The sequence below is a fragment of the Homo sapiens genome, chromosome 8, assembly GCF_000001405.40.
Source record: "Homo sapiens chromosome 8, GRCh38.p14 Primary Assembly".
NCBI classification, from domain to species: Eukaryota; Metazoa; Chordata; class Mammalia; order Primates; family Hominidae; genus Homo; species Homo sapiens.
This window is the reverse complement of record NC_000008.11, coordinates 5,096,289-5,168,377: the sequence shown is the minus strand read 5'-3', so window position 1 is coordinate 5,168,377 and position 72,089 is coordinate 5,096,289. Positions and strand designations below refer to the sequence as shown.

Sequence of the window (72,089 nt, the reverse complement as noted above, 5' to 3'; positions counted from 1 at the left end):
GATTACATCATAAACTATTTTTAGTCAAGTGTTCATCTATTCCTTTTTTTTTTCTTTTTTTTGAAGTGGATTCTGGCTCTGTAGCCCAGGTTGGAGTGCAGTGGCATAATCTTGGCTCACTCCAACCTCCACTTCCCAAGTTCAAGCGATTCTCCTGCCTCAGCCTCCCTAGCAGCTGGGACTACAAATGCCTGCCACCATGCCCAGATAATTTTTGTATTTTTAGCAGAGACGGAGTTTCACCATATTGGCCATGATGGTCTCGACCTCCTGACCTTGTGATCCACCCGCCTCGGCCTCCCAAAGTGCTGGGATTACAGGCATGAGCCACCACACCCAGCCCATGTATTCCTTTTTTTAAGCAGACATCTGAGTGTCTTCCAAGTGCCAAATGCAATGTGAGGATGCTGGTGGAGGAGGAGTGGGGTCTGTACTTGTTCCCTTGAGAAGCTCACTGTATGGGAAGAGAAACAGTCATGTAGATCAGTCATTAGATACAAGATGTCAAGGATTGTAAGGATGAGGATTCTTGCATTATCCTCTAACAGAGGAAAGACTGATTCAGTCTACAAAGTTGTGAGATAGGATAATTCCCTTAACCCCCTTCGTGGGCAGGAACTGGAGTTGTTCGCTTCACTCAACCTACCGCTGGCCACTCCTCGCAAGAGGGAGAGTGTAAGCAAGTGAGTGTGAAAACCAGAGCAAAGGAATGTTGGAGCCATCTGGTCACTCCTCTCTGGTGGGAGCAGGCTCTGTGTGGGCCCCACAGCAGCATCCAAGTGCATTACAACCAGTACTTTCTTTCAGCTCTGCCACCTAGGGATGACCAAGTGCCAACCAGCTCAGTGGAGGCTCAGGGTGGCAGCCCCTGCCCTTTTGGCACTGGGGTTCTTGTCTGGTATCCAAGAAGAATCAGATCACATGAACAAATTGAAGGGTAGTGTAGGCAGTGGATTTTATTGGGCGACGGAAGTGGCTCTCTGAGGGATGTAAAGTTAGAAAAGTGATGGTGTGGGAAGAAAGTGATCTTCCCTGAAGCACAGCTGTCTACAGCCAAGCCCCTCTTTGAAGCTGCACAACCTGAAGTTAGCCATGTTTACCTGTGGTCTCCGATGCTCAGTTGCTTCTCTGCAGTCACTTGTATCCCTGATGCTCAGCCCCTTGTGTTGCTCTACCAGCTGAAGTCTTTTTACGGGCACAGGATAGGGGCATGGAAGGCCGAAAAGGCAACATTTGGGCAGAAAACTGGGGTTAGCGGTTTTCACTTAGGGCCACGGGTTCTAGGCACGGGTTCAAGGGTGGGGTTTAGGCCGGAGCCCAGCCCTTCTATATCAGTTGATTTTGAGAAGAGTGTATGGAAGATCTTTGAAGGATAAAGAATATCCCATTGAGATTTGAGGCAAACAGTCTCGGATGAGCGATCATGAATATTAGAGATCTGGAAACATCTGGCCTGTCAGGCTGCTGTGAATGACCCTGGTGGGGCAGGACGGTGGTTGTGCAGAAGTGAGGAGGGGAGGAGAGGAGGGCGGGAAGGTGAGTATGGTGTGATCCCAAGGTGTGAGGACTGTGGTCCTGGGAACATCCTTGAAAGTTGGTGATTCCCACAGCATCGTGGAAGAGAGACTGCAGGCCCAAATAGAAGATGGACACTCAAACAAGGTGATCCCAGAAGGAATGAGTTGACAGGAGGCTTTCTGGAGCTTTTTGGAGAAAGATTGTGTGAGAAGTGCTGAGTAGTTGATTATGCCACGTAAAGTAGGAAAAAGACGCTGAGTTTCTAATTTGAATGAAGAGGTGCAAGGTGATCATCCACTAAGCCTCTAAAATAATGGGTGGGTGAAAGGGGGCCAAGAGAGGTAAAGAGAAAATGAACAACAATTTCTGTCTATTATTATTCTATGTTCTGTGGAAGAAAATAGAACCTTGGGACCCCAAACTCACTATGCTAAAGGGAAAGTTCAGCTTGGGAACTGAGTCACACAAAAACTGCTTTTTCTTTTGTTCCCAAACAGACAGCTGGTGTTTCACAACCCTGTGTCATAGCCTCATTTCCTCTACTCCCTCTTTTCGCATGTTAATTGATCTTATGTAAAATGTAGATTTACTGAATGCAAGACAATGCACAATTGACTTTTCCCTCTATTCACTCTTTTCACATGTAAAATGTAGCTTCACTGAGGCTAATCAGAGCCTCAGAAGAATGTAACCATCTGCCTCACTGCCTCCCCTCCCTCCCCTCCCTCCATCATTTTTTTTCCTCTCCTGCTTGCTCTTTCCCCCTTTAAATACTGAAGCTTCCAAAACCCACTTTGGAAAAAGCGCAGCTCACAGATGCTCTTGCGGCTTGTATGTTTTCTGGCCGTATCCTCAACCTAGGCTAAATAAACCTCTAGAGATTGAGACCTGCCTCAGTCCATTTGTGATTCACAGTTCTCAATAAAGGCCTGAAACGTAAAAGACTAAAGAAGGCAGGGATAGAGTTGCAGGTGATCTGTGTGCATGTGGCTTCATAAAATGAAAATGCGGCCAGTCACAGGAGAAAAGAAGAGGGCTAACTGCATCGGTCACTCTCAGAACTTTTACATCACTTCTCAAAGTGAAACCGCCATTGCAAAATTATGAGACAGTGAAAGAGATCTGACGTAACCAACTCCATCTTGCTTCTAACCTCCAAGCCGTCTTTATTCTTTCCTGGGCATAGGCTTAACTAACTTTGAGAGGAACTTAGTTTATAGTTAAAACAAAGTTGATAACAGCCCTTTCCCAAACTAAACTTCCTTCTTGCCTGGGGACTAGACTGCCTTTGTAGGACAAACAAATTAGACACTAGATTAGAAATTATGATTTAAGAGTCATGCCAGTGGAGGCTACAAGGTTCTGAGCCTCCCTGAACTGCTCCTAAGGTCAGTGCTTGAGACTTTTTGGAGACCCTGCACTTAATGGATCAGCTGGCACCACCCAGATGGATAAATTGGCTCATCTAATCTTGTGGCCCCCACCCAGGAACTGACTCAGCACAAGAGGACAGCTTCAATTCCCTTGACTCTTGACTCTTGACTCACTGGCCTTTCCCCACCCACCAAATTAGTCTTGAAAACACTGATCCCTGAATCATTGGGGAGACTGATTTAAGCAATAATTAAACTCTGGTCTCCCACACAGCCAGTTCCGTGTGAATTACTCTTTCTCTACTGCAATTCCCCTGTCTTGACAAATCCACTCTGTCTAGGCAATGGGCAAGGTGAACCCACTTGACACAGGCTTGACACAGACACTAAAACAAACAGGCTGCACAAAGATAGTAGTGATGCCAATTATTATTGGAGTGTATGCAATTTTTCATAGACATTTTAGGAAACACACAGTCTCCTGGGTTAGGATAACTTAACAGAAACAAAAAGACATTAATTTCTTTGGGATCATTTTGGAAAGATTGACCACAGACTGGTAAATTTAAGTACAGGCAAAAGAAAAAATTAGGTATGGGTTAGAAAAGATGTTCCACATCATATGTAATCAGGATATTGTAAATTAAAACAGCAATAAGATACCACGTCACACCTATTAAAATGATGAAACTCCAAAACACTGACACCAACAAATGTGGAGTAACAGGAACTTTTATTCATTGGTGGTGAGAGAGGAGAAAGGAAGGAAATGGTCAGGCAGTCAGTTAAGATGGGTTCTCAGTAAAATTCTTTCAAACAAAAGAACAGCCTAAAAAATTAAGCTGCAGGCATAGATAAGGGAACTTGCACAGAGGGGCTTGCCTAAGACATACCCACAACTGCATAGATAAGAAAGGCTACACAGGTGAATTGCTGAGATCCATCCCCTAACACGTGTGTAGTAAGGGGAACAAAGCAATATGGGATAACCCAAGCTAAGGGCCTGCATGCACACTAGGACGATAGGGTGGAGCTACCAGAAATTCACACCTTATGCAAATGAGATGCCCAGCACTCACTGGTTTCCTGTAAAAGCCTTTGCATGCAACTGTAAAAACAGCAACCGTCTTCTAGGTCCCTTCTCCATGGTGAAGTGTTTTCTTCTCTTGTTTATTTAACTTTCACTCCAACCTCACCCTTTGTGTCCATGCTTCTTAATTCTCTTGTTTGTGAAAGAGAAAACTCTGGGTAACATCTTATAATGAGAGACTGATACATTGTGAGGCATTGGTGAGACTGTAACACTGGTGAGAATGCAAAATGGTACGTCCATGTTGGGAGACAGTTTGGTATTTTCTTGTAAAACTAAGTATACTCTGGCTATGCCATCCAGCAATCACACTCCTTGGTATTTACACAAATGATATGAAAATTTATATTCACACAAAAACTGCACACCGATGTTCATAGAAGCTTTATTCATAACTGCCAAAGCTTGAATGCAGCAAGCTTGTCCTTCAGTAAGAGAAATGAATTAACAGACTGTGGTATGTCTATACGTTGGAATATTACTCACCAATAAAAAGAAGTGAGCTATAAAGTCATTGAAATATATGGAGAAAACTTAAATGCAGATTATTAAGGGAAATAAACCATTCTGAAAATGCTCCACACTGTATGATTTTGACTATAGGATATTTTCAAAAAGGCAAAGCTATGGAGACAGTGAAGAAAAAAATCAGTTGTTTCCAGAGGCTCACGTGGAAGAATGGAGAAATAAACAGGCAGAGCACAGGGGTTTTTTAGGGTTTCAGAGGCATTTGAACCAGAGCAACTCCATATTGAATAGAAGCTGCATAAAATATGGCTGACATCTGCTGGTCTGCATTACCAGGAGGTTAAGTCATTCTAAGTCACAGGATGAGATAGGAGGTCAGCACAAGATACAGGTCATAAAGACCTTGCTGATAAAACCAGTTGCAGTAAAGAAGCCAGTCAAAACCCACTGAAACCAAGAGGGTGGCAAAAGTGACCTCTAGTCGTCCTCACTGCTACATACCTGCCAGTACCATGACAGTTTATAAATGTCATGGCAATGTCAGGAAGTTACCCTATGTGGTCTAAAATGTGAGGCATAATTAATCCACCCTTTGTTTAGCATGTTATCAAGAAATAACCATAAAAATGGGAAACCAGCAGCGCTTGGAGCTGCTCTGTCTATGGAGTAGCCATTCTTTATTCCTTTACTTTATTTATTTTATTTTTTATGCAAAGTCTTGCTCTGTCACCAGGCTGGAGTGCCGTGGCACCATCTTGGCTCACTGCAACCTCCACCTCCCTGGTTCAAGCGATTCTGCTGCCTCAGCCTCCCGAGTAGCTGGGACTACAGGCACACAGCCCCACACCCAAATAATTTTTGTATTTTTAGTAGAGACGTGGTTTCACCATGTTCACCAGGATGGTCTCGATCTCTTGACTTCGTGATCCACCTGCCTCGGCCTCCCAAAGTGCTGGGATTACAGGCATGAGCCACCGTGCCTGACCAAGAGATATTATTAATAAATAGACTAAAATGGGGATGGGGAGGAACAGATATACAGGAACTCTCTGTACTTTTTATTAAATTTTTCTTTAAACGTAAAACTGCTCAAAACGTAAAGTCTACTAATAACACATTTTAAAGAGGGATTGGTAGCAAGTCTTCACAACCTGGCTTTATTTTGTTTTCTCATGTCTTCTCTGGACTTTGACCTCTCTGGATTATACACAGCTTAAGTCATATAAAATCTAGCAAAACGCTGTTTCCTATGTTGTATGGAACACACTAACTCATTTGAAATTCATGCTTTTTAACTTTTCATCACAAAGCCCAAGCCTCGTGAGTATATTAAATCATTGAAATGTCTGTCTTTATTTTTCACACTATAAAAAATTGATTTTGATTTTAGTTTAAAAGTCAGCTTTAATCTAGGTTTAAAATCAGCTCCTAGATTTCAAATCAGCTTAATTTGGTGACTTCTTTAAAAAGTTTCTACTGATTTTCCAGTTTTTAGGCACTACTCATGAACTCACTAGTCTTCCAGCTTTTCATTCTGCACATTTTCTGATTACATCTTTTGCCTGGCTTCATATATCCTCACAGATTTGCAATATTTATTCTGATACTCTAGATAGTAACATTAATTCTTCTGCATTTTTAGATGTCCCAAATGTCTTCTTCTAATCTGTCCACAAACTTACATTTGTCAGAATAATCCCATAAACATAAGTCCTTAATTTTGATGTGTTCCTGTCCATCAATATATTCTAATTTCCTTTAAATTTTTGCCTTTTACACTGATGTCTCTTGTATAACCAGTGTCCATGCCTGTATATAATATGACTTGGATACAAAACAACCAAAAAGTCTTTACTCCAATTGTCAATCAAACTCAAAAGGCTCCATTAGGCTTAGCACCAAGTTTATTTACTAAGAACCCGAGAAACGGGGAGCAGGACGGTGTGCAGGGAACCTGCACGCATGGCCTGGAGACTCTCAGATGCAGAGCCAGAAGTCCGCTCAGATGCAGAGCCGGAAGTCCACTCAGATGCAGAGCCGGAAGTCCGCTCAGATGCAGAGCCGGAAGTCTGCTCAGATACAGAGCCGGAAGTCCTCAGTCCCCTTACCCTCGTGAATACCAGTGGGGAGGTTGGCAGGAAGCTAATGTGATTTCTAGGACATTTCAGCGTAGAAACGCCATGGAATCCAGGTTCTGTCAGCTTTAACGTCTATCTAGCGACTGAATTCAGCTGAATAACCAGCTCCCTTTCCATCAGTTATGCAATAGAGCACCTGGCTGCGTGGTACAGCAGGTTAAGGAATGTCTGTGAATCTCTCATCGGTTCACAGCCAACCTACTGAACTCTTACGTGTTGATATTTCGAGGTTTATACCGTGTAAGGGTCATATTCTCAATGCTGAAACACAAACTATTGTCCAACTATTTTAACATTTTTTTTTCCGTAGAAATTCCATTTTACTCTTTTTCACATTATGATGCATTTTCCCTAACACTATCCATTAAATCATTCTCCATTTTCACTCCTTCTTGGGCCATTTCTATACAAGCTTCCTTTGTGTTTGTGATTATTCTGTATAATCAGCCATATTTCATTTTCCTGCACTAATTTGGCAGATTTACTACTATTACTATTACTGTTAATGATATCTTCCTTTCAGAATGTTTTTCTAAATAATTATTGGTGATCATCTTGTACTTGAAAAAATTGCTGAACTCTATAATTTGTTTTAAAAGTGTATCTAATGATTGTCTTTAATAATGCTAATTGTTGATTCCCTTCTGTTTTGGCCTGGGATTTCCAGAAAGCAGCAGCTAAGGTAATAGTTTAGGGGCTAATAATTTATTAGGGAGTGCAATTCCAGGAAGAGAATTAAGGGCCAGCGAGAGTGAGACAGAGAAGGATGGAGAGCCAATGTGGCACTCTTGGACATACCTGGCTGCCACGAAGTATAACTGATTGCTGATCCTGTGATTTTTTTTTTTTTCTTCAAGACGTTATTTAAGTTGCATTTTAGGGAATAAATCCAGAGGAGGAAAGGGAAAAACAAATAATTCATTGGCTCTCATTCTGTGGGGAAGGGAAAATAGCTTCTCCCCAGCCTTCTAGGTACTTTGGCTGCGTTATGAATTAAATTGACATAAGACAGATTTACCTGAGAAAACCCATATTTAATTATGTACTTAAACTTGAGCGTCTCACAAAAATAAGAGACTTGAGGAAGGGCCAGATGTTTGAAGCTTATACAGCATACTGAGCTACACAAAGAAATAGGGGCTTAGGGTTTCTGGCAGGGCATGGGGACTAGCGGTGGGGGTTGGAGACAGGAGAGGGCAAGGGGAGGAAATATATAAATATATGGTAAGTAAAGATTGCCTTGTTATGCAGATGAGACTCTCAGGTGATAAAAGTAGCCCAAAGCAGCTCTCTTCCTGGTATGGACACACTTAGTAAAAAATATTTCCTTTATAGATATAAATTTCTTGGCCAGGCACTGTGGCTCAAACCTATAATCCCAGCACTGTGGGAGGCCAAGGTGGATGGATCACTAGAGGTCAGGAGTTCGAGACTAGCCTGGTCAACATGGTGAAACCCCGTCTCTACTAAAAAATACAAAAATTAGCTGGGCGTGGTGGTGGGTGCCTGTAATCCCAGTTATTTGGGAGACCAAGGCAGGAGAATCTCTTGAACCTGGGAGGAGAAGGTTGCAGTGAGCCTAAATCATGCCACTGCACTCCAGCCTGGGCAACAGAGGGAGATCCATCAAAAAAAAAAAAAAAAAAAAAAAAAAAAAAAAAATATATATATATATATATATATATATATAAATTTATTTTACAAAGGAGAAGCTTTTCAGAGTTTCTGTAGTTTCTCAAAATAACCAGTGAATAGTGAATATGCCTAAAAGCAATATTTTGGGGTGGTGTGTGAGCCCCAATACTTCCCATTGACCAGAGCTTACACAAAGGTGCATTAACTTCCCTGAACTTACACATTTTGCCTGTTTGAGCACCAAGGAAGTCTTTGTGGCATAACCTTACATCTGGTTAAGTCATTCTTTGCTCTAGGCAAAATGAGAATATTTTTCTCTAGCAAAATCAAAGAGAATCCTTCTACTAAGGTTTCAGCAGAATCTCAGTATTTAAGACCCCCAGGTATCCCCATCCTGGGAGTCAGGACTTCAATCTCTCCACATCAGGGCTCTGATTTTGACTTTGGAAAATTGTGGTATTATGCAGCCAGTCTTTGCAGTCTGGCCACCACGCTGACAGACCCTGGGCATGAAGTTTATATAGTCGACTTTGCCCTGGGCAGCTGCAGGAGTTGACTTTCTTTCAAAGCAGTCATGAAAAGCCCCTTGGATGAGTTGGAAGTTGGCTGCCCAGAATGCATCGTTCTCTTTTATCTAGGATTCCAAGTGTAGTTACTATAAGCCAACTCACTGCACAATCCTAGTTATTTTCATTGCTCCCGATGCTGTTCAGGTGCCAGGGCTACCGTATATGCTAATGATTCACCCTGTGCCCATTTCTCATCAAGATTAAACACAGAAAAAAGCCTTTGTCATTGAAATGACACTGAATGCCAGCAGCAATCACTGTGGAACTAAGGAACCAAGACCAGGTTTTGAGTTGTATGTAACCTTGACACAGTTAAATAATCTAGCTAAAAATCTCAATGTGATGTTTGCATTCTGGGGCGAATCCTAACACGTCTCTTAGCATTGAGTTCTCAGAAAAAATCTAATGCAAGGGCTTATGTGCTATTCCTTCACAAGGTAATGTAATGTCAGAGATTAAGGTCAATAAGAAGGATAACGTGAAGGAAATAAATGGAGAATGAACGAAGTTAGGTTCAAGCTGGCTGCTGCTAAGTGCAACTGTGTGCTTGTCTGACGCAACATCCTCCAAAGAGGAATAAAAGGCATCACTGAGGAGTCTGTCTGGAGAAAGAAAGAGTGGATTTTATTTTCTGACTCCCATAGTTCATTAGTGAACGGCTTGCCACATGGGAGGTTAAATAACCCACATTTATGAATATCACACCCACAGTGCCGAGCAGGGACCATCATGTCCTGTGCTTGGGCACCAATAGGGAGCCCTGGGGCATCCAACAGAATGGAGCCCAGACACAGATGGGGCGTCCTCAGGTTACACCTGAGTAGGTTTAATGAAGGTTCACACAATAGGTGCCTGCAGTAGTGGCTGGAACATGAGGCATACAAGGCTGAGAGGACATGAAATGGCACATACTAAGTGTCTGAGATGTCTACTTGTTTTTAAACTCCTTTTATTGCATCTTTTTCTTGTTTTATTCTCCAGGCAAGCCCTTCACTGTTATGTTTAATGGCTATAGTAACAGCATGTGCTTTTTTCAAAATTATTATAGTACCCACAATCAGATTGTATCAAGTTTTGTAAGTGAGGTTTGCTGTAAGGTTTCTGTAAGTGCTTTTTTCTCACCTAAGGCAGTTTCTATCTTTGTTTTCTTTTCTGAAACTGTATATTAAATTTTATTTTTAAAATGTCTGCATCTACTCCCATCATTATGTGATTTTTTAAATATGTAGTCAATAGAAGGGATGAATTAAGTTGTTGGATTTACCTGAAGTTTTAAAATTCTTGAATTTCTGATATATACTTATGTTGATTGTAATAGTTTATTATTTGTTAATGCACCAATGGGTTTGGTGTAAAAATATGCGTGGGATTTTCAGGGCTATGCTATGAGTTCTTTTGTTCCTTATCTACCTCCGTAATCAAATCTATATTAAACTTACAAAATCAGTTGGTGACTTTCATTTTTGTCATTATGAGCAAATAAACTTTGTGAAGCAGAGGGTTTTCTATTCACTGAGGTGTTTTGGAGATTTCTTGTGCAACGCCTTATGGGAGTGGGGAATCTGATGAAGCAGGGGCTATGCTTTGATTCTCATTTAATGTCTTCATCTGCAGTTCGTCCTTTAAAGGTATTTACTTTTTCATTAACCAATTTTGGCTTCCCACCCCCCGAAAAAAAACCTGTTTTGTTTAGTTACTATCACCTGGCCTTCAGAATGCAGAGGGACTCATCCATTTATCCTCATCTCTTGCCTGTTCCCACACCAGCCACTCTCCGCTGACCCCTTCTTATCTGCTTGGCTGCTCATGTTTTCAATACACTCTTTCACCATCAATGAGAAAACAACAAATAACAAATTGAATGTATTTCAAATAAAAATAATTATTTTATTTAAGAAAATTAATGGCAAGCATGTAACTTGCAGAAGTTTTGTTGAAATTGACCATCCACCGTGAGGCTTGTGCTGATTGTTGTAACTGGTTCACATTAACGAAACAAAAATACAACTCTGGCTGGATGTGGTGGCTCATGCCTGAAATCCCAGCGCTTTGGGAGGCCGAGGCGTGTGGATCACTTGAGGTCAGGAGTTCGAGATCAGCCTGGCCAACATGGTAAAATTCCATCACTACTAAAGCTACAAAAATTAGCTGGGCATGGTGGCAGGCACCTGTAGTCCCAGCTACTGAGGAGGCTGAGGCAGGAGAATCCTTTGAACCGGGGAGGCGGAGGTTGCAGTGAGCCGAAGTCGTGACATTGCACTCCAGCCTGGGCGACAGAGCGAGACTTCATCTCAAAAAAAAAAAAAAAAAAGAAAACAAAGAAAGAAAAAGTCAAAAATACAATGCAGATAAAGAGGCAGCAACATCTACCTCGAAAGTTTGTAGATATTTTTAAAAGTCTGTCCCCAAAGTGATGGCTTATGTGTTGTCACTCTGAATCATTGTTTTTCACTTAGATAAATTAGTTCATCTCATTTGCAATTAAAAGTTTGTGTTGAAGTACGGAAGTGCAGGTATAAAAAGTCAGGGAATCATTGCTAATGTGTTGTGGCTGAACTTTGCAAACCTTAAAAAAGTTTCCACTTTAATAGCACTGTTCATCAAATAAAAAAAAAATCAGGCAAATTCCAATAGCAGTTCATGTACAGAAAAACAGGTAAAGCTCTTCAAAATTTATTTTGCTAAAGGTGAAAGCCGAGATTATTGAAAATGCTACTGTAAATCCTGAAGTTTAATGTCAAAGAAGAAAATTGGCTGTTTATGAAACATGAAAAACATACAAGACATTCTCTACAGAAAAACGTCATTGTAGAAAAGTAGTCTTACTAAATTAAGGAGGTTGTGTAACATAAATATATTTGAAATGAGTTGTGGTTGAAATTGTTCATAATGTCTTCCAAAACGCATCCAGAATCCAACAGAAAGAAATATAGATTTCAAACTCCACAAATACCCAGTTGACCCTTGAACAACACTGATTTGAATAGCATGGGTCCACTTATATGCAGGTGTTTTTTTTTATTTTTTTAAATATTTTTTTAACCAAACAGACAGGGAATACAGTATTTGTGGAATGTAATACCCACATATAGGGAGGACCAACTTTTACTGTATACACTCATGCACCCATGGCATCCGTGGCAGGAGTTGAGAATGTTCAGATTTTGGAATGGGATGCATCCTAAAATCAGTAGTTTACTTACACCGTGAGATGATGATATATGTATACATATATATGTATGTATGTATATGTGTATATGTATGTATACGTGTCTGTGTGTGTATATATATATGTATTCAGAGTAATTACACCAAGGAGGTCTATGTGATGATGGTGATGTTGAATACAAAATCAGCTTACTATTATATATTTCCTCTTTGCTGCTCATGATCAATTATGTTTTAAAAACCCTGTGCCTTCAACATCTACTTTACGAATCAGCTTCTGTATCCTAGATCAATATTGAAAATTTTGGTAACTAAGTTCTCCAAATTTTGGTTGAAGTTCATTAAAAATCAGTTGCAAAATATTTAAACAAATGAAGTACTAAACTTCAGCTTCTGATGGTTTTTAAAAGTTGGATTTATTTATAAAACAAATCTAGCAAACAGCATGGAGGCCCAAGCTACCTAGAATATTTACTCTTAGTATTCTGTAATTAGTCTATGGGATATCTTGATTTCTTTGATGAAACTTCTAATTTTAGTGGAATATATTTATAACCTGCACTGTAAAGGAATGGAAATGCAAGGACCCATGGTTTTCTACTATTGAAATTTGGTAAAACATTGGAAAGAATCCTAATAGAGAAAATCTATTAGATATGTTTTATTGTGTAAAAATGTCTCAGTGGAAGATATGAATATAAACAAAAGAGGAAATAGTGGCCAAAAATATGGTTTCTTAAATATTTACAAAATACTGTATTAACACATAAGAGAAATGAGAAAATTTAGGGTAATTCTTACGAGATTTTTCTGTTTCAGGATCCCATGCAGGATGCCACCTCACGTTTAGTGGCAAGGCATTTCCAGGCTTCCTTTGGCCTTCAAAGTTTCTCAGACATTCCTTGATTTTACTGACCTTTGCAGTTGGAAGAACAGTGGCCAGGTGTTTTGTGGAATGTGCCTCTCTTGAGATTATTTGCTTTTCTCATAGCTATGCTAGGACTGAGAGTCTCTGGCAGGAAGACTACAAGGATAAATTGCAATTCCCGTCATATCATATCAAGGGTACATGCCATCATTTTTATATAGCCTTAAATTTTTGATGTTTTCTTTGACCACTTGTCTGAGTTAGTGCCTGTCAGCTTTGCTTGGTATAAAATTATCGCTCTTTTCCTCTTTCTGTGCTGCAGTCTCCGGAAGGAAGTTGCACAGTGCACATATAAGGAGTGGGGATTTGGGATGCAACAACATCGGGGCAGATTATCAACCATTTGTAGTTCTTTTACATGGGGAATTTGTCAATTGTCCACCATTTATTTATTTAACTACTTATTTATAGCATTATAGATTCATAGGTATTTATTTTATAATTTAAATTGTAATCCAGTATGATTCTATTTATTTGTTGGTCAAATATTCCAACTTTAGAATTGGGGACTGTTTCAGTTGTCTCCTGTGTCCTTGACATAAGCCCTGATCTTTGTGAACTTTATATCTTTTCTGATTGAAAAAATTGTACATGTATAATCACACATTATATATTATATATAAATCAACTCATTTTTTAAAAGTCAGTGAATGTTCTTTATAATCTCATCCCAAAAAGTTGAGAGTAGAGACTATCAAGTGTCCTGTTTCTAATTAATATTTCGTGTATATTTTTCACTAAATGATTTTCTTCTTTATTTTTTTATTTCTGGTGCTTCTCATTCCTTCTAGAAGTTTTGATTTTCCATCTGTTTTCCTGTTTCCATTTCTCTTCAGCCTAAGGTTTTTTTTTTAGCCTTTCTAGTGGCACAACTCTCTCTCTGCTGAGATGGATTCTGTAATTCTACCATTGCTGGGCAAAGTTTTTTTAAAAATATTTTATCTTCACTATTTAAGGATATTTTTGCTGGGTATATAAATCTAAGTTGACATTCTCTTTGTTTTTTCATCAATTTAAATATGCTGCCTCCAGTTTCTGACAGGAAGTGAACAGTAATTCACATGATTTTTCCTGTATGTGCTTCTTTGTCTTTTTTTGATTAATATACAGTGAAATGCACAGATATTAGCCATAAACTTAAAGTTTGGTAAATTTGTATGTCCATGTAACCATCACCTTGTTAAGATATAGAACATTCATGTCAATTATGAAAATTTCTTTATGCTCTCTTGGAGAAAATTCTCAGTGCATTAAATCCATTCTTCTGATCTCTCTCTCTCCTCTCTCTCTCTCTCTCTCTCCCTCCTTTTTTTTTTTTTTTTTTTTTTTTTTTTTAGATGGAGTTTCGCTCTTGTTGCCCAGGCTGGAGTGCAATGGTGTAATCTTGGCTCACCACAACCTCCGCCTCCAAGGTTCAAGTGATTCTCCTGCCTCAGCCTCCTGAGTAGCTGGGATTACAGGCATATGCCACCACATCCAGCTAATTCGTATTTTCAGTAGAGATGAGGTTTCTCCATGTTGGTCAGACTAGTCACAAACTCCTGACCTCAGGTGATCCACCCGCCTCGGCCTCCCAAAGTCCTGGGATTACAGGCGTGAGCCACAGTGTCTGGCCTCTTCTGATCTCTTTAACCAAGAGTTGTCCTGAACTTTATATAAATGTTCTCCTTTTGCATCTAACATGATTTTTTCAAAATAATGTTATTTGAGATTTGTGCATGCACCTGTATGTATCAGTATTGTGCTTGTTTGCTTGTTTTATTGGTGAGCTGTATTTTCCCATGTGACTATCCCACAATGTGCTTTATACAACCTTAATTTGATGGATATTTAGCTTGCTTTTATCTTATAACTGTTGTATTAGGTTTATATTGCTGCTGTAACAAATTACCATAAACTTATTCTAAAACCAATACAAATTTATTGTCTTGCAATTCTGTAGCTCAGAAGTCCAGCACAATAGCATTGCTATAAGATTAAAATATGGGTAGGTTGCACTCCTTTCTGCACTCCTTTCCTAAGGGAGAATCATCGTCCCTGCCTTTGCCAGCCTTTGGAAGCACTCACAGTTCTGTCTCACTCTGTTATCCAGGTTGGAGGGCAGTGGCGTGATCTCGGCTCACTGTGACTTCCGCCTCCCGGGTTCAAGCGATTCTGTTGTCTCAGGCCCTCGAGTAGCTGGGATTACAGGCACGCGCCACCACGCCCAGCTAATTTTTGTATTTTTAGTAGAGACGGGGTTTCAACATATTGGCCAGGCTAGCCTTGAGCTCATGATCTCAGGTGATCCTCCCACCTCGGCCTCCCAAAGTGCTGGGATTACAAGCGTGAGCCACCGTGACCGGCCAGTTCTAGCTTTTTTAGGTAAGTCAAAGATACATTTTAAATTATATGAATTATTTTCTAGTATAGAGTTTGATAGTGGTCAAAGACTTTACTTTCCCCATTGAATTGCTTAGGTGTCATCTTTGTGTGAAACGGTTGCTAAATTATCTTCACTCCTCTATTGACCTACGTACTTGGCCTTATACCAACACTACATTATTTTCATTGTTATGTCATTATACTAATCTTGAGACAGTGTGAAGTATAACTGTAAGTCTCAAAACATATTCTTTTTGCAAAATTGTTTTGGCAATTTTATATTGTCTAAATTTACAAACTGATTTGTCAATTTCTAGAAAAGGTCCTGCTTAGATTGTCTTTGCAATTACATTGAATGTATAAATAAATATAGAGAAAACTAACGTTTATGGAAGTTGATCTTTCTAATAAATGAAATGGTTTATATCTCCAAGTATTTAAGACTTTTAAAATTTTTCTCAGCAATGTCTGTAGTTTAGAAGGCTTAGATCTCACATATTTTTAAAAAAATCTCTCCTATTCAAACAAATGGAAGAACATTCCATGCTCATGGGTAGGAAGAACCAATATCATGAAAATGGCCACACTGCTCAAGGTAATTTACAGATTCAATGCCATCCCCATTAAACTACCAATGACTTTCTTCACAGAATTGGAAAACACTACTTTAAAGTTCATATGGAACCAAAAAAGAGCCCACATTGCCAAGTCAATCCTAAACCAAAAGAACAAAGCTGGAGGCATCACGCTACCTGACTTCAAACTATACTACAAGGCTACAGTAACCAAAACAGCATGGTACTGTTACCAAAACAGAGATATAGATCAATGGAACAGAACAGAGCCCTCAGAAATCATGCCACATGTCTACAACCATCTGATCTTTGACAAACCTGACAAAAACAAGCAATGGGGAAAGGATTCCCTATTTAATAAATGGTGCTGGGAAAACAAGCTAGCCATATGTAGAAAGCTGAAACTGGATCCCTTCCTTACACCTTATACAAAAATTAATTCAAGATGGATTAAAGACTTACATGTTAGACCTAAAACCATAAAAACCCAAGAAGAAAACCTAGGCAATACCATTCAGGACATAGGCATGGGCTAGGAACCTTCACGTCTAAAACACCAAAAGCAATGGCAACAAAAGCCAAAATTGACAAATGGGATCTAATTAAACTAAAGAGCTTCTGCACAACAAAAGAAACTACCATCAGAGTGAACAGGCAACCTACAGAATGGGAGAAAATTTTTGCAATCTACTCATCTGACAAAGGGCTACTATCCAGAATCTACAAAGAATTCAAACAAATTTACAAGAAAAAAACAAACAACCCCATCAAAAAGTGGGCAAAGGATGTGAACAGACACTTCTCAAAAGAAGACATTTATGCAGCCAAAAAACACATGAAAAAATGCTCACCATCACTGGCCATCAGAGAAATGCAAATCAAAACCACAGTGAGATACCATCTCACACCAGTTAGAATGGCAATCATTAAAAAGTCAGGAAACATCAGGTGCTGGAGAGGATGTGGAGAAATAGGAACACTTTTATACTGTTGGTGGGACTGTAAACTAGTTCAACCCTTGTGGAAGTCAGTGTGGTGATTCCTCAGGGATCTAGAACTAGAAATACCATTTGACCCAGCGATACCATTACTGGGTACATACCCAAAGGATTATAAATCATGCTGCTATAAAGACACATGCACATGTATGTTTATTGTGGTACTATTCACAATAGTAAAGGCTTGGAACCAACCCAAATGTCCAACAATGATAGACTGGATTAAGAAAATGTGTTAATGGGTGCAGCCCACCAACATGGCACATGTATACATATGTAACAAAGCTGCACATTGTGCACCTGTACCCTAAAACTTAAAGTACAATAATAATAAAATTTAAAAAAAAAGAAAATGTGACACATTTACACCATGGAATACTATGCAGCCATAAAAAATGATGAATTCATGTCCTTTGTAGGGACATGGATGAAGCTGGAAACCATCATTCTCAGCAAACTATCGCAAGGACAAAAAACCAAACACCACATGTTCTCACTCATAGGTGAGAATTGAACAATAAGAACACATGGACACAGGAAGGGGAACATCACACACTGGGGCCTGTTGTGGGTTGGGGGGAGGGGGGAGGGATAGCATTTGGAGATATACCTAATGTTAAATGATGAGTTACTGGGTGCAGAACACCAACATGGCACATGTATACATATGTAACAAACCTGCACGTTGTGCACATGTACCCTAAAACTTAAAGTATAATAATAAAAAAAAGTGCATGAAGAAAAATTAAAACAGAAAAAAAACTCTCCTAAATATTTTATGATTTATAGCACTCTTTTAAATTGATTTTTTAATGTTTCAATTTGAATGTTTATTTCGTTTTAATTTTTTGCCTGCAAATAAACAGAAATAGAATTAATTTTATGTACTGACCTTTCACAACTTTGATAAACTTACTCATAGCTCCTAGTATTTATAGTGTAGATTTAGTATGGTTTACATAAACAATTATGTTGTTCGTGACTCTAGTTTTATTTCTTTATTTCCAAACTGCATTCATTTAATTTCATTTAATGCATGATTCCCTGGCTATCAACTCCAGTACAATATCAAGTAGAAGCAGTGAGAGCAGACATATTTGTCTTTTCCCCAGTAGTCAATATTTCATCACTGTTGCCTATAAGATTTTTAGATATGCTTTATCTTATTACACCTATTTTGCTGAGATTACATTCTTGTCAATAATTTTGTTTGAAATATGATGATATTAAGCATCTATTCAAATTATCATATTGTGTTCATATTTGTTCTATTTACATAGTTATATTAGTTTTTAAATTATGAACTATTACATTTTCCCTCAGATAACCCCCTTTGATCATAATCTGTCAACATTTTTATTAGTTGTGGATTTCAATATTTTATTACTTTGTTGGTGATTTCCATGAATACGATCGAATGTTATGGGTCAATGGTTTTCTTTTCTTCAAATGCATTTTAATGATTTTGCTATTAAAGCAATAATGTTCTCATAAAATGAATTGGGGAGTATTTCTTCTTCAATATTTTCGGAGTAACTTGTGTAGAGTTGATGTTATTTCTTCAGTAAACAGTTACAGAATTCACCAGGGAAACCATCTGTGCCTGGTGTTTTCTTTGTGGCAAGCTTTTAAAAAAGATTTCATTTATTTAATACATTTAAGACTATTCAGACTATCTATTTCCTTTTGATTCAGCTTTAGTAGTTTGGATGTTTCAATAAATGTATCTATTGCATACAGATTTCAAATCTGGGGGCATAGAGTTAATAGTACTATCCCTACATTGTATTTTTACTGTCTGTCGAGTTGGGAGTGATAAGCTCTCTTTTCTTCATGATGTTTATAATTTGTGTCTTCTCTCTGTTCTTTGTCAGTCAGGCTGTTGGTTTATTAATGCTATTGATTTTTAAAGAACCAGCTTTTAAAAAAAACTTCTTTTCCTATTGTTTTTTCATTTTACGTCCCACTGATCATTCCTCTTATCTTCATTAATTCCATCATTGGACTTGCTCTGTGTTCAATTTGTCCCTTTTTTCTTGTTATTTAAGATTGAAAGTTGTCATTAATTTAAAAATCTTTTCTAATGCACATGGAATGAAACACGTTTCCCTCTAAGAAGTGCTTTAACTGTGTTCTGTAAATCTAATATGTTGTGCTTTTATTTTCATTCAAATCAAAGTACTTCTAGTTGTCTTTGTGATTTCTTATTTGACCCATAGGATTTTTATAAGAATCCAAACAAATAAATTCTCATTCCTATTTTGTACCATGTAAACAGTTTAACCAAAATTGTCGAAGACCTAAATATAAAAATTTCTAAAAGAAAAGGTTGAAAAAAATCTTTGTGACTTTAGGTTAGGCAAAGATTTTTTTAAATGAAATTGTGTGTGTGTGCGTGTGTGTGTGTGTGTGTGATGTCATCAAAAGGACAAACCTACTCTTTGAAAGACAGTATTTAAAATGTTAGAAGAGAAAGCACAGACTAGAAGAATATGTTTGCTAAAGAAACATAAACAAAGGTCTTCTCTGCATAGTATAAAAAATCTGTCATAATGCAATTAATTATGCAAAAACAAATTAATACAATAAAAATATTAAAAGACTGCATCAAAACAGATACACAGACACTAAAAGATTATATGATAAGATATTCAATAAGATTAATCATAGGGGAAGTTGAAATTTAAGATACAGTAAGATATCACTATACATATATCAAAACGGCTTTAAAAGTAAAATACCAGGTAAAGTATATATATCAACTGGAATTCTCATACCTTGTTGCAAGAATAAAAAATGGTTCACTCAATTTAGAATATAGCTTAGCAGTGTCTTATAAAATTAGAAATGTATTTACCATATGACCCAATGATAGCACTCATAGCTATTTATCCAAATAAGGTTAAAAATTATTCTCACAGTAACACGTATACGTGAATTCTGATACAGGCTTTATTCATGATCATAGAAGTACCAGGTTCTAAAATCCACCCTGTATTTTGTGTCTAAAAACGGACAGAAAAGAGTATAAAGTCACAACCCATAGGTCTTAGACCTGCAATTCATCCAGAACTAGATGCTTGCAACTAAACGCTAGTTTCTTTCTGGCAGTGAGATCCAACTAGCCTGCCATGTGGCTGCCACATCTAGTGACCCTCTCCCACAACTTGACTTTCCCAAACCTACAAATTTAGGTATTCCTGGATTAGAATTGCTGATTACCAAGGTGAAATACTTCCACCCTAGGATCAGATTCGATTTTCATAGAACTCAAAGCTAAGAAACTTTGCCTGGTGGAACACATTTGTAATAATTTTATAAATCACCATGTCTACCGATTTCTTCACTTCTGTGTCTATTTTTATTTCAGATTTGTCTCCTGGTTATGGATTATATATTTCTGCATTGTTGCATGCCTGGTAATAGCTGACTGAATGACAGACATTGTGATATTCCATCGCTGGGTGTTGAGTTTTGTTCTATTGTTTAATAAAGTTAAATAAACTGTGTTCTGATATTCCACTAAGTCACTGAGAATCACTTTGACTCATTTAGTGCTTGCTTTTAAGCTTCATGAGTTCCACACTAGAGAATCCTTCATCCTTGAGCTACTGCTGCCCACTATTATCCTTGGGAGGGCTGTACCAAATGCTTTGTGTATTTTAATACCTACATTTTGTCTGGTAGCAATGTAAACTGTTTTCATTTTTCCGTGGGACTTGAGAATTATTCAGCACACTTCTTTTCAGGGTTCTTTTCCTAGTATCATTGAACTTCTCCTCAAACCTGTGGAATTTGGTATTCAAATAAAAATTTCAAAAGACCCTTTTGCAGACCTTTAATGTTCTCTCTGTGTCCAGGTGCCTCCCATCTGGTGTTCTGCCTCATAAAATCGAACCACCTCAGCCTCAGTGAACTCTAATCTATGTCCCATCAACGCTGTGAAATTAATGGTCCATACTGAGTTTGGTTTGTTTTTCATGTACTCTGGTTTAGAAATTGTTTCTTAATATTAAACTGGGGCTGACATAGGACTTTTCTCATTGATTCCTCTTATCTGAAGAATCACATCCCTGTTTTGCCTGTTGCCTTATTTATAAAAATAGCCACTTTGAATATTCTGTATAGTTGTCTAGTTGTTTACCATAGGAAAGTAATTTTCATAACAGCGATTGTTCATGGAAGCTGAAGTACATCATTCTGTATTTTGATTTAACATGTATTATAAAACCCCAATTAGATGTTATTGTTTTATATTTCAAAAGGCACTTACAGTTAGAAGAGGTGTTTAGATATTTTATTTTTTAAAGGAATTTAAAAAGTTGAGAAACTTATTTTTTATGAAAAATGATTGAAAGTTTAATTTGCTGTTTATGTATAATTAATGGTCTAGGAATTCACCAACAGGCAAGTTTATTTACTTGCCTATGTGTTTTTGCTTTTACAATCAGTTTAACTACACGTAAACATGAGAATGCCGCATTGTTTTTGTTTCTTAATTCCTGCTTATTTGTGCTCAAGATTATTTGGATTTGTGCATCTCATTGTGAGTGTTATTTTTACTCAGGGAGAAGCACCTTTTAACATCCAAAAAAGGCTAATCTTCAAAAGTTTCCTCATAAAGCAGTGGCAGAAGTGTGAATTCTGAGACTGCAAAGATATTACATAAGAAGAGTATGATAACAGTGGGAAAGCATGGACAAAATTCTCTTCTTGTTGCAGATACATTTATTTATTTATTTAGAAACATTGTCTTGCTCTGTCACCCAGGCTGGAGTGCAATGGGGCGATCTCAGCTCGCTGCAACCTCTGCCTCCCGGGTTCAAGGAATTCTGCCTCAGCCTCCCTAGTACCTGGGATTACAGTACAGGTACGTGCCAACACGTCCAGCTAACTTTTGTATTTTTAGTAGAGATAGAGTTTCACCTTGTTGGTCAGTCTGGTCTGGAACTCTTGACCTCAGGTGATCCATTCACCTTGGCCTCCCAAAGTGGTGGGATTACAGGTGTGAGCCACCATGCCCAGCAGGCAGATATACCTTTAGAAAGAAAATAAGCACTACAAGTAAAGCTAAGGCCCCTTCCCAAAACCATTTTCCTAGCCTCTTCACCATAAACTCCCTCACCATAAGCAAATATCCTCACGAATTTCACATTTTTCCTTTCCAAGAGCAAAGTACTTGAAACAATGCCAGGAACATAGTAACTGCTCAGTAAATGTTTGGGATACTTTATTCAAAATATTACTTATTTTAGAAGTATTTGAATTTTATTATTCTCTGCAGCTCACTTTTCCTTGTTCCATACTTTGTGTCTGAGATTACCAACATTGACACAGTAATTTATAATTTACATCTTGTAGCATGTGTTCACAATTACTTTGTATAAAATGCCAATTTATTTATGCATTCTCCTGTTGAAGGACCCTGGATTGTTTTTTATTTTTATTTTTTTGATATTATAAACAACATTGCAACAAACTTTTGTATGCATCTTTTCTTGTGCCATTCACTTTTTTATTTCTGAGTATTACTCCTAATAATATAACTAAAACCTTGACTATCCTGGCTGTGGGATATAATCATCTTCCTTTTTTCTCAGTTTTGCCAAACTTCTCTCCAAAATGCCAGTCATAATTCAGGTCCACACTCGCAGAGTAGGAAAGTCCCTGTTGCTCTATATTGTTGCCAACGTGTTCTCAGGTGTTGTTATTCTAAAGCTATGTACAGGTATGTCTGGGGCACGAAGAATGAAGTGATTATCTCTGCAGGTCCTCCTGTTTTCAAGGAGACTTTGAATAAAGCAGAAATAATGAGCACCTGAACCAAGGCATCAACACGGGGCTGGAGAGGACTAGAAGCACTAATAAAGTCCAATCCACAGCTGTTATTAAAACTGTAAGCGGGAGGATAGAGGTCCTATTTCATGACTGAGGAGCTTTGGTGGATACTACAGCCACACATTTGGATGGAAGGTAGACGACCGGATAATTCTTGTGCTCTGAATGGAAGCAGTTTATTGAGTAAGTATATATTACACACAAAAACTTGAGAACAAATAAATGCAAGGGCCTTGGGTGCCGTAAGCTTCTTTTCGTTCCATGTAAATATGGCATATGTTCTAAGCAGACTAAATTTTCAGTATTATTCTATTTTAAACTTAGATCTTTCCTCAAGTTGGTCGGGGAGAATATTTCAGAGGGGAAATAGGAAGAAAGGTTATGATGATGAGATACCATGCACCTATAGATAGCACCTGGAGCTTTAAACCTACACAGCAAGTTTCCCCTACCAGGGGTGTGACTCATTTGGAAAAATAAATAGAACGGTGAACTTGCTACACTAATTATGGGAGTTCTCACTATAATTACCATAAAATTATAAGTTACAGTAATTTTCAGTACTCCACAGGGGAAAATGAAGTTACTTTGAATTGTAATGACAAATTAGATGGTAACTTATAAAAACATGAAATAGCATAAGCAATTTGAGTCACCGTAATATGTGCTATGTCTTGAAATGCATTCTTTTCATTAGCTCATTAAATAAAAACCATATGTCTGTGCTTGTATGCAGGCTTCCTCCCACCCCAGTACAATAAATGAAGAGACTCACAAGATTAAGGAGTGATAAGAGTACACCGCTTCAAAAAAAAACAAATCCTGTGCAAGGGGAATAGTGAGCAAATGAGGTAAGCTCGTTCAGCTTGCTGGTGTGTACACCACTCTCACCAGGAGAAATTCTTCATGGGTGTAAGCATAGGCTGCAGGAGGAGGACAGATTCACATGACATTTAGCCGGGCTGCTATCAGCGGCAGTCACAGTCATTTTTAAAGTCTGGTTCTGACAAATTTTAGCGTCAGCTTACATCAGATGAAGACTGTTTTTAGGTGAGCATTTTGGCGAGATAGAGAATAGTGGTTTCCACCAGAGAGACAGAAGTTTGAATCCTAGATTTATTATTTTCTCTTGAGTTTGAAGTTTTTTTTTTTTTTTTTTTTTTTCATAACATGGGACTGACATTCCCATTTCATAAAGCTGTTAGAGAAATTAAGTTAGGACATACAGAATGCCAAACAATGATCCTGTTGCACAATCAGTTTTTAATGAAGATGATCACATCACGTGGTCCTCCAAAATAGCTCTCAAAAAGGGCTTGGATTGCATAGAATTTTTCTCCTTAAAATCACAGGCAGGATCAGAACAGACACAGACACAGCTTCTCTGGATATTGATAGAACATTCCTTCCTGTAAAACGCTTCCTCATCAGCCTCTCTTCCTAGTATTTGAGGAACATGTGAGATAGTGAATGAAATAATGTTGTTTATGCTGTCCTACAAGAGAGCTGTTATCAGACATATGTCTGCGCCCCTTCCCTTGCAATTACCCCCATGTCAAATAATTCTTTACTTGGAGGAAGTGAAGGTTAGACTTGAATGCCATCTCCACATTAGCACAACTTCTAAGACAAAGATGTGTTTTGAACCCTGGTCCTCTAAGGTTTTCGTTGTACACACTTCCCATCCATGGCACTGGTTTAGCACAGAATAAATTTATTTCTCTGTGTGGAATAGGATTTTGGAACCTTAAAGATGATTAGTGATCTGTTCTAATGCAATGAAACATTGACACAGCCTATAAGATCAGAAATCCAGAAAACTGGGTGTTCGCCTTTTATAAAATAGGACTAATGCCAGGAAGCATTTGGGACTATATTTCCCAGCTGCTTGTGTCTCTTTGTAGTTGTGTGACCATTTCTCACCAATGGAAAGTGAGTGTGAATTTAATGTCTATATCTTCTGGATAAAGGATTTTGAGAAACCCTTCTCTTCTCCTATTCTCTCCTCTCATCTCTCTCTTCTTCTATGTGATGGGAGCATGTGCTGGTAGCATGTGATGGCAGTGAGGCCCAGGGGGATGGCAGAGGCTGAAAATGGAAAGAACTTGGGACATGTGCTCACCATGGCTATTAAAGCCACCTGTAACCAGCATCTTCAGCATGCTGCGTTGTACTTTGACTGGGACAAGAAATAGGCTTCTGTTGTTTTACAATCTAATGGTGAGTTTTGTTTGTTATATTAGCTAGTGTTCCCCTGACTAATACAGCTGAGTTCCATTTGGAAAAAGAATCCTAAACTGATTAACACACACAATACGGGACGGTACTCATTGCTTATGAGATATGGTTACTTGGTAGTTGATGAGTTATGATTTGAAAAGGATTATATATTACACAGGATTATTTTAATCCTCGTCAAATGACATCTGAAGCTTCATAACATTCTTTTATTGTGTCTTATTTTACCTCTAAGCCAACACAAGAGATTTAGTCACTGGTCCATAACAAAACTCCAATTGTGTTATATTTTGCTGATGAAAGAAAAGGTTGTATGGTATAAGGAGTCCTGTAAGAGAACCAATAAGACTCAAGTTCAATCCCTGGTTTTGACACTTGCCAACCTTGAAGTCTTAAGGTGTTATTCAATTTCAACTTCACTTTCTTCATTTGTGAAATACTAGGCGTGGTTACATGTCTTTTTTTATCTAACAGAATAAAGGTATATAGAAATTAGTACCCATGCTCTATTTTACATAGTGTTAAAGTATGTACACAGTTTTTAATATTGTTACTAGTAAAACATTCTGAATAATAGTCATATGGTCATTATGTAAATAAAATGAATGCGCATACTTATAGATGTTATAAAAACTACAGAACCTGTTAACTCACCTTGTAACAACTTTATGAAACATGTCATATGAACAAATCGTGTTAATACATATCACTTCTATATTAGTTGTTCATTGTAAGAATATTTTAGGATTAAAAAAGAAACTCTTGATGGTGCCAGTCATGGAGGCATGCACCTGTAGTCCCAGCTACTCTGGAGGCTGAAGCAGCAGGATCACTTGAGCCCAGGAGTTCTGGGCTGTAGAGCATTATGCTGATTGGGTGTCTGCACTAAGTTCAATATTAATATGGTGACTTCCTGGGAGCAGGGGACCACCGGGTTGCCTGAGGAGATGTGAACTGGCCCAGATTGGAAACTGAGAAAGCTCAAATTCCTGAGGTGACGATTAGTAGGACACTGACTCTGAAAAGCCACTGTATTCCAGCCTGGGCAACACTGCGAGATCTTTTCTTAAAAAAAAAAAAAAAAAAGAGAGAGACAGAGAGAGAGGGAGAGACAGAGACAGAAAGACAGAAAGACAAGACGAAGGAAGGAAGGAAGGAGGGAGAGAGAAAGAGAGAAAGGAGAACAAGAAGAAAGAAAGAAGGAAAGAAAGAAAGAAGGAAGGGAGTAGCCTTGCAGTAAGCCGAGATTGTGCCACTGCACTCCAGCCTGGGCGACAAAAAAAAAAAAAAAAAAAAAAAAGAAGCAAGCAAGCAATAAAGGGAACTTCTATCCCATGTTTATTGATTTCTTTTTAATTTCTATGAGATTATCATTTAGTCATCCTTATGCCAGTAATCACAAGATAATCATGCAGAGTCAAATAAAAAAGATCTGTTTAGTCCATAAATGAGGCTGAAATACATTCCTAGGAGTTTATGTGCGTGATCACGAGCACTGTGTTCCTCTAGATGCTGACCAATTAACCTAGGACCCTAGAACCATGGGTGAGTTAGTGAGAAGAACGGGTATCCTCTCTTTGATGGAACTGGAGTGGTTTTGCAGGCGTTCAGGCCCTGGGAAGCAGCAAGGTTGGTGACTGTCAGGATCAGACAAAGGTCATTAACAGGACCCAAGGGTTCATTTCTGTGGATGAATGCTTATAAGATCTGAGTGTCATGATATATGTGTATGACACTCAGATACACACACATACACACCATATCCATGTATTTGTGTGTATATACACAATTATATGTATATAGAATTATGTATATAATATTTATCTCATTACATAATTCTAGAGTCTTATATTGACTGTAACCCTTCCATACTTTGCATTTTCTTTCACCTACAGTATAAAACTTAGCAATCTACAGGACTTGGATTTTTATAAGCCTTCCAACCTGAAGATAATCTAGTATAAAACCTGCAATAATCTAGAATCTCTGGGCATTAGGTGGAGTTTAGTACAGAGTGGGTAAAGGAATCCTGGAATTGTGAATTCAGTTTCTATTTCTGCTTCGTTTTCTACCCATTAAAGAAATTATTCAGAGTCAGCCTGAAGTCGGGACCAAACACTGAGGAGAACATAAGATTGGGAGTTACTTTCCCCATAATGTTCTCCTCCTCTCTACTAGGCTGTCATTAGTAAGGATGCCTTAAATCCATACAGCTGCATGAGTTCTTAAGCTGGACGTATTGTTATTTCTAGTCCTGCAGCCGTGAAGATATTGACTTTTTAAAAGATTCATTGTATACTGAACAGATCAAACAAATCAAAGACAAATGGAGGGATGATGTTCCCAAGACTAACAAGATCTGATGGGCCTCAGTTCTGTCATCTGTAAAATTAAGACTACAATAATTTCTGTACAGAGTGGATATTAAGTTATAATGTAAAAGCAAAAACAATTTTACGTAGTATAAGAAAAACAAGCTAAGAAATGTGTTGCCTGTTTTATTGCTGATATAGCGCATAATTTTTGCTATGGTTATAAAAATAATATATATAAGTAAAATTATATATGTATAGTATATGAAAATATTTGTGATTTTAGTAGCTAAGCTAAAGTGTTTTTATTTACAATGACAGGAGGAAAACTATTTTCTGCCCCAAAAGCAACAGTGCTTCTGCAGGTAGCATTGCAAACTCCTGAAGCACATTCGGAAGATTTTAAACTGCATGTTAAATCTTGCAGTTTGAAACTGCGAGTCTTCCTGTGTGGCAAAGCTCTCCTCGTGGAAATGATTTTCTCGAAGCCTCATCTCAAAAAGTGCTGTCATTTTCCCCCGAGTTTGCCATTTCCCACCCCCTCCGCGTGCACTTTTCTTTGATAAAGAAGTTCCCCTCTGTGGCACAGCCCTGGAGATTTAGAAGTTCGCCTCCTGAACAATTGTTTCTCAAAATTATTCAAACTGTATTTTACGATGATGGGGTGTCTGCGTCTTTCTTCCCTCTCCAGATCTTCCCCAATGAGACCGCCGCGGGGTTGCCAGGGCTCAGCTGCTTTCATCATCAGACGGGCTGTGGTTGGCAGTGAGCTTGGGGCTGGCACAGTGGGGACTGGGGCTCTGGCGGCCCGGTTAGCAAATGATGTGGTTAATGAGCGCACGCTTCCTTTAAAGTGCCTTCTTTGGACAGATCAAACCTGTTTGCATTCTAATTGCTCTCCTTGGTGGCTTAGACTTTCTTCTCTTACCTTTCTCCTAAAAGGATATCAAAATTGCCCAGCCCTTGCATGTAAGATTCCTATACAAAACCATATTACAATAGATGGATTTCTTGGAAGCAGCCTGGTGGGTAGAAAGGAGACTGATATGAGAGTGAGAAGGCATGTGCCCTCACCCCGACTCAGCCACGTGGAAGAGGCGTGACGTTGTACAAATGACTTCACACCTGTACCTCCATTCCCCTAGCAGGAAAATGAAGATTTCAAACTAGATGACTCTAAGATACCTTTTAGCTCTGAAAAGTAAAGTAACTAACTTTTTTTTCTCTGCAAAGGCATTAGAAAATTAGAATCTCTGCATCCTCCTCTCCAACCGTAAAATTTTCTCTCCTTTATAAATGTTTACATTATATTCCACTAAACTTCTGGATGATTAAAGAGCTATAAGTTCAAGTCTACAGTACTGAGTTTCAGTAAGTTAAAAACCTCCCTGGAATCAAGCTGCTGTATTTTAGTCTTCTTTTCTTTGTCAGCAGTTTTAACAAAACTGACATCTTTTAAAAGGTGGTAACAGGAACATACAGTTACTAAAAAATATGTATATACAATGATTGTAGCTGTTGATTAATCTGAAAGTACACGAAGTTGAGTACAGTGTTGACACAAATGGAAGATGGTGCATCTGATGTTGGCTAAACACTACAACGACCACAGTTAAAACGATAGTGGATAGAGCAAGACAGACCAACAACAAACTTAGTGGATGGGAATTTTGTAAATGATAGAAACACATTACAAATACGTGGGAAAAAAGCTACTTCATAATGATGCTGAGAAAAATAATTAACTATTTGAAAAAAATGTGAAATTAGACCCTTTCCCTAAAACATTCGCCATATTACAGATGCGTTTTTTAAAGTGAAAATGAAGCTATAGGACTGGAAGCAATTAAAGGAATATTATCTACAGAAGGAATGTGGAGGAACTTCCAAAAGTAAGACTGACAGATTTGTAAATTTTAAATCCACGCTGTCAAAAATTATCATGAAAAATGAAACCAAGCTTCAGCAACTGCAATCCAGGAATGTTCTTGCGGATATCGGCAATGTATCCCTTTTTTATGCTAAATTGGATAAATATAACCAGAGTGCTTCCTCCCATGTTGGCAATGACTTTGGCAATTTCCAAGTTTTGATCTTATGGATACAGTTTCTGCAGACATTTCTGAACAAGTTGTGTGTGTGTATGTGTGTATGTAATTGTATAGTTTCTTTTTCTTGTGTAAATACCTAAGTTACATTTCTAGGTGGTAGGTTAGTTGTATGTTTCATTTATTAAAAATTGCCAGGCCTTTTTCAAAGTCATGTGCCATGGTACACTCCCACCAACAGTGTCCTCGTGTTCCCTTTGCTCCACATCCTTGTAAACTTTTTCTGTTACAAATCTTTATTCCTCTGGGTATAGTAACGGTGCATATTTAATTGTGGGTTTAATATGCATTTCACTGATTACTGGTGATTGGAGCACTTTTTCATGTGTTCACTCGACAGTCATGCAGCTTCTATTTGGAAAGCATCATTTCAGCTGTTTCACACATTCCTTTTGTTGGTGTTTTTAAAATTTTGTGTTGTGAAAGTTTATATATATATTGTTAGTACATATTTATATTGCTTCTAATAGATCTTTTCCTCCCTGTTCTCTTATGCTTTCTTCTGGGCATCACCTCAGAAATAAGTTACATGCATCTACCTCCATGCCTCAGGCCTGATATAAAGAGCTCTGAAGAAACAAAAAAGACTCACGTTCATTCCTTGCCTTTGACACTTTCCAACCATGAAGTCTTAAGGTGGTATTCAATTTCAATTTTAGTTTCTTCATTTGTGAAACTTTCACAGCACATGTATTTGAGACATATATGTATGTATAGGTATACGGTGTATATATATGTATATGGTATATATATACATATATACACATATATGTGATATATATGTACATGGTGTGCATATATATATGGTGTACATATATATATGGTTTGTGTGTGTGTGTGTATATATATATATATATGCGGTACCAGTTATTTGTTAAATGCCTGTTTTGCAATTATATTCTCCAAGTCTGTGACTTGCCTATTCATTATCTAAAGAGTGCCTTTCAAGGAACAGAAATTTTCTGGTTTTCTTTAATATGTATAAAGTTATTTTAAAATTTTGTATCTTTTTAAAATTTCTGCTGGTTACTGGGATTTTTCAAAGAAAACTTGGCCTTCCCTCAAATCATAAATATGTCTAAGCTTTATAATTTTATCTTTTACAGTAGACTTTGATCCACCGTGAGTTAATTTTTCATTGTTTTATGCAATTGTATTTTTATTTATTTTTTAAATTCTCGAATACTATTTGTGGATATTCATGGAGCCCATGAAGCCTCCATACATAAAATGTATAGTGATCTGATCTAGGTAATTATCATGTCCATCATCTCAAACATTTGTCATTTATTTGTGTTGAGAACATTCATTATCCTCCTCCTAGCTACCAGAAATTATAGAATATAATATGGTTTGCTATAGTCCTATTATAGTGCTGTAAGATGCTAGGATGTGTAGGTTGTGTTAGAGTTTCTTTCCTTCTTTTTCTCATTCCTTCCATCTTCCCTTCCCTTCCCTTCCCTTCCCTTCCCTTCCCTTCCCTTCCCTTCCCTTCCCTTCCTTTCCCTCCCCTCCCCTCCCCTCCCCTTTCCTTTCCTTTGCTTTCCTTCCCTCCCCTCCCCTTCCCTTCCCTCTCCTCCTCTTTCCTTTCCTTTCCTTTCCTTCCCTCCCCTCCCCTCCCCTTTCCTTTCCTTTCCTTCCCTCCTTCCTTCCTTACTTTCTTCTTTCCTTCCTTGTTTGCTTCCTTTCTTGTGGCTGTTTAGGTACTCCAGCATTATTTATTAAAAAGAATTTCCTTTTCCTGTATGATTGTTTTGAAACTATTCTCAAAAATTACACTTGTGAGTCAATTTCGGGCTCTTTATCACATTCCACTGGTCTATTTATTATTTCTTCTGCCAACAGCACACTATCCTGGTTACTGTAGCTTATAGGAAATCTTGAAGTCAGATATTGTAAGACCTACAACTGTTGTTTGTTTTATGTTGTTTGCACACACACTACAGATATCCACTTTCGATTTCTATAATAAAATCTTCAAAACTGAGTCACATGCATGCACCTCCATGCCTGAGGCTCTGCCTTGTGGGTGTGGCCGGATGAAGACCTTCTTTGTCTTACCTGCCTTCACTGATCTGAAGCCAGCCTCACTGCCGTGCCTTTTCCCTCTTAATATTTTTTATATATTATAAATGTAATGAAAAATTATCTAAATTTTCACCAAAATTCTAAACTGTTTTAAAATTCTGAAGACCTTGACTGAAGTAAATCATTACTATTTAACTGTATTTCCATGAAAAAAATGTTTAATTGTGTTTATATTTAATTTATAAATAGGTTAAATTTATTATATTTAAATGTATGTTTTTACAACTTTAAAGTGGACATCATGGCTTACATTCTTCCTAGTGTACAGATTCTTTTTATGAATTGTATTTTTAAATTATATATATGACAACATACAAATATACAGAAAGGTTAATTTTATTATTTATATACAATAACTCACTTTCTATAGTTACTTATAAATAACCAAGTAATACCGTTAGGGTGCAATTAGATTTATTATCACATGCTTTTTTTTTTTTTCACTGAAAACTGAGTCTCTTAGAATTTTGGCAAGGTCTCTTTTAATATCAGAAATATTCCCATTCTCCAACCTAATATCTTCATGTGATCTCAAGCTACTGTTCTCTGTTGATTCATTCTGCGACACATCTATAAAAGCAGGAAAGCCCATATTTTCACTTGTTTTCTTAATGGAAACTTGAAGCACATTGTGAATATTGTGTGCTAGTATCACGTGAGTTGTTTGTAACTATTAATATTGAAGCTGCAGGCTGAAATTTCCTTCCCTGTACAGAACGCACATTGCTCTCTGACAGATCCTCGTACGTGTGTGTGTGTGTGTGTGTGTGTGTGTGTGTGTGTGTAAAGTTATATAAGCTATTAGGCACTGAAATTTCTTTTTACCCAGCTTGAAGTTCTGCCTTAAATCCCTTTCATTGGCCCCACCTTGCTGCATATACCTGGACGGCAACATGTCAATATTATCTTCCTATAAAGCCTAGAGTAGACTAGAGATGAACATTACTTTCACTTTTCCTTTTACCAAAGAACCCTGCCATTATGCCATTTGATTTTCCTGAATAATGGACTTCCTGAGCCGAAGGAATGGCCAAAGTCAACCTTTCTATTTTAATTTAAGAAGACAGAACACAATACTGTCTTCTTCTCCACCTTTAATCTTTACATTAATCTTTTAAAATGTATATTCCCTGGCAGGCCCAGATGGGTGGATTGCTTGAGGTCAGGAGTTCCAGACCAGCCTGGCCAACATGGTGAATCCCCGTCTATACTAAAAATACAAAAATTAGCTGGTCATGGTGACGGTCACCTGTAGTCCCAGCTACTTGGGAGGTGGAGGCAGAGGAATCACTTGAACCCAGGAGGCAGAGGTTGCAGTGAACTGACATCTCACCACCCCACTGCAGCCTGGGCACAGAGTGAGACCCTGTCTCAAAAAATAAATAAATAAAAATAAATACAATAGAATGTATATTCCTGCAAAATGCTGGATTAAAATTATTCTCTGATGGTCCTGGGTGGCTTGAGATCATCCTTGATGCCTGTCCAAGAAGCTGTCTGAGGAGATGAAACATAAGCACCTCATCACTGTAACACATTTTTACATTTGCCCCTTGGCGTGATCAAGCCAAGTGAAGCTTGGTAACCTATTGTTAAGTAACCTGGATTTTTCATGTCAGGGACCCTTGTATACAAAGCATAGTTAAAAATGACTTTTGTTAGGGTGTGTAGGGAAGACAAGACAGTCTTTCTAGATAACATTTATCTGTGTTTGCTGACAAAACTACTGCCATCTGGTCACACAGTTTAATCTCCTAGAGCCTATCCCTCTCCCTTGACCATAATCAAGCAGACTCTTAGGCCTGTGAGAAGCCAAAAGTGCAGTGGCATGCACAGAGTAAGGGTAAGAATGGGGCATGGAACTGGGAACAGCGGCTCAGGCCTGTAATCCCAGGGCTTTGGGAGGCAGAGGTGGGCAGATCCCTTGAGGTCAGGATTTCGAGACCAGCCTGGCCAACATGGTGAAACCCCGTCTCTACTAAAATATAAAAATTATCTGGGTGTGGTGGTGTGCCCCTGTAATCCCACCTACTCGAAAGGTTGAGACAGGAGAAGCTCTTGAATTGGGGAGCTGCAGGTTGCCATGAGCTGAGATAGCACCACTGTACTCCAGCCTGAGTGACAGAGTGAGACTCCATCGCAAAAAAAAAAAAAAAAAAAAAAAAAGTGGGATGGCTGGAGTATTGGTGAAATGCAGCTACTCTCCTAATACACAGTTGATACAGATTCTGCTGCCGCCAACAACACTATTGCTTCCATTCATCTTCTCTTTGACGTTATGAATAGATAGGAACATTTAATTGTTAATCTGGCAATGAGACAACAAATATTTTCTTAAATAGCTTTTTGTAGTTTACTTGTCTTTTTTAAAAGATCTGGGGGTAAACTCAAGAAAACTCTCAATTTTTCCATTGTTCTCATGTATCAAAAATAGTTCATGACGCAGCAGATAGAAGATTAATACTCAAGTTCCTTCTGTTTTCCCGGACCAAAAGAAAGTCTTCTATTTGAGTTATGTCATTTATTCCCATATATTATTCATGGCCAACTTACAGAATAAATTAGCTACATCTCTTAGTATAATATTTGGCCAATTCCCTCTCCTCTAGAGATTATATTCACATTTTTTTGTGAGTTAAATAATAAAAAACATTAAAATGTCAGTCATCCATAATATTAAGAAGAACCTATTTTAAAAGGTTAATGAAGATGACACTTCTCGCAGCAGAAACACTGATCATATCTGGGGCGAAGGGGACCATCCTACGTTGATTTCCCTATCCCACATTTACCAACTGTGTTTGAACATCTTCATTGATGGTTTCGGTAAATACTCTTCATGATGAAGCCAGAAAAATCAAGAATTCAGAAGTCACTATTCTCACTGTGTTGGCGAAGTGAGGGAAGATAGATTCTTCTATCATCTCAGCAGAGAATTGCTTATTTTATGCAGATTTATAGTGTCTGCAGAACAAGAATTCTGTCACTCATAATGACTCCAGCCATTATTTATTTATCAGCCCGGGTAAAAGTTACAAGTCACACTACACCGGACAGCTGTTGGTTTTGCCTGTTCATCCATCGTTCCCTCTTTGTCTGTTAACACTGAAGATTTTCCTCTGAAAACCACCTTTTCTCACTTTCAGCCCCTGTAGTTTGCATGTGTTTGATCACATCCCTCCAGGTCTCCCAGGGAGCGTCTGTCTCAGAAGCTGGGCACAGAGGCTGACCATACATAGGTTATGTGGGCATCTTGAACCAAGAGACACACCTATATCTTCACTTGAACTATGAAGGGGACGGCTAATGGGTACAATCAGAGTTAGACAGAATAAATAAGTTCTCGTGTTTGAATGCATAACAGGTGACTACAGTGACTAAACAATAACTTATTGTACATTTTTAAATGACTAAAAGGGTATAATTGGAACATTCATAACTCAAAAAATGCTAAATGCTTGAAGTGATGGATGCCCCCTTTAACCTGATGTGATTATTACAAATTGTATACCTGTATCCAAATATCTCATGTACCTCATAAATATATACACCTACTATGTATTCATACAAGTTAAAAATTTTAAAACATTAAAGAAAGAAAGATGATCCTTTCTGCTCAAGTTCCTAGCTGATACAATGTACATAGGGGGCTGCTCAGGGCAATATGGAGAAAAACACACCATACTAAGTCCACACCAAAGAAAGAAGACAAAGAGAGAGAAGAAAGGCTTTAATCTTCAGGCCCTTACATTTTTTTTTCTTAAGTTTCTTTGAGTAGGGCGTTTGTGTCTTGCAACTAAAAGCATACTAAGGAATAAATAATGCTGTTATTAATCAGAAGACAGGAAAGAATAATAGACACAACAAGTAAGAGGATTCAGAGAGCAGAAACTGTCTGGGACTAGCTGTCTGATGTCATTGACGACATTGATTGTTGGTGTAAGCAGACACGGGTGGAATACATTTTGATGGTCACCTTCTTGAGGAAAGGCTGAACCCAGGTATCCCCTGGAACAGAGATGCTGTGCAATTTCCTACAGAAGCAGGGAGGAGGAAAGTTTGCTGCATTGTATTTGTCAGGCTTTGAAGACTATTGGATAGTGTTTTTAAATAAGGAGTCCTCAGTTTAAACAGAACAAAACCTGTGTACAGAAAAGTAGCTATGTACTCCTCAAATCACACAGGAGCAAGGAGTAACAGAGCCAGATTTTAAAGCCAAGTCTGCCTGATGTGAATGGGCATGTTCATCTACTATAACTTACTAATAACATTAGGGACACCAGTTACTTTACTAAGGCAAACGGTTGCTTTTTGGGGGGTAATAGATATATGAGATCAAAATGACCTCACCCACCATCAGCCACAGTGCCTGACATCTTTGTTATTAGAGATTCCTTTGAATTCTGATTTTTTAAATTGCTGTGCTTTGGAGCAGAGGGCTTAATGTATGTCTAAATATATCATACTGAATACCTTTTTCAAATCAGAACGGGATTTTTGCCAGCATTAAACCCTTGAATCTTATTGATGGCTCTGCATCTTATATAAAACTCTTTAGTTTACAAAGAATTTTTGGCACAGTTCAATGTGAACATCACCGGACCTCATGTACTCATGAGATGGTTGAACCTTGGGACGTCAGCATAGTTTGAGGGTGGAGGAGCAGAGAGTATGAAATGTTAACTGGAAAGGCAGGAAACGTTTAAAGATGATACATCTTTGTGCAGGAAGAGCATGTGAATTTGTTTTATCTGCCGTCCATGATGAAAACGAAATCTTACAGAATAAAAATTGTGATTAGTTGTAACATGAATAAGCAGGCTCTGCTATTATACAGAAACATGAATGGATTATCAAGCATAAAAGGAAAGCTAAAAAATTCACCAAGATTAAAAAATAGCATCCGGGCCTGGCGCAGTGGCTCATGTCTGTAATCCCAGCACTTTGGGAGGCTGAGGAGGGCAGATCACCTGAGGTCGGGAGTTCAAGACCAGAGTGACCAACGTGGAGAAAACCCGTCTGTACTAAAAATACACAATTAGCTGGGTGTTGTGGCGCATCCCTGTAATCCCAGCTACTCGGGATGCTGAGGCAGGAGAATCGCTTAAACCCAGGAGGCGGCGAGCAGAGATGGCGCCATTGTACTCCAGCCTGGGCAACTAGAACAAAACTACGTCTCAAAAAATAAAAAATAAAAGTAATAAAAAATAGAAAAGCAGCATCCAAGATATATGTTGAGCCAACATCCTTTGAAACTTACAGTAGTCACCGTTACAAAAAAAAGAGAAGCCCAAAGGAAGTGAAGAATTCCTGAGAGCACACTTAATGTAGTTAATTTATCTGATAGGGCATTAGAAATCTGCAAATTAGGTTGCTGAAATACAGTCACTGATCTCGGAGGAAATGTGGTGACTGAGTTTATTAGAATCCAGATGAAGAAATGCCACTGCACTTCATTCAATATGCGTTTAGAGGAACTGAACCATACCAGAATCAACACACGCTTTTAGGAGGTCAACAGGAAGTCCTTGCAAAATGGGGTTCTTTCACTTACACGTGCATCGACATTACCTGGTGGGCTTATTAAAAAAAAAAAAAAAAAGTTGTTGAAACGCAGTTCAAGAGTGTCAGAGAGTCCAGACTGAGACTTGAGAATCTGCATTCTTAACAAAGTTCAAGGTGAATTTGTTTCTAATGCTACTGGTCCAGGAAGCATGCACTGAGCAGCTCTTGGAATGCTGTGGTGAGCTGCGCTGAGCCAGCCATTTGACAGCATATTTTGGGAACCAACTGAAGAAGTCCAGGTGTTGCATAAGCATGGTAATGAGCTGTATTTTTTTGTGTATTTGGAGACAAGGTCTCTCTCTGTCCCCTAGGCTGGAGTGCAGTGGTGTGATCATAGCTCATTGCAGCATCCACCTCCCAGGCAATGCTCCCACTTCAGCCTCCTGAGTATCTGGAACTACAGGCATGCGCCATGGTCAGCTAATTTTTTTTATTTTTTATAAAGGTTGGGGTCACACTATGTTGCCCAGACTGGTCTCGAACTCCTGGGCTCAAGTGATCCACGCACCTCAGCCTCCCAAAACGTTGAGGTTACAGGAGTGAGCCACTGCACCTGGCTCCTCAAGCTGTATCTTCCTATTTAAAAAAAAAATAAATAAATAAACTTTATTGTGTATGCTTGATGTTTAGAACATAATGTCATGGTATATCGTCAAAAGTTAAATGATGACTATAGTGAAGCAGATTAACATATGTAGCATCTCACATGGTTTCTTTCCTTGTGTGCAACAAGAACAGCTAAAATCTCCTCATTAAAATCTCTAAGACAATTCAATTTTATTAACTTGATTCCTCATATTGTACTTAATCTGCAGGTCTCTTTCCTCATATTTCTGTTGACTGTGCTGTAGGTGACGAGAAAAAGTCTTGCCATGCCTTTTCTCACTTCAGGTGCCTAAATTGGGGGTCATGCATGCATCATGTTCTCTATAGGTTTCCTAACCTCCGAAAAATGTGGAATTCACTCTATATCATTTAAGTAGATGATATGTTAAGTAAAGGTTATTGAGTTAATCACAGAATTATTAGAATGGCCAAAGAAATATATTCAAAGATAAGATTGCAGGGAAAATGCTGCAAGCCATACCCCAACTTGGCCTTCTGCTGCATCCCAATGAGGTGGTTTAACTTGCACGCCATTGTCAACCCACAACCAAACTACATTAGGAACCTTCCCTGAAATCTTCCTCATGTCCCCAGGTGCCACTCTTAGAACAGAGTGGATTCTCCACACAGAGCCTTTGTCCTAAAGTGGCTCACCTCTGTGTGGGGTCTGGAGGCGCATAAGAACCTTTCACAAGCCTGTACATTAACCACAAGCAAACTGAGAAATGTATATTTCTGGAGTCTACGTTGAAAATGTAGACTTTTAGAATGTGGAGATTGATCCAAATTTAGGGAAAATGTTCCAAAAATGTCAGATGGCCTTTTCAGTGGGTGTTCTGGTTTATTGTTGTTCAACAAATGATGCCAAAACTTGGTGACTTAAGACGATGATTTGTCATCTCTCCTAGTTGAGTGGGTAGATGGGAATGAGCTAGGCAGTCCTTGCTTAAGGTTGCTCGTGCGTTTGCATTCAGAAGTGGTTGGACCCATCTCATCTGGGAAAGGCTGCATGTCTAAGTTGTTTCACCAACATGGATGCCAGTCAATGTTTTCTATCGACTGAGTGTCATCTGGGGCTATGATCCAAGTGCTTACACATGTCTTTTCTTTGATGTATGAGCTTCTCATAGCACCATTGCTGAACTGAAGAGAAAACAACAGAAGAAGTGTGTATGTGAGGCAGGAACATGAAGAAGCCTCCATTTTCTCTAAAGGACTACTCCTGGATTTGGACAGCGTCACTTCCACTGTATTTCCATTGATCACAGGATTTGCCCAGAATCAGAAGGCAGAGTGGCAATATCACATTGCAAAATAGCATGCAGGATAAGAGCTGTTGCTGTGTCCCTCTTTGGAATATGCAATCTGACAGATTGCTATTTAAAAGTGGACAGATGGAGCATTTTTGCAGCTAACTCAACAAACAAACACCCATAACACATGCATGCACACACACCAACACACACTATATCTTGATATTCAGTCAAAATTATTTCTTTCTTGACTTTAAATACTATGATAATTATCTTTACTGCCTACTTACCTATAAACACTAAGCCAGAAGCCAGAGTTTGAGATCTATCACTGTGATAGAAGTAGGAAAAAGAAAAAGCATTTGACAAAATTTAACACCCTTTCATGATAAAAACTCTCAACAGAATAAGTATAGAGGGATTTTAACTCAACACAATAAAAGCCATAAATGACAAAGCGGTAGCTAACATCATACTCAATGGTGACATGTTGACAGCTTTTCTCTGGGTTCAGGGAGAAGACAAGGATGCCCACTTTCAGTACTTTTCTACAGAGCTGTGGAAGTCTGAGCTGGAGCAATTAGACAAGAGAAATAAATAAAAGTCACCCTAATAGGAAGGGAAAAAGTGAAATTGTCTGTTGGCTGACAATATGATCTTATACAGAGAAAACTGTAACGACTCCACTAAAAGCTAATAGAATTGATAAATAAATCCAGTAAAGTCACAGGATACAAAATCAACACACAGAATTGGTAGCATTTTTATACACTAATAAAAAGCTATCTGGAAAAGGTATAAAGAAAAGAATCCTATTTACAACAGCAACAACAAATTAAATACTTAGGTATAAATTTAAAGTGGTAAAAGACTTGTATACAGAAAACTGTAAAACTCATGAAAATTTTTTTAAAAATCACACAAATAAATGGAAAGGTATGCTGTGCTTATTGCTTAATAGAATTAACATTGTTAAAATGTCCATACTATCCAAAGTGATCTACAGATTCAATGCAGCCACTATTTAAATTCTAATGTTATTTTTCACAGAAATGAAAAAAAAATTCTTAAATTTGCATGAGACCACAAAAGACCCCAAATAGCCACAATCTTAAGTAAAAAGAACAAAGCTGCTGCAGCCAGTTAAGCCACCTGAGTTCCTTTCCTCATAGGGGTCCAATGTGCAATGGCTGCAAACAGCCGCTTCCCTGTAGTATATGCTGCCCATTTCTTGTATGGGTTGCTCTAAGGGACCTTGGAGACAGGCTTTCAGATGGATGTTCTTGCCTCTGAACTTGCACTACCCCAATGCAGGCTCCAAACAGACATGTGAGGTGCCTTGGAAAAGGCCCAGGGCACTGTGGACAGGGTTCACATTGGCCAAGTTATCATGGCCATTTGCACCAAGCTGCAGAACAAGGAGCATGTAATTGAGGCCTTACGCAGGGCCAAGTTCAAGTTCCCTGGCTACCAGAAGATCCATGTCTCGAAGAAGTGGGGCTTCACCAAGTTCAACGTGGATGAATTTGAAGACATGGTGGTTGAGGAGTGGCTCATCCCAGATGACTATGGGGTCAAGTACATCCCCAGTCATGGCCCTCTGGACAAGTGGTGGGCCCTGTATTCATAAGGGCTTCCACTGTGCTGCCCCCTCTTAACACTCACCCACAAATTCTACCTCCTGTCAAAAAAAAAAAAAAAGAAGCGTCAGACTATCTGACTTCAAGATATATTACAAAGCACTTATAATCAAAACAGCATGGTACTCACATAACAACATATTGACCAAAGGAACAGGACAGAAAGCCCAGAAATAAACCCATGCATTTATAAGCAATTGAGTTTTGACAAATGTGCCAAGAACATACAACTTTGAAAGGACAACCTCTTCAATAAATGGTGTTGGGAAAACTGTTCATCTCATGAAGACTTCTATGAGGATTGTGTTTTCATGAGAACAGAAGAGGTTAAAACAAATAAAATGATAAAAGAGAATGAGGCATATTGAAATGTCTTCATTGCCTAGGGTAATACCTGAGATTCATTCCCTCATAGCCACGGAAAACTGTGACTCAGACCACCAGAGTGAGGTTAGGAGCAGAAGTTTAATAGGTGAAAGAAAGAGAAGAGCTCTCTGTACAGAGAGGGGTCCCAGAGAAAATGAGTTGCTGCTTCCACGATGAAGTACAGGAGGTTTTATAGATGAGCTTGAGGAGGTGGTGTTTAATTTACACAGGGCATGAGATATCGGTCAGCCCAGGTGTGCCATTTGCATAGCATGCAAAAATCTGGCCACCCCCATTCTAATATTTTTCACGCAGAAATCTACTGGCACCATGTTGCCTGTTCCTTTACTGTACACGTGGTGACAAAGAAAAGGGAAGATAGAGCCTCTGGGTTGAACATAGCTGGCCCTCAGGTAGTGCCGAATTTCAGGCCTTCATCTTTGTTTGGGGTTCTCCAGAACAGTACCTACAGAAAGAGCTGCAGTCTTGCTTCCCACCTAACCACTAGAAACCTACCTGAAATACACATCTAACCTTGTCACTATCAAAGTTAAATAAAAATAAAACCAAACTTTTTTTTTTGTTTAAGAGCCACTGCCTTAGCAGGATGCCACAGGACCTCAGTGACCTGGTGGCTGCTCCTGACTCCATCTGTAAAGGACTTTCCCACTTACATTTCCTGCATAGACTGTGGAGTGCCCTACCACAGGACTTTGTGTAAGCTGTCCCGTTATTAAAAGGCTAACCCCCCTGATTTTTATCTACACAACACCTACTCTTCCTTTCTGTAAGGACTTTGCTCCGGCATCACCTTCAGAAAATTTCCCTGCAGCCTCCATTCCTTGTCCTGAGTTGGATTCTCTTCTCTTCTCTGCTCTCATGAGTGCATCCTTCTAACAAGTCCTTAGCCTATTTTATTATCTCGTGTTGTGTCTATCTCCATGACAGGGCTTGAAGCCTTCTGCAGGCAGGGATCATGTCTTATTTTTATTTTTGTATCCATTGCCCATAGCATAGGCTATCAAAAAATACTTGTTGAACAAATAATTTTGTGTTCTTCCTGATCATTTGGAAGAAATGTTGCATTGTCAATAAGATGTTTAGTATTCTTTGTAAATGTTCTAGGAAACAGTATAAGGTACTTTGAGTTTATTTCCATCAATTTGCCAAATTTCAGAGTTCTATAGCTGTAGGTAACAAGCAAAACTAAGTAAGACAAGAGATGCACACTTGGTAGTCAGCGCCAAAATGTTATTAGCACTTTCTCATTTGTGCCACTGATGTACAATCATGTCTTTGTAGAAAGAGAGAGCTAACTTATTTTCCACGGAAATTGTGGCACAGATCACATACCAACCCTGAATTGGTTAATCTTTCTTCAACACCATAAAAATTATTTCAACCAATAACATTGTAATCCACACATTAGTTCTGAAGGATTTTTGTTCATTCAAAAGTGATCATCATTTGGTAGTCAGTGACATCCAGTCTTCTAAATTTTCAGAGGTCATTTTCCCCAGCTCTGAGATGAATGAAATATATTCAAGAAAAAACAAAAACAAAACAAGAAACTTGTTTGAGAAGGACTTAGCAAGGTCGATTTTGCAAAGTTAAATTCCTAAGTACAAATATTTTGATTTGAACATGTATAGATAGCACAGCCCATTCCTTTCAAAGGCTTGTACTACTACACAATTTACGGAATAAACTACACACAAACAGCCAGTGGCAATATCAGAAATGCAGCAGCCAAACCTAAATGAATTATTCACATAATAAACCCCTGTCAATTACTAGTTAAAAATAATGTGTGTGAGTGTAACAGAGAAATATCTGTTAAAATTATTGTGAAATTTGACTTCTTAATGTTTCTTCCATAACACATGTTCTTAAACATCATGTAAGCTCAGGAAGGTGGTGAGGGGCCTGTTCTCTCTGGCAACAGGTGATACATCTCCTCTCTGTCACTGAATCTCAAAGGAAACCATACAGAATGGAGGAGAGAAAGTTTGGCAAGAGATGAGCAATAACCTAACTTTAATTCTGTTCCCCTGTTTCTGAGTGCTCAGCTGGGGCATGTGGCTCATACGCATTCATGAAAACATTTCGCCATTGTGTGAGCCTACCAAGACAATCGATTTAGACAACACAATGGCTTGGGAGTGATAGGGCCACACTCCAAATTTCAAAAGTACCAGGACACACAAAATCAAAACAAACTATTTTTGTGATAATTGAATTTCACTCAGATTTAGCCACACAAAAAATGAACAATAAGGGAGTTGCTTCCAATTGCAATTTTAGAAAATGATGGAGGTGGCAAGAATCAGAAATACACGCTCGCCATTAACATTCAGAAATAATTTGTGTCAACAATTTTACATATATGACGTATGTATGTCCTTATTTTAAGAAGCATAAAGCTATTTATAGCTAAAGAATTAAACCTGTTAAATCACATGATTATGGAGAAAAACAACAGCTTTCAATGTTTTCTATCTGCAGGGCAGCAAATTGTCTTTAGGGACAATTTTAATATACGCCAGGAAGAACATTTATGCAAATGACACCTTCTCTAGAGCCAATGTTAAGAAAAGACTTCCTAAGTAAAACTGTTGTCCTGACTCATGAAACTTAACTCAGCTGAAGGAAGATGTACACTGGCCTCTTGTAATGTTTGAACTGTTTGAATCTGGTGCTTTTATTTGCAAAGGTGAGCGTTGAGGTTTTGCTTTTAATGAGAGTAGCCATTTTCTTTCTTTTTAATGCAGTTCAGGGTCTCTCTGCCACATTCAACAACAGTTTTCAAAGAATCTGCCTTTAGAAGTGACAGCATAAGTAGCTACTGAGTGGCTATTTTTCTACTAAGATAATTAATATTAATTAAGATTCATGACACATCATTGATCTATACATGTTTAATAAAAATTATGCATAATAAGATAATTTCTATAAGGGAAATCTGAGACTTGTTGCTTCTGGGTTTTGTTTCTTTCTTTGTTTTTTGTAGAGAGAGTTTCACTCTTGTTGCCCAGGCTGGATTGCAATGGCACGATCTCGGCTCACCACAACCTCCGCCTCCCAGGTTCAAGCGATTCTCCTGCCTCAGCCTCCCAAGTAGCTGGGATTACAGGAACATGCCACCACACCCAGCTAATTTTTGCATTTTTAGTAGAGAAGGGCTTTCTCCATGTTGATCATGCTGGTCTCAAATTCCTGACCTCAGACGATCCAACCACCTAGGCCTCCCAAAGCGCTGGCATTACAGGCATGAGCCGCCGCACCCGGCCTTTTTTTTTTTTTTTTGTAATGTTAGTAACTCTCCCCTTTCCTTCTCATGTTGCACCATAAAGGGTTGATAAAGTACACAGAGGAATTACTAGGATAATACCAGACAAGCTGCATTCACCAGTAAATAGAAAGATCAGACAGACACTCAGTTATTAAGAGAGTTGTTCAGACATGGAGTGTGTGCTTTAATAAGATCTTTGGAACATGTAGAAATAATATTTATTCTGTTGTAGAATTCAGGGTTTGTATAACTCCCTTGGAAACATAGATTGTTATTTAGATACTTAATAAAGAATATGAATCAAAGAAAAACGACAAGATTATTTTAGTTCGTGTTTCCTCGTTCTTAGAAGCTGTTAGAGTAGGTAGGTTAGGCGGACATGAGTAAGGCAGGAGAGGGAACCCCCAGGAATGTCAGGTGACCATTAAGCGATGGTCAGGTGGTTATTAAACTATCTCTGTAACGTAATAATTAGTTGCAGCCAGTGCCAGGGAAAGATAGTCTCCCAAGAGATAGAAAATACCTGACGCTGGTGATCAGCAGCTTCTGATAAGATTTCAGGGGTTGGGTGAGTGGGCTCAAACGTGGCACCAAGAAGCAAAATAGTGGAGTTTAACTGGTATATGACCTTCCTCTAGGAATGGTCAAGTGGTAAATGAAAAACACCTCAAGTAGGAACAACACACACCAGGGTCTGTTGAGGGGTGGAGGGTGAGGGAGGGAACTTAGAGGACCGGTCAACAGGTGCAGCAAGTGCAGCAAACCACCACGGCACCCACGTACCTATGTAATGAACCACCACGGCACCCGCATACCTATGTAACGAAGCACCACGGCACGCGCGTACCTACGTAACGAACCACCACGGCACCCGCGTATCTATGTAACGAAGCACCACGGCACGCGCGTACCTATGTAACGAACCACCACGGCACCCGCGTACCTATGTAACGAAGCACCACGGCACGCGCGTACCTATGTAACGAAGAACCACGGCACGCGCGTACCTATGTAACTAACCACCACGGCACCCGCGTACCTGTGTAACGAACCACCACGGCACCCGCGTACCTATGTAACGAAGCACCACGGCACGCGCGTACCTATGTAACGAACCACCACGGCACCCGCGTACCTATGTAACGAAGCACCACGGCACGCGCGTACCTATGTAACGAACCACCACGGCACCCGCGTACCTATGTAACGAAGCACCACGGCACGCGCGTACCTATGTAACGAACCACCACGGCACCCGCGTACCTATGTAACGAAGCACCACGGCACGCGCGTACCTATGTAACTAACCACCACGGTACCCGCGTACCTATGTAACGAACCACCACGGCACCTGCGTACCTATGTAACGAAGCACCACGGCACGCGGGTACCTATGTAATGAACCGCCACGGTACCCGCGTACCTATGTAACAAAGCACCACGGCACGCGCGTACCTATGTAACGAAGCACCACGGCACGTGGGTACCTATGTAATGAACCTCCACGGTACCCGCGTACCTATGTAACAAAGCACCCGCCTACCTATGTGACAAACCACCACGGCACCCACGTACCTATGTAACGAACCGCCATGGCACCCGCGTAGCTATGTAACAAACCACTGCACACCCACGTACCTAGGTAACAAAGCAGCACGGCACCCGCCTACCTATGTAGCAAAGCACCTGCGTACCTATGTAACAAACCACCACAGCACCCGCGTACCTATGTAGTGAACCTCCACGGCACCCGTGTAACTATGTAATGAAGCACCACGGCACCCGCCTAGCTATGTAACAAATCACCACGGCACGTGCGTACCTATGTAAGGAACCATCACAGCACCCATGTACCTATGTAGCGAACCTCCACAGCAACCGTGTAACTATGTAACGAAGCACCACCGCATCCGCGTACCTATGTAACAAATCACCACAGGACCCGCGTACCTATGTAACAAACCTGCAGGTTATGTACATGTATCCCGGTTTTCCTTTCTTAAGACAGTTTTAAAAAATAAGAAAGAAAAAAGAAAAACACCTAAAGTGAGCATGTGCACAACTTCAGTAAACACACTGAGCATGTGGACCCTCCCAAGTGCTGGCAGGCCACTGCCCATGCAGACAGCCCACCCCAAGGGAAGAATCAAGCGAGCAGAACTGCAAACTCCAGAATCACACTGATGTGTAAAACCCCAAGTCACGGATGAAATAGGGCACTTGGATCTCTCAAGTCACCCGCTGGGCCCTCTTCCAAGTGTACTTTATTTACTTCCTTTCGTTTCTGCTCTGAAACTTTTTTGACAAACTCTCAGTCCTGCTCAGAAACTGACCTTGGTTTCTTCCCCTGCCTTAAACTTACTTCTGCCCCTCAGCAGAATTCTTTCCTCCAAGGAGGCAAGGATCAGATGGCGTTTGCTGCAGATCTGTGGGATTTGCCACTGGTAACAAAGCTTTGTAATAGAAAAACGCATTCTTCTAATTTTGAAATAAAACTAAATTTTACCCAACCTTTTATCGCTGTCCAGAAATGACAAAAAAGTGACTAACCTTTTCTGAAACTGCATCTAATTGTGTTTTATATTTTCCTGCTGTGTATTTTCAGAGTATGATGTTAACTTAAAAATTTGAGAGTCATGCTATAAATTAAGAAATACTTCACAACAATAGACTTAGGGCAGCACTTAATGCTTAAATATAGCACTTAATGATTAAATGTAGTTATTTATTATTAACAAGTAATTGTCCATTCTGGCAGTTTGGTAAAGAGGATTTAAAAAAATAAATTGCCCAAAATGTCTATATTAGCAATATACACAAAATATATGAAGACAATGACACTCTTTGATTTTCTCATGAAACTTTTATACAAAATCCAGTCTAACTAGGAAACATCTTACATAAAGAGGAAAATTCTACCACTATTTCTGTAGTGAAAATGAAGCAAGGAGTTGGTAATTGAGAGCTAAGCACAAATCTCCTATAAGATCTTGGGAGATAAAGATAGGCAGAGATGGTACAATGAACTTGGCAACAACTAGCATATTATATGAATGTAAAATCTCTTTTGGTTATAATTCTGTGAAATCATGGAATTTTATAGTGCAGGATTCCAATTATTATTGACTACAAGATGAAGATTCATTTGTCTTAATACGTAAACTCTTGCTTACTTAAAATCTTTGGGGCTTATTGGCTTTGTATATGTTTTTATTGTGTAATTTTTTTAAGTTTCTTTTTATATATTTTGTGTCTTTTGTTCTGTATCATAGCCCAGAATTTAGAAAGGCCTGGTATATAATAGGCTCTTGAGAAACATTTGCTGTTTGATTAATAAATGTTGTTAATGAGAGAAGCAGATCAGAATTTGTGAACATAACTTTTTCTTGAATTTTTGTTTCTGGAAAAACTAAGGCTATATGAGTGATATTCACAAAGTATGAATGTTGCTACTCCTCACTGGTTCTTGGGAAAGGTATAACCCTGCCAAGAGCAAAGAAGTCACATTTCAGCTTTAACTTTTAAAAAGGACTTTTCAAACACTCTGAAGAAGGTCTATCATCCTATAAAACTTGTGAGAAAAGAACACTCGGTGCTGGACTTGAAATACCAAGAGAGAGGTTTGGTGAACTTATCATACAATTTTTACTATAATCGACAACATTAGTAAGATTAAAAGTATGAAAAAAAAAAAAACAGCTTTCTCATGCGATACAAGAGTGCCATAAAAGCCTTTTTCTTGGACCTGAGACTGGGGGTGGAAAGGAGTGAAAATTCAGAGAAACCATCAAGAAAGCATCGGGGCTGCAGTGGGCCCTACCTCCCGTGGCTTGCTCTTGATAGAAAAGTGCCGGCGGGTTTCAGGGGCTTAGAAACTCCATGTAAGTTTTATGGATTCATTGTTAGGAAACTTTTCCCTCCACTTTCTGTTTGGAATTCTGAGGAGGCCACCACACAGTAGAATAAAAATGACGATGTAATGTTTACAGACAGAGGACCTGCAGATGCCCAGCACACATTTGACTCACCATTCCTTCTCTGTCTCTCCAGCATGCATGAAATATGACAATTAAAGGTCCCATGGCCCTCATAGGAGACACAGAAGATGGCTAAGAATTGAGAATTAGCATGCTGCTAGGGAATTGCTGCCCTATAGACCCAGGAGACTCCATATCCAAGAGCATAAGCTGGGTAACCCAGGGAGAATGGAGAGAAGACGCCCTGCATCTTTGAGGATCGGCCACATCACAGGGAGTGGGGAGGAAGCAGTGCCCGTGGGCCTGGCTCTACATATTGAACTTGTGGGAGGAAACAGACAACCAGCTGCTCCACTCATGGACCCATCAGCAGTGAGTCAGTGAGGGAACCGGTGGGAAAACACACCTCAGTGGGGCCCAGGAAGCACCACTAGACAGACCAAGGAGAGGTACCCAGGACCAGACCAGGATATGGAACTGAACACCAAACTCCTCCTCATAAAAGTGAGATCATAGAAACTACGTGGAGGAGGAGAAGGCAGAAAGAAAGAATCATCAGCTTACTAAAATTGACTCTTAAATTTAACTAAATACTTGGAAAATTATCAAACACAACTGGCTAAATTCCATTAAAATAACACAAATACATTTTCAATCTTTGGTGGAATTGGCATTTCCAGGGATACACTGAATTCAGTTATCAAGAAATCACCATGAGGGCCAGGTGCAGTGGCTCATGCCTGTAATTCCAATGCTGTGAGGCCAGGAGTTAGAGACCAGCCTGATAACATAGCAAGACCCCCTTCTCTACAAAATAAAATAAAAAAATAAATAAATAAAATGATTTTGCGCAGAGAGAGAACAAACTGAAATTTTTTTTAAAAAGAGAGAAAAATAAAAATAAAATATCCAGGTGCACACCTGCAGTCCTAGGTACTTGGGAGGCTGAGAAGAGGGTATCACTTGAGCCCAGGAGTGATAATTGCACCACTGCACTCCAGCCTGTGCACAGAGAAGGACCCTGTCTCTAAACAACAACAACAAAAACTGCCACGGCAAAGTTGAGGGACAGCACTTCTATGCTCGGAGCAATGAATGATAAAATGATGGATTAGAAATAGCCACTTTCCACCCACAAGAAGATTGCAATCTAGTGGGAGAAACATTTGCATAAAAAAGAAAAATAAAAACAAAGTATTCCTAAGGAAAAATTGAAAGAGTATCAAATATATAATTACAATGATCCTTAGTTGAAAATTAAAAATTGAAAGGCATGGAGCTACCTTTTATTCCTATTTCTGCACTAACATTCTACAATAAAAAGTGAATCTTCAGGTGGAGGGACAATAGATTTTGAGATTTGCATTTCAGTGGCAGAAGGAGAAAGTTAATGATTGCAAGGCCATCTCTAAATTACTTAAAACTCTTTCAGACATAGTTTTCTGTAGAATGGGATGACTATCACATATCTCAAAAGTTAAATGTAATTATGTTTCTCAGATACTTTGTAGACTGTTGGTATTTCGGTAGGTAGCTAGATTATATGATTATCCCTTCTCCGAGATTAACAGTGGTTTTAGATGTTGTAACCCAAGAAAATCACAATACAGCAAAAGCAATCTTGAGCTAACTACAAGGTCTTTAGATCTTATTTTAATTTTTTAATTATGTGAAGGAACTGGATATATCATGTACCTATGAAAAATTTTAATTTGATATTTTGCCCTTATTATGTAACATGGGATAGAATCATCAAATGTGTGAGTGAGCAACATGGTAATGTCACTGAAAAGGCTCTATTATAACCCATTACTCATTCCTGAGCTTAGCATTGTAAAGATACCAATACTGATCTCTAGCTATAAAAACCAGTCTGGAATTATTTGCTACGCCATAGTAATCATTCCTTATGTATTATAAAGGGATTCAAAATTAGTGATCTTAGGAAAATCTTTATCAGCAAGATCTGTTTGGCAACTTCTCTTGTTTAAATTGCAGGGGATGTCAGCTTCACCCACGGATCTTTAATACATATTAGTTCATTTCCTTTCCCTTTCACAAATCTTATCTAAGACCAAACAAGCCCATTGTGTCATTGATAACAGTACATGAAAAGGGAAGTCAGGACCAAGTTTCATAATCTTTAGGATTTTAAACCCAAGGACTAACCTCAATATTCTCTTTTATTTGTATGTGAAAACAGCACTTTTTATTACTTTAAACATAGAACCAATTCTTGTGAAAGAAACCCCAACAAACTTCATGTTTAAGAAAATTAGTAGAGGGATTTGACTGACGTTTATAAAACAGAGCTGAACTTTGCCTTTTAATGTACATGTGAAACAAGATATAGTAATACAATTGAAAATTAAGATATTTGGTGGGGTTGAGGGAGTAGGAAGAACTATAAATAACTTAACAAAAGAAAATATGCAATCTCCCACGTATCTGCAAGTGAAAATTTAAACAGAGAAAATGGTGGTTTATGGTCATATTTCACTTGTCATACAAAATTTCCAAGGCAAAATTTTAGATGGTTATGAATTATGGTTATTTGGACTCATAGAACATTTAGGCTGGAATATCTGACCAACTCCACCTAGATTAAACAAGACACGTTCTAGGACAATGTTTGCTGCTTCTGCCCACAATTTTATCTTTAGCTCTTGGTGTCTTTCTCTGCATTTAACACTAAACTCAATACATTTTTATTGAATTAAATACATTCAATTAGGCACTGTTCTAGACATTGAAGATGCGTTTGTGATTCAGATGCCATAACTGAAGAGACATTAGAATAAAAACATTTCAAGCTACGCATTCTACAGAGAAGGAAACCAAGATCTTGTAAGATAGCAACTTTGGCAACGTCTCACGACTGATTAGTTGTAAGAAAAAACTATAATGTGAGGTCCACACCTAATTCATTGTTTATTCTCTGACTAGACAACACCTCCTGAGGCAAATCAATTCTTATCGGCTACCTGGTATGTTGTGTCAAAATGGACTTTCCTGCCATAACAACACAGGTATCCTTTTGGTCTTAGCATGAACCATTTAATGATATTTTTATGACATTATATCCTAGTTGACAGTACAACAGCATGGGATAAATTTTCTATTTAAAAACATGATGAATCATACATATGCTGCTTAATGGGGTAAAGACTAACAGCTTATGAAAATATCAATTTAGAAAATAGTGGAGCCCTATGCAATATCTACTAAGTATACATTGTGAGTCTCTTTATTTCTTTTCTTCCTTTTTTTTTTTTTTTTTTTTTTTTTTTTTGAGACAGAGTCTTGCTCTGTCACCAGGCTGGAGTGCAGTGGAATGGTCTCGGCTCACTGCAACCTCTGCCTCCTCAGTACGAGCGATTCCCCTGCCTCAGCCTCCGAAGTAGCTGGGACCACAGGTGCATGCCATCACACCCAGCTAATTTTTTGTATTTTAGTAGAGATGGGGTTTCACCATATTGGCCCGGATGGACTTGATCTCCTGATCTCGTGATCTGCCTACCTCGGCCTCCCAAAGTGCTGGTATAACAGGTCTGAGCCACCAAGCCCGGCCCTCTTTTTATTTCTTTTTTCCACTTTGTAGGCAAATTTATAGCACATTTATGGAAGAAAAACACATATTTGTGTATTTTAAATTTTATTAGAATATTCTGATAAACAATGCATTCCAACACGGAGGAAGAATGAAATGCCTTTAGGAGGTATTTTAGACTCTATATGTTACACTTCATTATGATTAGATACAAGTTATATAGAACTTATCACCCCCATTTTTGTTTCTATTTATTGCAGTATAAAATATTTTATAAAAGTAACACCAAATACTTACTACACATGTGTTTTCCCTTCAATTATAATTATGGAGACTAATTAGAAAATGCTTAATGGTATGCAGTAAACACACCTCAGAATAAATTAGGGGTGAGACATAGTTTTTGTTTGTTTACTTTTTATTTGGCTTCTTAATATTGTCAATTTTGGAGGAAGATGCTAGTAGAGTGTTTTCATAGACACACACACACACACACACACACACACACAAAACTAATGAATTGTTGGTTCTTTTCCCCTACAAGAGTTCACACTCCTCTAGATTGTGACCTTCACCCAAATATTAGTAAAATGTGCAGATCACACCAGCCACTTTACTGAGCAAGAATGGAAAAACTTAGAGTTCTCAGAAAGCAGGGTAGAACAAGCTTTCAATAAAGAACTATAGTGATCTGGGGCCATTATGAAAATTGACTGAAAACTACCTTGAAAGTCAAATCACTTGGGTCCATGATTTAACTGCTTGAAACATGTTGATCTATGTTTTTGTCCAGAATGCCTAACAGTGATCACTTAGGCCTCTGAAAGCCAAAGATGTCTGAGAGCCAGAACCGCATGTTGACACCTCAACAACGCTTCTCCAACAATCAATACAAATAAGATGCACCCAGCTCTCCAGAAGGAGACTGCTCTCTTGTTTTCAGAAATTAGAGGAATGAGATGTGCCTTCACAGAGGAGACTCCAGGAATTGAAAATCTTAAGTATTTATGTTTTATGTCTTTGGGAATAAAGACTACTCAAGGAATGGTCAAAAGTGAGACATCAGTTTGTTAACTAGAGAATGTTCGAAGGAAGGAATGCACAGAAGCGTTCTTAGGTAGGCACTTTTGCCTCACCTGAAGAGCAAATAGCGTCATACTCTACAGGTGGCCGCGTTATTCGTAATGGACAGCTGAAATGCTGAAATGCACGGCAGGACAGCAGCCCCCCGGGGCCTAGTAACAAGCATGCAATTCACAATGGAAAATTAGAATGCATTGCCCACAGATGCATGAAGGAACGCTTGGGAAATATGTTGTACAAATGCTTCATACAGAGAAAACACATTTAAAGATGAGAGTTAGGTAAGGATCTGTGGTCCTATGGAGGAAATAAAGCTTATTAATATGGTAAGTGGGATAAAAGGTTCCATTTGCGCTCATACCTTCAATTCAAAGGACTCACACCAGAGCGGAATTTCATGAAAGACGATGATTGTAACAAGAACGGCATTTAATGTTTATGTCTTTGAGATCAAGTATATACATGACCAGCAGAGACTTTGTGAAGAAGAGAAACTTCATAAATGTTTTATTGGACAAAAATAAAGTGTTTTTTTTTCCTACAAGAGCAAGTTTTCAGTCTCAGAGTGTTCAAAAAATGAGAAATTTCATAAATACAATATGTAAATATAACTTTTCTCTTGTTTTTATTAGTAATAATACAGTCTTAATGATAGAAAAATACATTTTAGGGTGAATAATTAGGTAACGGAAATACATAACTTCATGATCCAAAAAACCACTCATAGCATTTTGACAGATACTCTAGAAAATGTCAAACGTGTAGATACATATTTATTTTGATGGTATTTCATTGTATATATGATTTTGTAAAAATGTTAGTTACTTCTAAATAGTTTTGGTAGATTTCTTATAAAGTGAATTTTTGACAATGCATTCAGCATTATTTATAATTTATAGTATTTCCCTATTAAATACAAATAAAAACCTTGAAAAGCATTCTTGTGAACAAGTGTTTGCTCCCTTTTTAAACTTTTATCCTTGTGAGGAATGGCTTACGTGTTCCCCACAAAGAAAGAGCTTAATGCAATGAGGAAACACTTAGGTAAGTGTGCCCACATGTCCTACCTGATACCAGCTGGTAGCTAAGAGCAATCCCACAGTTTTTAATTTATTAACTGGTAAGTTCTCCTATGAAGAATAAGATCTGATGGGAGTGGATAAGAAGGCTTTGTGTCATTAGAATAATATTCCAAACACCACAGGTTTCTCAGACTTGTGTTCTTTACTTTTGGCTTCTTTATTGAGGAATTAGGATTTTTCTCATTTGAATATTGAAAATCACATTTTAAAAAACAGACAAGCAAACTTAAATAGACAACTTTAGGTTCATTTATAGTGAATGTGTTTTTTAAATAACATACAATAAAGAGAGATTTATTATACAATAAACTGTATATATGTAATACATTTTAATCATAAAAGCAACTGCTATTTGATAAGGCCTGTTCCTTTAAGTGCTATATCCCAGTTGACTATATTATTAAAATGACACTGGACAGTGCCCATTTTTAAAAGAAGAAAGCTAAGGTGTCTCCAGCCAGCCCATGGCCACCTTCTCTGTTTCTTCCCTGGGGGCTTCCCTCTGTTCATCTCTATGCTTTAATTTCTGTTTCTATAAGGACACCAATCAGATTGTATTGGTGCCCACTCCAACAATCGGTGCTATGTCCTGAAGCTTCTTCTGGGTACGGCCTCTTTTCTCATCTTGGGGTCAACACATTCTGTGTCAGGTTGTTTTATGATCGACCCTCATTTTTCTCTCATGGAGATGAGGGGAGGTGGGGCAGAACTTGAAGGAGCACACATTGTCTCCCCGTTGTCTCTGAACATCTGACAGGTGAAGCTCAAGACTTTAGTAGGTGGAAGTGGGGCCGTTTTGCAGGATCCCAAAGTCCAGGGAGATTTGGAGGTCCATGTCCTTGGGGACGTCCCGAGCAGCAGCCCAGATGTCTACATCCCATGTCTTCGGATCTCAATCCTTCCCATCCGGGGTCTGACTTTGGTGTAGAGCATTGCTACAGATCATACACCAAGTCTATCCAGAGTTTCATGACCTTTATAATTACGTCCTAGGTCTGATCCTTTCAAAGGCGGGAGACAGGAATTCTGTTTGCATGTTACCAGAGATGTCCAAATGCCTGTCACTTTTTCCTTAATGTGGTAAGTAATCACTCTTTCCTTTCATTAGTACATCCATAGCATTTACTAAGAACCACCTAATTTCTTTACTCTTTAATTATGACTTCCCACACATCTATCAGCTGCCAGGGATATTGCAACTGCTAGTGCATTCTCTTCCACTGTTCCCCTATTCCCATTCTCCACCAGTGGAAGTTTTAACAGCCACATGGCTACTGCATGCTACGGTCTACTCAAAATCCACTCCAGACCAGGGAGGGTCAGACAATTGGCAAGAGACGTTATGCACCTGTAAAATCTCACTATAAAGTCTTCTTCTTCAGACTAGTTTTAGTATGAAGTGTCTGAGGTGGGATTCTCTGGAAACTAGTCTTTGAGGTTGAGATACTCTGGCAGGAAATGTATGGAGAGCACTCCAGTGATAGATGTGGGTGAGTAAAAGGACAAGGCTGGTTACAGGGAGGCAAACTGCGATGCCCTTGGAAGAAACGACCCAGCCAATATCATAGGGAATCTGGAGGTTGGAAAGTTCTTGAAATTTGCCCAGAATTGAGGTATCATATGCTGTATCCTGGAAAAAAAATCACTGGCTGCAGCTCCTCCCAGACGGCAAGACTCACCTTAAGCAAAGAAGCAATCTTTGGCTGAGGGCAAGTCCTGAGGAAAGTGTAGGCAATCTCCTTGAGAGACTCACTGTGAGCCTTCAGCTGACAACGCTGTCCACAGCTGTGAGGATTAAGGCTTCTATCAGGAACTAAAGATCAGGGAAGCATCTATGGCTCTTAGAAATCCAGGAAAAAAAAAAAAAAAAAAAACTAGCAGAGAAAAATCTTTAGTTTAAGGATGTATTAATGTGAGACAGAAGTCCTATCCGCTCTACAATCCATGAGACAAATTGTGACAGAGTCCTCCAGTACCAGTATTAAAAGCAATCCAAGTGTTTCATTCAGCCAAATTGTCTCACCGGGAACAATGCAGGAACAAACACTATTTTCATCAGAGTGCAGAGGATGAAGTGTTCTGCCATGGTGTTCTCAATTTTATTACTATTAATAGAAATTAAAAATTATAAAATATTTTAAAATGTTGGAACACTGAGAAAAAGCATCGTCCTTAATGTTACAAAATGACCGTCTTCATTTTATTAATCTCTCAGCTACCCACTCAGTGACCAGGGACTTTTGCATTGTTGTTACTTCAGGTTGTATTCAATTTCTATCTTGATTTTTTCTTTTAATATTGCTTTAAAAATTTTAAAAATTTAATTTGTTTGAAATATAATTTATGTATAGTAATGTGCCTCAAGTAAAAGTGTACAGTTAGATGAGTTCAAGAGTCATGTACACACACAAACCCATCACCTTGGACAAGATCCAAGATACTTTTGTTTCCTCCCTTCACGCCACGTCACCCATTAAAAAAAAAAAAAAAATTCTTTGGGTTCTTTTGTTGTCGAGACCTATCTCCACCTAGCCCCAGGCAACCAAAGGTATGGATTGTGTTGCTATCGATTACTTTACATTTTCTAACATTGTCTATAAATTGAATCATACATTGTACACTCTTTCACCGGCTTCTTTCACTAAGCACACTGATTTTGAGATCGAGTTCTGTTGTTACATGTATCAACAGTTCATTCTTTATATTGTTACATGGTATTCAGATGAGATCGGGCATGTTCAGGGTGGTATGGCCGTGCTACATAGTATTCAATTGTCTGGATATAATAAATTTTTGTATCCCTTCACTGGTTGATACCAATTCTAGTTTCCAATTCTGGATTATCATGAACATAGATATTTGTACTCAATATTTTGTACGCGTAAGTTTTTATTTCTCTTGGGTAAATACATACAAGTAAGTTGCTAGGACAAATGGTAAGTGCATGTTTAACTTTTTAAGACAACTGTTTTCCAAAGTTGTGGTAGTATTTTAAATTCTCTTCAGTAGTGTATGAGAGTTCCAATCGTTCCACATGATTGTTAATAGTAGGTATTGTTGGTGTTTTTAATTATTGCTATTCTACTGAATGCATAGTGTTATCTTTTTGTGTTCATAATTGCCATTTACCAGATGACGTAGTAAGCATGTTTGATGTGCTCATTAGCCCTAGTGACTTCCCTTGGCACTCTTATCAAAAACCAAGTGTCTAGTTGAAGAAACAGATTCACAAAATTGGACAACTGGATTTTAGTAATAGTGCCAAAATAATTTCTGGGTAGGGATTATGGAAGACTTGCTTCCTGTGTACACGCACGTGCGTGTGTGTGTGTTTGTGTAATTTCTGTGTTCTTCAAATTTTCTGTATTAAGACATTACTTTTCAGCCATAAAATCAGAAACTTTTTTTTGTAGGTAGAAAGGTATAAGAAAGTTTATAGTCATTGGTTTTCAAACATCTTATAATTATTTTATAAACCCAAGAAATGCAGGGCTGTAGGGACTCCTCTTTGAATTGTACTTCTGAAAAGAAGAAACTTCTTTTCAGCTATGCTGATGGAAAGGATTTCATCTCTTTTATTAGTCAGTTAGTACTATCTTTCAAGTTATCATAATCTCATCTGCTGAAACTGAAATTATTTATGCTGAAGGTTTTCCAAACAATAAGTAAATTATAGTGCATGATGTTTTCATACAAAGTTTCTGACTGAACATTTCTTTTTGAAAGAAATTTTAAACTGAAATAAAGCAGAAACTTTATATATTAAATTCAATTTGATTTCATTTTCAGTAATGCTCTCTGATTTAAAAAACACTGATTTACATAAGTTGAATCAGCAAAATTTTTGCAATTAATTCTAAATATGGCAATATCAACTTTTACAATGATTGTTTCCTTTCCTGGGTTCCTAAGGATTTGCTTGGATTTCCGAAATTTATTGAAAAAATTAATTCTAAAACATAGGATTTATTTTACATCTGTCCTATTCCATACAAATTCTAATATTTTTCATTATTAGAATTACATCTAAGGAGATTGATTTTTGGTAGGAACAAGTAAGAGATAACAGTGGTTTCTTGAATGTGAAAAATGAACAGAACCTATTTATTGAGGCGTTTCTGCTCACCATAGTGTATGGATTAATGGTTACATTTAACTATAAATCCATTAAAATGTGATTTCTTAAATCCTCCTTTTCTTCAAGTAACTTTTGTTAGGGGACACATTGAATACTAGGTGTTGATTTTCCCACACCAGCTCCTCTCGCTGGGCATGAGTGGATGCATACAGCAAGAGGATAAATCGGGAGTAATGACTCTCACAGGGCATGAGTAGATGCATACAGCAAGAGGATAAATCAGGAATAATGAAAGGCCATGCAACAACAACAACAACACAACACCTCCATGTAAGTGCAATTCTGAGTCAACCTCTTGTATTAAATGCCACCAAAACTTAGGTGGTATTAATTGTTATGGGGCCTAAAGTAACATAAAAATCAATGAGCCAGGGACTATAACGGAATGGAGGGAGGGCTGGCCACACTAAGATGGTGATGGATCACCCAGATGGTAAATTGGACCATAAATCTTTGGTTGGGTAAATAACGTCTTACAAGGGGCCTTACAACTGCCTTTAAATCATGCATGTTAAAATGTGGAATATGTCCAAAGAGCAAAACTGAGGTCCATTGATACAACTCACACGTGGAAAGAGCTGAGTCTCATGTGCTGGGCTCTCCCGCAGCGTGTGCACCTGGAGCCTGTCTGTCCTGCAAGGCACTACATGATAGAGTGATCTCCCCATTTTTTCTTATCTGGGATCCATCAATTAATTAACTGGCCCTTTCTGCCTAGATTTCCATAACCTCATTATAAAAGAGAAGAGCTTAGAAAGCATCTGGTGACCTGGAACCTACCAAGATGAAAACCATGAGAAAGTATCCAAGAGTTGTGTAGGTTTAAGTATATATCCACACTTCCCCTTTGGAAAAACCAAGGATAAGTTCTTCTCAATATATTATTTTCCCAAAACTCACCCCCAGCCACCAAAAAAAAAAAAAAAACAAAAAAAAAAACAAAAAAAAAACAAATTATAAAACACCAGTGAAAACACTTCCTATTGCTTTAAAAAGCTAGAAACAGACTGTATAATTGTGGCTTGACTTGGTCCTTCTTGCTAATTGTAACAACATGGGCATACACACTCTCTTTTTAAAGAAATATGCTTGGACTTCAGAAACATGTGGCACAGAACACAAACTCCCACTTGTTGGAATAGTCACCAGTCATCAGACGTTCCTAGAGAATAAAAATTAGTGACACAAAGTGAATCATGCCTTTAAAATTGCCATTCAAGTAATCAGACAAAAAATAAAAAATAAAAAATAAAAAATAAAAAAAAGAGATATGGTGCTGAGTCACTCAGAACTGGAAATAAATTTCGGGACAGCTTTTACAGGCTCAGGGAACTGGCTTCTTCTCTTATCTTCAAGGCAGCTTCAGCTGAACTAAAACCAGCGCTGGCATTCGGAACACGGTTTAAGAAGATATAAAGAAACGAAAGATGTTTTTTTTTAAAAAAAAAAAGCCTCTTACGACTATAAATCTACCATTTTAGGGTCATACATTGATAGGTAGGTGGGTCGGGATTGGCAAAACTTGATTCAAGTACACTACTGAAGACAGCAGATGGTTTGTGGTTTCTTTCCACCATTGCACTCCTTCCTGCTACTTATTTTATATTTATATTAGGGTATGGTCACAATTCTCAAACATATGTCTTTAATACTGAGGAATCAATTTAAGTAAGGATGAAAGTCTTTTGATTATACGCATACAGAAATTATTGTGTCCTTGATAAGGCTTCCTAAGTTATAAAGTGGTATTTCCTTAATTTGTCTAAACTAGATAATTAAATAGGGTGATACTATTTTAATAAGACATTCAAACTGGCAAGTTGATTCATTTGATTGAAATGTAAAACCAAATGATGATGTAAAAATTCAGCTTGTTAGTAGAATCCTTCACAATATGGGGTCTCTCACCCAGTCATTTTTGGTGACAAGAAAATTTAACTTCAGCAACTGAGGCTGTGGAGAAAGATGATACCATATCAGCACCAAAATGGATAACATTTCAAAACCGAAATAGCTTCATTTTGTTACAAAAATATACTTTTTATGAATTTTACCAAGAATACACTTTTAAAAAGAGTATAAGATCCCTCATTGTGTGTTAGAGCTATGTTGAGGCTTTTAAACAGCTTATATGGAGTTGAAATAAGTAGCGTGTGATAGGAAAAAGAGTTCAAGTTTGAGAAGGTATTTATGGGCTAGGATCTCAGCTGTGATCCATCCTAGCTTTCAGGCCCTCCTTTAGATTCTATTTTTTTCTCAACTTGCTTAAAGCTAAACCAATGGTTTCATCTATCTACCTTCATGACCCCAATTTTTAGCCTCTCTCTCTGTAATCATCTAGACTGATTTCTTTTGTGAAATAATAGAACTGCCTTTGTGGTCACAGCCATTTATTCCTCCTCTTTTTGTGACCCAACATCTATACCAATCCTTTTAAAAAAATATTTTCTTTGTACCATAAGCCCATAGATGCCATCCTTTATTCATATTTATCAGCAGCTTCCAGTCTTTGCTTTCCTCCACTGTGGCTGCAGACTCTGTGATCCTCTTCCCGACACAGTCTCCGGACGGTATTCCCAACTTTCTTACTCATTGTCCTCTTATCAGGGATATTAGCAGAGAGATTCCAGTCTCAGTTGAATATAACTGCCCACCTTCTCCCCTTTCATATTAGCGATTTTTCAAGGGATAACCTTTCTTGCATGCCGTACCTCCCAAACCTTAAAGTCTTCAATCTCCATAGAGCACTGAAAAGTTACCAGGTAATCCTGCTATACTGCAGTCATCAACCCGTTTTATTCTCCATAGTGGCAAATACGAATATTCTTCTTTCCCCTACCTTGTCATTAACCACAAGAGAAGTTGTAACTCATAGAAAAAAAAATACAAATTAACACTTTTTAAAACTCTTTCAACTTCCTGTCAAGCCTAAAATGTTCTGGATTCTATATTTACTTTCCTTTATCCGTTCTGAGAATTTCACTTCCTGTGTTTTGAAAGCAGGGCCCAGTTCAGAGCATAAAACATTAATTCTGGGATAAATTATTCATGGAAAAGTCGTGTGCGCTGATTAATCAAGAGTTTTGAAGCAGAATCCAGGGCATGACACATCACTGAGACATACAGCTACACCTTCAAGGAGGTCCAATGATGTCTCCAATACCTGGAGGAATTCGAAGTGGAACAAGGACTGGGGTGGCTGACTTCCATTATGGACATTCTCTTTAGATCATGTAGCTTCACAAGAGTGCAATGTCTCTGCATAGAAAAAATAATCATCCCTCAGGGGAGGAATTTTAGGCTCGGCAGAAGTTGATTTTAAGATCTTGGGTTAGTTAGTAACATAAGGTGAAGGAACCTAGTTTCATTGAAGGCATGCCACGTGGATAATATCAGTGAGCTTCTTGAAATAAGCATGAAGTCATACTTACCTTTGAATAAGCAAATGGCAATGTGAAATCCATGCCTACAAAGTATAGTCATACTACCAGAAACGTTCTTCTTTTCTCTTCTTTTTATTCCTTATCATTCTCTCTCTCAAACCTGGAAACTAGAGATTGATGTCTGCAGTTAACATTAATTATCTAGCCAAGTGGTGCTTCCTGGGCTGTCAAGGGATATATGGAAGGTTCGACTGGGGTTCCAGACTTTCATACATAGGCTTTATAGAAAGTTTCATTTCCTCTATATGTTGGATTTCTATACTTGGGCTATATGACTATTGTTCAGGTGCTTTATCTAAACGGTCATTCTGGGTGTTGTGGAAGTGATTTGTAAAGAGTCAGTGAAGCCCACGCTATGCCTTTTCTTGATGATGTCTCTATTGGTTCACAAAGGAGGGGTGATAGCTGATCACAGAAATGCCTGTGGGATACATTGACATGTAAAATACATAAGGTGACTCAGGAAAACCAAAACAAGAACTAGGAAAAGCCAAAGGCATACCTGACAGATATTTTAGAGGCTAAGTGTCCCCTGCCTGCTTTGCTATGCTTCCTCTGCATAGTGTGACCTGCAGCTCCCATCAGGTGTGTGGTGCTGTGGGGCCACGGGGAACTGAACTGAGGTGGTCCCAACTGTTCCTGCTGAGAAATGAGGCTCATATTCCACTTACTTAGTTTCAGGAATAGAACTATAAGGTTATGTATGGATGTCATTTGAAGGGAGTACTCTGGGTTATCTATTTCTTTTATAAATTTGGACTTTAAATAAGAGTACTTTATAAAAATGTCTAGATAGTTTTGTTTTTTCTTTTGAAAATTACCTATCAAAACACTATTGTATAGCGCATTATGACAATGAGGTTAAACAGATGTCCTAACCTATGTTCTTGGTTTATTAAGTCCCACCTTGCTTAAAATGTTGAAATAAGCCAGTAAAGATAGAGAGTATAATTAAATATATGCATGAAGAACACCAGAAAGAACTCGGGTCCCAGAGACAAAGGGCAAGATTGGATTCATTGGTCCCTGATGGCTCCTAATGAAACTTTAACCAGATATTTCTGCCCTTAGCTACCGTATCCTAAGTTCTTTCCTTGTAATAAATTCTTCTTGACTTAAACTGAATTGAAGAATCTAATTGGTTGTTTCTTGCAGCCATTACAAACTAAAGCTCTCCACAATTTTTATGTTGCAAGGCCTATGTATTTACTAGCTGCTGGGTACAAAGAAACCTTGTGGAGCCACAGAAAGAAAGCAAAGTGAATAAATTGCATTGTCCATATTTTAAAAAATGGAAAATAAACGCAACTATTATCTAATATTTGTAAGAGAGAAGTGTATCCCCTGGGTCTTCATAGAATAAGGTTTGTGTACTACAGAGAAAGTTATCTTCAAGAACATTCTTACAAGAAACATGACAGTGAATTTCAAAGGATTATATTTATTCAATTTCTTAATAGGAACCAATCTCATAATACCAAAGAGAAAGATAGTAAAGGGAGATCAGTGTGGGTGCTCAAGACATAGAGACTTCATCTAGCTAATAATGATGGTATAAGAAACCAGGTCACCTAATTCTTAGTTTAGTGCTCTTTTTTCTCCCTACATCTTGTATGAAAGGAAGCCATTGACATATGTGTATATGTATGAGAGACATAGAGAGACAGAGACAAATTAATCTCCCCATGATGTTTACGTGTCAGTGATACATTGTGAACTGGTAAAGAAAAATCTTTCTCTTCCATCCCGCCCCTCACACACACACACACACATACACACACACAGCACACATACACAACACACACAACACACAGACACACACACAACACACACAGGAAACACACACACAACACACACACACACACAACACTGCTGAATGAACCTAATATAGGTGAAGGAAAACCAATCTTTCTCTGTGGGTCTAAATGTATTGAAAATTGGAGGCGATCTATTATTTAGTAATAGAAGAATTTCAGAAGAACTCTGAGAACCAATGTGGTATGTTTTCCCCTGGGTTCTTGAGTACTTTCTATTTCTTTACATTCACTAATCTAAGCTATTGATTCCAACCTGGGGAAGCACCTAGTCAGATAAGTCTTACTTTGGTTTGTTAGTTTAACCTAAATAATTTAAATGAAATAGAAAATCTCAATAAACTTTGGGGAAGTGGTTTCAGAGTCCTCATCTCCTACATTAAAGCAGTGAAAAAAGTTAACCTTTTTTTTTCTGTGATTGCTATAATGTGTGGAAATACAGCAAGCATTTTTCCTTATTCACTAGCCTCTTCTCTACGAACTCTTTTTTCTGTAATTGCTCCTGTAACTCCTATAGCTCTGGGTTGTAGAGGGAAAAGTAATATCTGTGGTGTTGAGTCCACTATTCATCATAGGATGTTAAATCTCAAAAAGACAGATCATCTAGATTTATTCTTTAATATTACAGGTAAGGAAATATGAACCCAGCCAGGAAAAATCACTTACCTAAAGGCATATAAGTAACAGAGGATGGGGTAAGGAATAGAGCCCAGGATGCTCACTTTTAGATGAGTGCTCAAATGTCACCAAAATCAGGTGGTCCCTCCCTTACACTATTCACTGATAATAAAAGAGAATTTGACTCCCTTGGACAGCTATATGAACCTCCAAAGTCATTGTTTTCACTTATCCAATCGTCTTTCTTTCTCTTTCCATTGACTAATTTTTCTGAGCCTTCAACATCTGTAGTTATTTTATAAACTATAATTAAGTGATACTAACCTATTTAGGGTGACCTCCCTTGATTTAGCCCAGGCATCTCCAGTTTTCCATGAGCCAGCCTCTTCTTGATCATATTCTGTGATGAGGTCCAAGATGTTTTATTTCATCTGGAGATAAACTCAGAGAGTTGGAAAGTTCTCCTTCACAATCAATTTACATAGTTCCCTAGGCTGCTGGCTTATCGATTCTAGTTCTGTGCCTTTCTAGACTTTTAAAAAGCTGGAGTGGGGACTCCTACATGTGAGGCTCTTTCACCTATTTGCTGTCAGGGCTCAATTCCCTTTGAGTTTGCCCATCATGCATCCAGCGTCTACCCATATTCTTGATTAATTACTAAGATAAATATGTACTGAGCAACTTCTCTGCATCCCACACAGTGCAGGTAACTAAACAGAAGGTGGAAAAACATGGAATATATTCTTTTATTAGTCCTTTAATCTAGGAATGGGGTAAATATTAAACAGATAACTACACAAAAATTAGGGTGTTGTGTAAGAACAAAAAGCCAGAGAGCTCTGAGAGAGTAAACCAGAGAGGCTGAAATGAGTCTAGAGAAATAGGAGACTCGATTTCTCTGCACCCTGTGCTATTCTACTTTCATTCAACTAGGAGATTAAGAGATGCTTTCTGTGACCTTGGTCACCGCTAGACGATGGTCCCCATTTAGTCATTTATCGTGTTTGTTCATATCTTTCTTGCCAAGAGGTTCTTAGAATGTAACACAATGTTTCATTTGGTAATCATCTCACCAACAAAGAGTAGGGTATAACTACCACATTTACCATTGCGGATGCTGTATTTCTCCTTATAGTTATTATTTTAGAATTGCTGCATGTGTTTAATTTCGGATTTGCATTGAAAAATATAGTCTTACTGTACAATATGTCAAACATGTGAATTATGTGTAAAAAGCAAGGAATATATCATGTGAAAATGAGATTGTGAATATGTTATTAATAGTAAAATGTCAGGTGGAAAAATAGGCAGAGTCCAACTTGGACATATATCTGTAGCTTTCATTTTTCCATCTATTTCTCTCTCTCGACACACACATGAATATGTTTAAGTTAAGACATACATGAATTTATTTACAGATAAGACACACATGAATTTATTTATAGATAAGAGTAATGAATGTATGTCAGACATCATGCGGATTTATGAATTTGATGTTTTGGCTTCAGATGGATTATCATGTTATCTCCGATGTTCTCTCAGTTATGACCCAGAAACATTTCTTATCAGGGGCAGAACTTACAGTACCTCTTTTCTTCTACCCCCTTTCCCAATCCTGACTATTACCTGCTTATTTATCACCAATTACAACATCTTACATGGGTCACAGCTACTGCTGCAGGCTGGTATGAACTCCTGGTGTCTTAATTCCTAGTTTTTGCTGTTCAAACCCCTTCCAAGACAAAGAAGAGTCTCAGAACTCTGATGCAGCTGGAAGCTGGAGTGGAGCAGGGCAGCCTGCCTTTTTTATTTGGGCACCAATGAAAACAAATATCTAGGGGTGACAGTGGGTTTCAAACTAGAGAAATCATTGTGAATGGAGAATTCAAGATACTGAGTCTGGACTCTGCGACCCTCTTGCATGCGACGGGGACAGAGTCAATTCTGAGGCCAAGTATTCACCGGGCAGTGGAAGCCTTATCTGAAGTGTATTTCCAGAAGGAAGGTGAGAGAAGTGTAGAAACCTGGAGATATTTGGTACCGCAGACACCAGGCCTCTTTCCTTAGTGGTTCTGCCCTGAGAAACATGAAGCCCAGTTTAGGTGGCTCTCCCAGTGTTAAGCCATATGAAACTTTTGTTCAAATAATTACTTTAAAATGTGCTTTGCTTGACAATGGCAAGTTCAGAGCTATAACCCATCACCAGGAACCTTATTTTAGGGTTTTCTTCTTCCATTTTCAAATGTAGTTGCATATGGCCTACCTTATCCATATACCCCATAAATATATATATCTACTATTAATATGTGGCCACACAAATTGAAAATTAAAAATTAGAAATAACATGGTGAAACCCCGTCTCTACTAAAAATACAAAAATTCGGTGGGCATGGTGTCAGGCGCCAGTAATCCCAGCTACATGGGAGGCTTAGGCAGGAGAATGGCTTGAAGCTGGGAGGTGGAAGTTGCAGTGAGCCAAGATCGTGCCATTGCACTCCAGCAGGGGGCAACAAAAGCAAAACCCTGTCTAAAAAATAAAAAATTAAAAAAAATTAAAAAATTGAAATAATAAAACCCTGATTTTAAAAAGCAAGAACCAATTTGAAATAAAAAATAATAATACAAAAAAAGCTAAGGGAGCAAAAGTTATCAAAAATAAATAAGACAGTGATTTGGGAGGTTGAGGTGGGAAGATGGCCTGAGGCCAGTAGTTTGAGACCATCTTGGCAACATAGCAAGACCCCATCTAAAAAATAATAATATAAGAAAGGATGCAGAAATGAAGATCTACAAAGACCACTTTTAGTGAAACAGTGAGCAGAGGAGCTTCAGGTCTGCAGAAAATGAGCCTGGAAACCCTCAAACAATCAGGGCACACGTCCCTTCTCTCCATGCTTGTCTGCTCCATTCTTCCAATTGCAGACAATTTATCAGGTAACTTGCTGTCAGGATGGTCCAGGTGTATAAGCTTCAAATCCAACTGAGGTTTCCGGTTCCAGGGATGGAATCAGATGGAGCAGAGTTGCATAGCATGCCCATTCTTGAACAAATCATTGTAGCCAGAGAAGCAAAATGTTCCGAATGACAGAAATCAGTAGAATCAGTTAAAGAATCATTTCCCTGAAAGAGGGTGTTACTCTTGAAAGAAGTGTCTACAAGGGGCCATGATAACCTATTACTCGTCATTCCATTGTTTATCTCCAGAGCACTGTGCTCCATTTTATCTAATAAGTTATCTCTGTTGAAGACTTTTGTATTTATTTATGCAATAAATATCTTATTTTAAGACAGACTATTTCTGAATTTGGGAGTGTTTTTCCCCAGTATGAACCCTCAGGGCAAATGGGCTTGATGTATCTGTCTAGTCACAAGGCTTTAAGAGGACACAGTAGAAGTGAAGTTATGACAGGCAGGAAAGAGAATGATGTTAGCAAGAAGTCAGCCCCGAAGCTGCAGCCAGTTGATTAGATATTATAACAATCCTCTTAAATAAGACATTAAGGAGCACACAGGAGAAAGTACTGATGCAGCAAGATCTGTTGAACTGGGTAAGGGTGGGAGTGTTCTAGAGGGAGCTGACCACACACACCCCAGGAGCAACTACAAATTCCATTTCACGATGTGATCTGTAAAGTGTACCTGCTTCTGTTAAGGAGTCAGGATTTAACGTGTCATTACTGAACCTGACATGTGAAAGGACTCTATGAAGGCATTTCTTGTCTGGGCATGAAGCAAACATGTGACAAACACACACATAGGTCACAGTGGACCAGGGGATGATGACCCTAAGATTGCGGAGCTTTGAGGGAGAGAAGTCCATTCATTCCTCAGTCGTCATGTCTAATGCATGGTGTAGGGACAGCTGTGCTCTGGAATCAGGCTGATGGAAACATCTTCCAGAGCAAGCAGCTCCTGGGATGCTGGGGAAGGTGAAGGAGGAGTCTGGGGTTTCCGACTAGTTTTGTAATGCCAATGGATGAATAAGGAACAGGGTCATTCTCTCCTCAGCCTACAGGCTCTGTGATATGATGCTTCTCTAGATATGCTCTTCTGTCAGCCTGCTCGTTGTTAGGGTCATGGTGCTCAGCTTAACTGCAAGAAGAATAAGGTGGTTGTTGGCAATTTGCGGGGGGAGGATTGATGTTTGTAAGCAATTCCAATTTATTCTAGCATAATATTTCATTACAATTTTAATAATTTCTCAGGAACATAATATATTAATTGATATGTCTTGAAAAATCATCCATTTCCTCCAGGTTATCAAATTTATAAGGATAAAATTGACAATGTAAGTCATAAGCCTTTCTTTTTCTATACTTGTGATTATTACCCATTATCACACCTAATTTTATGCATGTAGATATTCTCCCAAACCCCAAATTTTGTTGATTAGGTTAAGTCATCTTACATCTTATATTTTGTTAGATTTTTAAGGTTTAGATGATGTAACTAATGCTTTTATTTGTAAAATGATGTGTTAAAACACACGTCATAATCTAAGTGGAGTGAAATACCAGTTCGCCAAGGTAAATATCTTCAGAAGACTGGTGATCATTTCGTTTGCTCTATAAAGCATCATACACTGCCTTATATATATATATATTTTAAAGTAAAACACATTCCTGTTGAGATTTTCTACTTTCTCTTTGTTATCCTTTTAAACCAATATGAAATTTTATTAGAACTTACTGTATAGGCTACATGCGCCTCTGTTATATCTTTTGTAAATCATTAAATAAACTGTTTTTAAACAGATATGCCTAACCTTAGTTACGATGATAATGTGAGGGCATTTTTTCAAAGGGATCCTTAAGTCATATTTGGAGGTCAATTAATGTGAATTTATGACAATATTAATGTCAATACAAAACAGCCAAAACAAGTAAATAAATACACTCCCTGAAACTGATTTTACTGTCAATGTCTCCTTTGAAAATGAAAGTGCATTGATGAAAGGACAGGAGACAGAAAAACGGAGGTGACAAATACAAAGTAAAAGGAATTGCTGAGCAGAGGGAGGATGTACTATGCAAGGAGGGAGAGAGTTCAAAGTTATCCAGATGAAGAAATTGAATGAGGAATGAGAGCTGGAGGATTTGTACATGGTTAGAAGACGTCTGCAGTTGCCTGACCCAACAAATCAGGCTTCCTCTCACTCGACAACTAGGTTGCTTACATTCAATCAAATGAGCTTAATACAGTAACTGACACCACAGTCAGTAAATCAAACGACTGGAGCCATGTTCACAGAAAATATCAGAAGATCATACCAAGAGGTACCTCCCGGGTATGCATAGACCATTTGACTAATCTAAACTCCATTGTTTAGCGGCAAATGATTCTGTTACACATAATTGCAGGTGACTCAGTGGTCACTTGTAGTTCACTTCCTGTTAGTATTTGGGTACTAATAGCTTGAAGAGCCCAGAACATTACCCCATTAAATACTCTTCATGCTCAACTGACAAAACACGTGATCACCATTGCTTGTCATATGTTTCATCCAAGTTAGGTTGTGTGTATTTCAATCTGATGCATATCAATTTTTATAGAGCCAGTGAACTTTAAGGCATTTATTCTTCCGAATATGTTGAACTGGATGTATGATGTACTACACAGAACACAGAACTTACAAAACATTCCTTCCTTCCAAAGCATTTATGGCAATCAAAGTCTTCTACATCACTGAGAAGATATAAAAATCACAATGTGGGCAAATTCAGCCAACCATAACTCAGCAGCCTCTCACACAGCTGCTGGAATTAAAAACCCAAATTCAGTAACGAAGTTCCAGGTACTGAACTTTACAAGCCCAAAGTGAGATTTATAAAGCAATGCATAAATTAAAAAGGGGAATACTTTCTTGCTGGTGGCTGAAAATTGACATATTTATCCAAAAAATCCACTGGTCGGACAAAATATGATACAGACAGGAATTGTGAATATGTGTATATAGAAAAGAAACAAATGCATTTAGAAGAATTTGACCTGTCTCAAAGCTGAATTCTGTCTAGGGTTCCTTCAGAAGCATTCCTGATATGGTGTGTCATGATTATTGCTGATGTTTCAAGCTTGGAAGTCATCACTTCTATTCACATGACAAGAAGGACCCTGCTGAAGAGTGGAGCAATGTGGTGGAATACGGGCCCACATCATTCGTTCTCCACCCTGAAGGAATATCAAATTTTAACAACTATCTGCAAAGAGAAAAGCACCATGACAAGAACCAAAACATCTAATAATCTGATTTGAAAATGGGCAAAAGATCTGAATAGATCTCTTTTATGACCTGAATAGATTAATTTGTATGTCAAAAGAAGACATACAAATTGCAAATAAGTACATGAAAAGGTGCTCAACGTTACAGATCATCAGAGAAATGCAAATCAATACTATCATGACATATCATCTCACCCCAGTTAAAATGGCTTTTATCTAAAAGACAGACAATAACAAATGCTGGCAAAAGTGGGGAAAAAGGAAGCCACATACATTGATGCTGGGAATGTAAACTGGTAAAACCACTATGGAGAAGAGTTTGGACGTTCCTCTAAAACCTAAAAACAGAGCTAACATATGATCCAGCAACTTCACGGATGGGTATATACCCCAAGAGAAAGGGAATCAGTCCATGAAAGAGCTCTCTGCACTCCCACATTTGTTGGAGCACTGTTAATAACAGCCAAGATTTAGAAGCAACCTAAGTGTCCATCAACAGTTGAATGGATAAAGAAAATGAGCTACATATACACAATGGAGTACTATTCAGCCATAAAAAGGAATGAGATCTTATCATTTGCAACAACATGGATGTAACTGCAGGTCGCTCAGTTAAGAGTTACAAGTCAGGCACAGAAAGACACATATCGCATGTTGTCACTTGTTTGTGGGATCTAAATATCAGAACAATTGAACACATGAACAGAGAGAGTAGAAGGATGGTTACCAGAAGCTGGGAAGAATAGTGGGTGGTTGTGGGGTGGGGGATGGTTGGGGAAGGTGCAGTAGGTTAATGGGTGCACAAAAAAGTTAGAAAGATTAAATAAGACCCAGTATTTGATAACACAACACAACAAGGTGACTACCGTCAATAATAATTCACTTGTACATTTTAAAATAAATAAAAGATAATAACTGGATTGTTTGTAACACAAAGGATAAATACTTGAGAGGATGGAGACCCAATTCTTCATTATGTGTTATTACTCATTGCATGCCTGTGTCACAACATCTCATGTACCCCAGAAATATATACACTTACTATGTACCCACAAATATTAAAAATTAAAAAAAAGAAGGAATCTTCACAAATGGAAACTCATTAGCTCTTCTTAGATCAGTAAGAGAAGTAAGGTCACAGAACAAACTACTTTCCCACAAAATTGGAGAGAACTGTCAATACAGAAAATCACAGCTTACTAAAGCAGAATCCACTGTGGGAATCACTACAAGGGAATGGAATCCTGAACTGTAGATGAGCTGCTGGAGGTTCCATGAGGAGAAGCCTGAGAGATAAAATTCTAGGGAGACCCAGTCATGGGGAAACTCCCACACTTGTATGAGTTTTACCTCCAAGAGCTGGACTAAATCTTCATGGTGAAGATGGGAGAAACACCTTTCTGTTTCTGGCATGGAAAGAGAAAAAGTAATCATTTTGAAACACGCCAGAGCACTCTGTTTTTCTTAACAAAGCCTGCCATCAAAAGAAGCTATTTCACTATTGCCTGGTGTGCTGGAGTTTATCAGAGCCTAACTGACATGGGAGAAGAGAAATACCCAAGTCCAGCCTCCTCTAGCCTTCCTGTTTGCCCTAGAGGACTTAAATAACTCTATAGATGAATTGGACCTAACTGACATATATGAGCACTTCACCCAACGACAGCAGAATATACATTTTCTCAAGTGCACATGGAACATTCTCCAGGATAGACCACATGTTAGGCCACACAACAAGGCTTGATAAATCTAAAATTATTGAAATCACAGTGTCTGTTCTGATCACAATGGAATGAGAATGAAGGTATAAAGTTGTAAGAGGAAAAATAATTGGAAAATCCACACATATGTGGAAATTGAACAACACATTTTTTAATTTAACCGATGTGCTAAAGAAGAAATCTCAAGGGAAATTAGAAAATACTTTAAAACAAGTGAAAATGAAAATACAATAAACCAACACTTTTGAAATGCAGCTAAAAATGTGTTATAAGGAGACATAGCTGTAACTTCATGTCTTCAAAAAGAAGAACTATAT

General features: G+C 38.3%; 1 long non-coding RNA gene, 1 other non-coding gene and 1 pseudogene across 2 annotated transcripts, besides 2 other annotated features; all 3 read left to right on the top strand.

The window, feature by feature from the left end:
- Positions 6,532 to 7,032: an enhancer, noted in NCBI's record as "H3K27ac hESC enhancer chr8:5018868-5019368 (GRCh37/hg19 assembly coordinates)". NCBI's record gives its function as "activates a minimal SCP1, AML or CMV promoter by ChIP-STARR-seq in naive H9 embryonic stem cells {active_cell/tissue: H9 hESC(naive)}" and the evidence as "EXISTENCE:reporter gene assay evidence [ECO:0000049][PMID:30033119]".
- LOC107986907 (uncharacterized) lies at positions 22,566 to 55,098 on the top strand. The gene is made up of 3 exons (XR_001745763.2): positions 22,566 to 22,845; positions 23,399 to 23,513; positions 54,816 to 55,098. It is a non-coding gene; the product is annotated as an uncharacterized LOC107986907 (long non-coding RNA).
- On the top strand, positions 25,671 to 25,967 carry RN7SL318P (RNA, 7SL, cytoplasmic 318, pseudogene; annotated as a pseudogene).
- Positions 39,779 to 40,287: an enhancer, noted in NCBI's record as "NANOG-H3K27ac-H3K4me1 hESC enhancer chr8:4985613-4986121 (GRCh37/hg19 assembly coordinates)". NCBI's record gives its function as "activates a minimal SCP1, AML or CMV promoter by ChIP-STARR-seq in naive H9 embryonic stem cells {active_cell/tissue: H9 hESC(naive)}" and the evidence as "EXISTENCE:reporter gene assay evidence [ECO:0000049][PMID:30033119]".
- On the top strand, positions 39,966 to 40,099 carry LOC124900260 (small nucleolar RNA SNORA70). The gene has a single exon (XR_007061201.1). It is a non-coding gene; the product is annotated as a small nucleolar RNA SNORA70 (small nucleolar RNA).
- Positions 55,099 to 72,089: the final 16,991 nt, after the last annotated feature.